The following is a 71,499-nucleotide window of genomic DNA, read 5'->3' on the forward strand; positions in this document are numbered from 1 at the left end:
TTAAATGAATAAACACATATGATTAATCTTAAAGTTTCTATAAATACAACATATTTGGAAAGATGTTTCCAATGTTTTCGAGCCTTAGATGTATCAGCATAAAGGTAGTTTTGACAATGAGGGCTGAAGAGAAGAAAATTAGGGAGGAATCTTGGGGTCTAGGTAAAGGGAGACAGAAAAGAGTAAGCAAATTCCATCCCTCATGAAAAATGCATTATTATAAAACACATGCCGTTGTTAATTAGATCAAGTAATGGAAGTGACTCAAGCAAGAATTCCAGCCTGACGTCTGTCCCAACAGGATCAATTTAAAATAAACATCAAGAGGAACAAAATAAATACGTCTGCCTCCTCTTGCTTCCTTACCGTGGAGGAATGGGTCCTGGAAAGGGTTCCCCCCCCCGCCCCCATCTATAAGTAATGTCACATTCTTTCCAGATTTTAGAAGAAAACAAATTAGGAATCGGACCCAGGCATTGCAGTTCTCACACAAGATGATTCTGGACTGCAGTTCTGACCCTTTAACAAAGAAATCCTCTCCCTCCCGGGTTTGTTAGGTGATTACTCCCATACCTTCCCAGCGGCAACCGTCCCCCCAGGGACTGTGCCCGGCGGGGACGCCTCACACAGCACAGCCGGGGCAGAGCTGGCTCCCAGTGCCGCGGCCCCGTATTGCCCCACCAGTTCCCTGGGATGCAGTAATCCTCGACACCACCTTTGCTAGGACCTCAAGGTAGCAGAAAAGTGGTTTATTCTCCAGGCAGGTCCACAATCATCCCCCTTAGATCGCAGTTGCTAATGAAACCCCGTGCAAAGAAGGCAATTTAAATTACAAGTAAACTTTCTCAAATATCAGGGGGGGAAAAAAAAAAAAAAATCAAGATTGGGCGCAAGCAGTCTCTTGTTGCTGGATGAAGTCCCTAGAAGCGGGGTGGGGGTGCAGGCAAGCCCTGCTGCTCTCCTGCATCCCGGTTTCCATCCCAGTTTCCAGACCCACAGACGTCTGCGGGGTTGCTGTCACTGCGTTCCCGAGACGGGGAGATCCCTTTGGGAAATCGATTCCCACGGGGGTGTCCCAGCTTTCATCTCGCAGGCAGGCGAGAACAAAACCCAACGCTGCTCGTTTGCGTGCATGAAAACAACTAATACAGTAAAATAAATGGCACTAATATGCCATATAATTCCCTTTTTATAGACTGTAATTATACGATGTGGTATGAATTCAACCCTACTTATTCACTGCACTTCGGCTGCGATACGGAAGGGGGCTGTGCGTGGTAACGGAGAAACATCCCCCAGCCTGGGACAGAGGAAAAACATTTAATTGCTAAATCACCCTCGCTCTGAGTAATTTAGAGTCCCCTCCGTGAGAAATTAATACCCGCGGCCCCATTGATAGCAGAGGATGGCTGGTTCCCCTGCCTGGGGGGGTCATATGTGTATGTACGCGGAAAAAGAGGAAAAAAAGGTGTTAAGTAAAGGCAAGGGGACACCTGAAAGCACAAACCGCTGCTCCTCAACGCTCTCGCCGCTGCTCTTGCTGGCCAGCACGAGATCGCAAAGGACACCGCGCTCTGCTTTTTACATCGGGGTTCAAGCACTGCCAAGGAGATGTCCAGTGCTTCTAACAGAGGAGAAACTGTAGCTGGCTTTGTGCGGTTCAATCTCTACACACTAAAAAAGAAATAAAAATCAGTATGTTCAAGGGACAGGGGAAAACCCAGAGACTTTGCTCTTGTGCCCTGAGCCACGGCATTAAGGAGTTGGGAGAATTTACCTTCTGGAGAGGAAGGGAGGAAAGTTTTCTTACCAGCCCTTCCCAGAGCACCCAATGCTTTCGAAACCACAACATTCCCAGTGCGTGAAGTGGTAACGCTCTGGGAAGAGTCACAAACCGCTTCCCAGCGGGAAATCCTGCTGAGTTTCTGTAACCTTCTCGTTTATCAAGTGCTGAACGCTGCCAGGTGCCACCGTCCCCAGATCTGCCGTCCCCATCCCGGCTTTCCTATGGGCTTCTCCATGCAGGTGCCTGCCCTCATCCCGGCAGAGAGCCAGCGCGATCGCCGCATCCCTGCTCAAACAGCAGCATGGGAACTGCTATGAAAAAAAGCTGGATTATTGATGAAATTGTTATATTATGAACCATATTATTTATGGGTGCAGAGAAAACTCAGCGCAACGAAGAAAACTCCTTCTAACAAACTGGCCGGTGTTTAACAGATGCTTGCACAGGGGCCAATTTCTTGTCGGCTTTGCTCTGCCAGCTTGCTCTGAAGGCCACGCCGAAAAGCGCAGCCTCACCTGCGCTGGGGTTTGCGACACGCGTCTCTGACATCCAAAAGGCCGAATTAATTTTCTACGAGAGTCGGCCGGGACCCAGATAACAGCCATTTCACCCCGGCGTTCCTGCCTTACTTATTAAGTGCCATATGCACATGCTTCCCCTGTTGGGTAAACAGAAATCAACAAAGAGCATGAAAAAAATCCCTCGCCGCTTAGCGCTCGGAAGGCTTTTTGATGGGAGCGTGCTGCGTCCTCAGCGCTATGCCAGAAACCAGGCAGCTGCGGGAGATGCCGGCGGCCCTTTGCCGGGGGATGCAGTCGCCCGGGGATTTGCAGAGACCCCGGGGGAAGGCACGGCCTGGGACGGGGGCCGTCCCCGCCGCCGCGTGCAAAGCCATCATCTCTTGCTTTCTTGCTTCGTCGTGAACCTCCTCCGAAATCTTGCACAAGTAACAGAGGGCGAAGTTTGCAGGGACGTAGGCACCAGCTGCCGCTGAAACCGGGTGCTCCCAACCCTGTTTTGCCGAGCTTTTGCTCGATATCCTTTCAAAAAAAACCTCTCCATTAGAACGGTTTGTTTGTCTGTTTTCTAATACACATATTCCAGTGCTCCTGCTGCTATGGAGAATGGAAAAAATATTCATCGAGATGCAGGCTTTTTTTTTTTCCAGCATTGTCAAATTGATGTGCTTTTAAGAATTATTGGGTGGTCGAACCCGCTCCGACTCCAGCTTGTTTTTGCAGAACACTCTGGAGAGGTTTAGGGAGATATTAAAATTAAATACGAAGCCACAGAATAAATGGTGCTTCCATTCAGCATATCTTGTAAAGCCAGTTTAAATTGTTTCCTTTATTAATATCCTTTCCTCTTAAAAATGGATTAACTGCTCTCACTGGAGGCTCTGACGGAAAAGCCATCTCATCTCTATAGCAACCAGTCACACAAACGCACCCCTCGCTTCCACACCCGTTACTCGCCTCCGTAGGAGCCCATACATCGTCCCGTTTCGAATATCACCATTACAGCATTTCCCGTCACTAATGACCTCCCCGAGGCCAGCCCCGAGCACAGCACCGTGACTTCACATCACACCGGCGGCTCCTTTGCAAACGCTTGCGGGTCCCGTCCCATATGGAACGTATGGATAGTGGATGTACGCGTTTCCCCGGCGGGGCAGGCAATGCTAGCCTTATTTCTCCTCCGTTCTCCTGATTTTTGGGGCTTGTTGCTTTCCTTTTGCCCCGACAACCGTCCTCAATTTTTTCACGCTGCCCAGCAGCCGCTCGCGTTGGCAAGCGATGCGGCGGCCCTCGAACTCGCCGTTGCTGGTGGCCGTCCCCAAAGCTTGGCACAGGGGGGCAGGTTAAAAGCAAGGGGCCCTGCAGAGCTCTCGACCCACGTTTCAGGCTGGCGTACGTACCTTCAGCCCCGCGGTTCAACCCCCTCGTGGCATCACAGGGAGAATTCACGTAGAAAGGGCTGATTTAGCTGAATTTCTGGGGTTTGCAGGAGCCTGGAGCGGCACAGTCCCAGCCAGTCCCCACCACGCGGCTCCCAGCACAGCTCCCTTCCCCGGGGCCGGATAGGAATTACCTTTCTGCTGATGGCTTTTATCACAGGGGACAGCCTTCGAGAACATGCATCTTGATGTTTCTGGAAAAAGGGTGCTGCGCAGGGTGCCCTGCGGCTTTCTGCTGCTCCCAGACCCCGAGGCCGCAGCAAGGAAACGTTTCAGCCTCCGGTCCCAGCAGCGCAGGCATGGGGATGCAGCAACCGGCAGAAGCAGCAGCTAGGGATGAACATTAAAAGCTTAACCTCATTTTTATTCAGCTTCAAATGAAACAGCCAGTCCGGGAGCAATACAAAAAGTAGCTTTGAGAGGCTGCGGATGCTTTCCCATCAGACGGAGCCTGCGCCGAGCGGAGCTGGTGTCTCGCTTTTGCTGCTGGTACACAGCTGAAGTATTCAGAGCAGCACTTACCTCCCGGTGGCAGAGCCAACATCAGCACGTAGGGATTAGAGCGCGTTTGCTCCGTTATCTTCCCCTGAAACCCCCAACTCGGTGGGGCAAGCCTTTTTCCTGTATTGAGGGGGTGAGAAGGGCACAGTAAAAAATGGGGACTCGCCCACGCTTCAGGTCCCTGGGGACACTGGGTTAACGTGGGGATGTGCATCCCTTCTCCCCGGGTGGCACCAACTCTGCCGGGGGCTGATCTGCCCCCCCGTGATGCAACAAACCTCACGCAGACACGCGCGCTGCTGCTCCGGCACGGCTCATTTATCAGCAGCCGCTTTAGAGGGATCAAGCTGGGAGAGTGACTGAGTGCTCCGTTACGTTAATATGACGGTCCAAATTGCTCCCGTCTCTTGGCTGGGATGAATTTTGGCACAATTACAGTCAATTATAATTAGGGGCATTAAAGCAGCAGTTAAATGTAACCAGGAGCTCGTGGCTTTTGCTCCGGGTGGGAAAACGCTTCGGCAACCGGAGCAAGTCCCGAACGCCGCGTTGGGTTTGCTTGGCTGGGAGATGTGGGGAGCGAGGCGCGTGGTGGTGAAGCCCCCCGGAAAGCCCCCGCAGCAGCGCGTGCCAGGAGCCCAGCTGGCATCTTCCCTGGCAAAAGGAGCTATTCCAAAACGAAGCGCCAAGCCACGGAGCCAAGAGCTGCACCAGCATCCCCAAGGCTGCAAGGAAACCGCAGCAATAACGCGGACAATCCATCCTGCACTTCTCAAAGCACTGACTTCCCAAAGCTCAGGATGCGCTTTTGAATGTCTCCCACCCATCCAGCGTGCTTGTCCCAGTGCCCAAACCGTATCCGAAGCCTCTGCAGGTGCCTGCAGCCCCGACTGCTCCTTCCCAGCACCCCAAGTGCCACCTTCCCCCCGCAATTCCCGCAATGCTCCGTCACCTCTGGACGTTGCACGTGGAAACAAGGGGAGATGCGACGCAGCAGGCTGGCTCTACCAGTTACCTTAATCACCGCTGGGTCATCAAAACCAGACGCGGAGCCACCACGAGATCCTCAGCTGGCCAAAGCAGCGCGGGATTCCGGTGGCAATACACCTCTCTGCTTTACAGCTGGGCGAGCCCACCTCTGCCGACGCACGGCGTCACCTCCAAGGACGAGCCTGTGGCCAGCGGGACTGCACCAAGGCGGCGGCAGAAAGTCCCCGGCAGCATCGGGCATGGTACAAGAGCCGGAGTTTGTTGAACGTCAGGTACAGGAGAGCTGGATACAACTCGGCGCAGCTCCCTCGGGTAGCAGATTTCAACAGGAAATCCAATTTTGTTTGACATTAATCCCAACTTCTCAGTCCGCCACAGATTATCCTTTTGACGACGGCTCGCCATGCGGGAAGAGCTGGGACAGAAAAGCGTTTTCTCGGTTTTCTTTTTAATTGACCCCTACGAGAGACTGTCCCTGCCCGGCAAAGCGCCGGAGCTGGCCAGAGGCGTGGGGCAGGTGCAGGGCGCAGGCTTCCGCACCACTTCTGGCACCCACACTGCTGATGCCTCTGGGCAGCCGACTCGCGTTAAATACAACTGGAAAATTTCAAATCGGTTCTTCAGCAAAAATCCAAGGCCGCGGGATCAGGAGTATCGTGCCCGCTGACCCCACACTGGCTTGCAAATTTAAATGTCACAGGACGAGCTCCTTACTCTCTTTGGGAAGATAATTCACAGCTTAATACACTTCATTATCAAGACTGTTTCCTTTTTCAGCCTGAATTCTGTCATTTTTATCTGCTTCTCCCCGTTTGTGCCTCACCTGCCCGCAGCTCCCTGCGAGGAGCTGTGCTGTAGCAAGGCTCCTCATTAAATGTGATGGGCACATCACAAGCAAAAGGCAGCGATCCTCTGCAAAAACCCTAACCCCATGAAGCAGTCCAGCTGGGAACTTAATAAAACCAGGGTACGATGCTGGCAGGGCTGTAAGGGGACAGTGACTGAAGCAGCTTGGGAGCGGCGGTCCCAGCTCCCTGCACCCGTGCCCTGCTCCCCTGACGGGACAATCTCAAAATCTCTTGTTCAAGGCGACCTGGGAACGCAAGATGCTGCAAAACCCGGTTCTGCTGCTGCATCGCTCCCCGGGTGCACGAGACGGCAGCCTGGGACCCGAGGCGTGTGTTACAGATGCAGTGACCGTGCCCAGCCCATCTGCATTCATCCCGCAAGCCACGCTTGCCACTCGCTCCTCTCTCTATAATTAGGAGCTAATTCAGCGTCGGTAACAGACATTACTTTTTCTTCCTGCTGATTTTGTTCCCAGAACTCATTCTCTCCCTCCCCAGGCGTGCAAGGGGCCAGCTCTAATTAATACACGGCATTATTTATAGAAATAGCCAATTCCAAGGGCCAGCCGCGAACTGAATCACGTCTCCTCCCCACCCCTCGGCGCCCACCCACGTGCGGTTGCTCAGCACAGCCTCGTCATAGGAAGGGCACCGAGCCCTTACCGAGGTCACCGCGGTTTCGGGGTGAATTCCCCGATGCCCCAGCAGAGCAGCCTGCAACAGGACCCTTCCCTGCCCATCCCGAGCATCCCCAGCACGAGCACAGGCAACAGCAGAAGAGGGGCCACAGCCCCAGGAAGCAGCAAACGCCATCTCAGCAGGGAGCGAAAATCATGAAAGCCTAAGAGGAGCCTTTCCTGGAAACTGGGACACAGCTAGAAATTGTTAAGCATTCAGTTAGTGCTGCAGAAAACAGGTAAGGTGGTCAAAACACAGAGTTAACTACAGCCAAGGGAGCAAGGCAGGACCAGACGGTTCCCAGACACGCAGGGAACTTTACAGAAGTTCTTTTATTGTTAAGAGAAGGAGCGATTCCCTTGCAGGTGGGGAACTCCCCACATTCACTCAGTGCCACGAAGGAAACCTTGAAAAAGCCTTTCTGCTCATCGAGCAGTAGCGCAGAGCCGGCGAGACCGCTCCGGAGGAGCGACTGCCAGGGACCGCGTGGGAAACAGCTGTGCCACCATCCAGGGACCACGTAAGCTGTTCTCACCAAGGACGAGAGCACGCGTAGTCCTTTTGCACATCTCTTGCGCGTGCCACCGCCTTTGGCCTTGCACCCCCAGACCTGCCGCTCGCTGTAAGCGCCCCGAGCTCAGCACCTGCAGGCAGCTCTCACCTCTGTTGAAATGCAGACCCTTCCATCGGGCAACCCAGATCCCATTCCTCGCAGAGGTGCTGACCCCACTGCTGCACAATTTCAAGCAGGTTATTTTTATTCCTCTCCGCTCTCGCTCCCACTTGGGCTCCTCCTTGCCTTTTGGGGACGTGTGTGTAGACTGCACGGCTATCGGACCCGTCCTCGGCACGCGTGTAGCACTTGGTGCCATGGGGCCAGGACGCTCCGATGGCAGAAGCTGATGGTGATGCCACCAAGCGAGCTGTCAGCCGGCTTCCAGAGACAGCGTTCCAAGCCAGATGCTTTTCCAAAAGCAACATTTCAAAATCCTTCCTTCCAGGGCTCCTAAAGCAGGGGCTGATACACCAAGCCTTGCAGAGAAAAAGCTTTGCCACCAACACCTTCCCTGCCTGAAAGGCAGAGACTTAAACATTCCTGGGACAGCAGCTGTCAAGAGCAGATTGAAAAACAAAAAATAAGTCAACCCCCCAGCCGATCCTCCTCCCGCTTGCTCCATTTTCACTGGAAAACCCAACAGTAGCTCATCGCTGGGCTGCGTCCGGATCACTCACCCCAAGACCCTGAGCACCCACGTCTGCTCCCGCGCTGGCAACTTCCAAGCACTTCTAACTCCTCCACCCCAACGGGTCCGAGTGGAAAGTTCAGGCAAGGAAGAGAAGAACAGCGCAGCACTGGTTTGTTTTCTAAATCAATACGATTTTTCAAATTTATTTTTTAAGAATTACTTCTAATATATCTTTCTCACAGAAGGAGGGTATAGGGAATGTTCTCATTCCATCTGTAAACACTGAAATACAGATCTGGGAAACCAGGGAAGAGACACAAAAAAGTGCATTTTACAAAATTATCAACTAAAATATATTTTACATGTATTACGTTTCAATTTAAATTCTACTGACTGCATTTTCAGTTTCAAAAAATATTTCCATATCTAATAGATTAAAAAAGCATGAAATATTTTCATTATGGATAAGACATTTCAATTCATTTACATGCTGTTTGCACAACAGCATAAGCAACCACGTGAATCTCAAACAATGTTCTTGGCCTGAAGCAGATTCTAACATGAGCAGAGTCAGGATTTGTCCTCTCCAGACACAGGCCAAAGCCCGTTCCAGACCCAGGGCAAGTACAATTTCTCCTCTACCTGGAGAGGAGCCAGGACAAAGGTGGGAGCGGGGGGCAGAGGGGGTCAGGAGTTTCAGCGAGTTACTGTGGTTTCCAAGGCTGGGTTTCAAACCCTTCCCTGACTGTGCAGCGATGCTCGGGGTTTGTCTGGCAGGTGGGTCTTGAAGCATCCTGCATCCGATGGCACTTTTGCTAGAGGAAGGCGGCCGCAGGCAGCTTGCCTGCTGCAGGCTGTGTGCCACAGGAGTCCCTACGGAGTCAATCCTGTGCACTGAGGGCTTCCCGACACCTTCCATGGGCCCAGGGCGTAGCTGCTCCGTTCCCCTCCCGCGCTGGGCAGCCACGATCCCCTCTCTCGCGATGGGCAGGAGCAGCTCCGCTTCTCCAGCATCCTCCCTCCCTGCTAAGGAGGGGAGCCACTTAGCATCCCCTCCCAGGAGCATCAGAGACCACTTTCTCCAACACCTCCTTGCACCCCCCGTGGCACTTTCATCCGAGAGCCCCAGAAGCGCTCCCGACTCCCATCCCGATACAGCACCACCGTATCGGCAGCCCAACCGCATCATTCCAAGAGACCACCAGTGCCCAAGTTAACTGTTAAGGAGAAATCTGAGCAATTACTTTGACACTAACAGTATCTTGAGGTATAAATGAGATAAGATGCTTCACCCACAAATTCTTGCTTGCACACCTAGGATCAAACCTCCTGGAGCTGGGTATTTTCCCCTGGGCTACGCAGGCAAGAATAAATAGGGCTTTGCCAGCACCCTCTGCAACACTGAGCAGGAATCGTCCACCGACAGCAGGGAGACGTGTGCCCTGCTCGCCCACGGTGGCGAGTTCTCATCTCCTCTCAAGTCATCGTCTTCTAGACACGTTCCCCTCTTTGGTATGTAGAGCAAATCTCTGGAGAACTCCTGCGTTAAACTGTTTCCACGTAACGGATTTGATGCTGTGGGGTTTTCTCTCCAGGCCAGGCAGGCGTGCAGGCGTCGCAGCAAGCCCACAAGCCCTCCGTTCCCACCATGCCGGTGTCCGCGGGGAGTACAGGTAGTGCTACTTCCACTGACAGGACAACATTAAAGCAGTATGAACACTTCCACCATTTAACACGAGTTCAAAAGCCCCAAAAGACCGGAAAAATGCAGATCCCTAGTTTCAATGAGTGACTCCAGGCCAGCAGGAACGTGGGCCGAGACGGTGTTGATTCTCCTTCTTTATGTTAGTGCAATCTAGAAACGGACTCCCAGCTTGGTGTGAGTGACTCAAGGGACTGTTACGCTGTCCTTTGGTTTGCTTTAGAATTAACTCGAACAGTTTGCGTTAAGATAAACTAATGTCTATCTAGGATCTATACACGTAAGGCAAGAGGCAATATCTGTGGGGCTCGGGTCGCATTTGTCGATGCGAACCTTTCCCAATGCTCAGTTCCTTTCAGGAGCCACAAAGCCACTTTGGTGAGCTCGCTCGGATGCCGGGATGCGTTTGGAGGGGGGGAGGCTGCACGGCAGCGCTGAGACAGCACTGCTGATGGCTTCAACAGTACGCCCAGCGTCAGGACAGTCACACAAGGGGAGGGGGGGTAAACTTTAAAAAAGCCCAACACACTCAAGGAAAGGGTTTGCCATTTCACTCTCCAGCCTCTAGCTTCTTCACGCTGAAGATGTATGGGGTTAAACAGGGACTGTAAACGACGTTACAGGAAAACAAACAGGGAAGAAAGAGTAAACCCACTCCTATCGCTACGGCCCCGTAAGCCATCAGAGGAAGAGCAATCCTCAGAAGAAAAGAGCAAACACGGTTCTTGCTAGCGGAGCCCACTTTGTGAGCTCCCAGCTTCAGAGCGACGCACGCCTGCTGGCACTGTGCTTCATGGGGCACAGGATCCTTTGGGGCAGGGTCAGGACATCTGCGACAGAGGCATAAGCTCTCCGTAACACTGCACTGGGATGTAAAGCCTACGATCCTGCCAGCTCCCTCTCTGCCCTGCGACGGAGCAGATTTCCAAGCCTGGCTGCCAAGCCTCAGTCCAGGCGGTGAATCACAGAACAGCGAGGTGAGGAGAAGAGAAAGATGAGGGGAAAATAGGAGTCACCTCTTCCCCTCACAGAGCAAAACCTATTCAAGCATGACACAAGGCCACTCTGCATCCAGGCAGCTTCCAAAGCAACGGCTGTATTTTGAAGCAGCTCTCACCCACCGGGAATCCTCCGTGTCTGTCCTGCGGGACAAAGGAGACTCTCCTGTGCTCTGCCAAGGAACTGGTCTCAGCCCTCGCGCTTCGCATCAGGGCACGAAAACCACAGAACTGTCACAGCTTGACTCACACAATGCACCAAAGCATCCCTCCTGCACCTTTCCACCATTCCCACCAGCGATGGCTCTGGATTCAGTTTACTGGCTTTTATCCCCTGCAAACCCCTCCCAATATATGCATCTCTAGATACATATATAGATATAGATTTACATATGCAAGTACCTATATCTATATACATATATTTATTTTATACGTATATATTTTCATTTATGCTTTTAATGAAGTGCTGTGCTTTCAACTGCTGCCTTCCTCCACAGGGATCTGCTCCTGCGCACGCTTTTCAGTCCGAGGAAAAGAGCGCTGGGCGCTCTCGTCTGCAAGCAGCACAAGGTAAGTCGTCGAGAGTGCACAGATGTCCCAGACGGCCAGCGTGCCGTCGGCTCTCCGGTGCCGCTCATCCTCACCGCGGTCCGACTGAAGAATGGTGCTACTGCGGGTTCTTCAAGATGCGCCCGTGTCTGAAGTCGTAGACGTGACGACAGAGGAAAACCAGCTCGGGGTCAGTGTCCTCGGGCACCTTGCGGTGCAGAGGTGTGGAGTACTCTTCCGAGGGAGGAACCATAATGGTTTTCCTGCCTGGGATCCCTTCGACTCGACGCTTTGCCAAGGCACAAAATCTGCAACGCAATTACGTTACAAGAGTTAGCACAAACTCGGTTCGTCTTCCACCGTGTCAGTCTGTCTCGCTGGAAGCCACAACCGTGGCTGCCCAAGGAGAAGGGGAGGAGTGCGGAGGAGAATTAAGCTTTGCTCAAGAAGAGGATGTGGAGTAGCTATTGCTTTTGATCCCACCCTGAACTGTAGGAAGCAGCGCAATGGTTTGTATTTCTATACTGGTGGATGCCGCACAGTACGGAAGATGACTGCAATTAATCCACCTTGCTTTTACTACTTTGGCCTCATTTTTGTTAATTAGCCCCAGAAAAGGCTTATGCATCAGGGCTGTTGTTTAGGCAAACAAAGAATTCAGAATGCCTTCAGGGAACATCTCTCAAAGGTGACCTTACCCACAACAGCAAAAAAAAATTCCTGCCAATAGCTATTCCAGAGGACTGGGCTGTTAAGAAGGGAAATGAGCTGTTTGGATCCAAAGCTTAGGGTTGTTTTTTTGGTTGGTTGGTTTTGGTTTTTTGGGGTTTTGTTTGTTTGGGGTTTCTTGTTGTTTTTGTTGGTTTTTTTTAGAGTTTTCAAAAGAAAGAGCAAAATTCAGCTTACAAAGAGTCTGTAAAACAGTTTGGTTTTAGAAATTCAAACAGCAGAGCCCTAGGCTAGGAGCAGGAGGACTAAGAAGAGTGCATTAGGGCTTAAACATCCCCTCCGTGGTAAGACTGCACAGTCAACAAGATGCACCCAGCAAAACTGAAGAGATTTAAAGCACTATTTTGCATTATGGATTTGCGTGTCCATTCAACCCCTATTTTCATTCTGCCCTGCGCATCCATCCATCAAAGGATGGCAGTCTTGAATATGGATGCTCGGAAGTTCTTACTGACAAAGTTTCAATTCAATCAGCAAGAGCTTAACAGTAAAAGCCTTAGTCACTACTCTGAGCGATGCTGCTGCCAAAACACCCAGATCTGCGAGCGCATACACTAGTGTCTCGTAGCAACACTGACAAAAGCGTATCAGCAGGCTTTTTGGCTAGCTATGGCCCCTGTGTACCATAGGGGATAGATATATAGGATGATTTCCCGCCTTGCTTAGTTTTTAGCTCCAAGTTACGGGTTTTCCTGCACTGTCCTCCACTGATGTCCACATGCTGTGGTACCAAGGTCATACAAGTACAAACATTTGTGAGCCCCTTAAAGCATATCTACTACACAAGACAGCCACGTAATGAATCTAGAGTGGAAGCAGCACTCAGACTGCAGTACCGTACATAGCATGAGTGTAATTCATCCAGCTCCAGCTAGACCAAAGTCTGTAGGGCTGGGACAGTTCTGCTGGGCGATGGTTGGAAATGGAAAGAGTGCCAAGAGCTGGAGAGAGATGAAGGTCTCAGGAACAGCAGCAAGTTAAGAGCACCACCTACCTGCAGTACTCTGCAAAGGTCAGCACATAGCATTTCTCCTCTATGCAGGCAACACTGTTTTCGTCCTGATGCCGGGATGCAAAGATCTCATTCTGCAAGAGAAGGAAAGGAAGAGGTCACTCAGCTGGCCAGGAGCCCCAGGGAGGCAGGGCCAGCTCCACACCTTCACCCACCACCTTAAAGGGGAGTCTATCAAAGCATGCTCGTAGCAGATACTCTTTAGAGCCCGTATTTCACATAATCCAGACACCTTCCAGGTGTTTTGGGACCTATTTATAGTGTGCACCAGAATTCTATCCAGCAACACGTGAGCAAAGCATTAGAAGTTCTCCCATCATTTAACACTGCCCAGCACACTTTGTGAGGCCAAGTGTCCAAATCCCACACGTACTGCCAACGTTACAAAAGCACTTCAGCAGCAAGGCCACTACCAGCTAACACCACCCAGCCTCCTCTTTCCTCCTGGCGATGACAGACAGCTTGTGGCCACCGCTGAGAAGTGTCCCAGGAGATGAGCTTTTGCAATGCTGCACTGCAAAAAATAAAAGCAGCGTTTTGAAAGCGCTATTGCGATGCCTGGGAATGACGATGAGACAGGTAAGAGGGAGGAAGGCTGAGTCCATCAGGGGAGGTACTGCAGAGGCTCAGAAAGAGAAAAACCCCTGCAAGAGGTGCCTTTGCTCCAGCTTATCCAAAATCTGACTTTGCGCACAGACTCCATGTGGAAGGAGCCTTCAGACCACATCCAGAAATCCCAGTGAGCAATGCTCCTGCAGGCAGGAGGTCGGAGCACTCCCCACCCACACATTCCTCCGGTCTCCTAGGGATGTTCTTCATTCATTTTCCCTTTCCTGTGCTGGAAACCCTTCCAATTCATTTCTACAGCTAAGAATTGAAATGGAGGTTGAATAGCACTTTGCTGTCTTTACTACTACCCTGTGACACACAACCAGTCTTTCTAATCCATCTCTGTATCAAAGCTAAAGGAATCCCTTCTTCTCTAACCCTTTCCTCATCCTAATTCAATTAAAAAGGTTGGTTTAGTGAGGGAAGCAGCAATAGCCCTTTTTCCCAGGGTAATTTAGGGAACTTGGCTCTGCAGCAGGCAGGATTGGTTAGATATGGGGCAATCCAGATGGAGCCATTTGAAAGAATTTCAGGTGTGGTTAGATCAGCAAAGATGATCTCTGGGAACAAGGATGCTCTGCACAAGTCTGGAAGCATTACCTGCAGGCTTTGTTTCTGCTCACAGGCCCGAGGAAAGAGGCTGGAAGGAAAGACTCACAAAAGGGTCACACCGTTTGGGGACATGCTTAATCAGAGAAACTAAAAATGCCACACCTTCCTTCTGCACGTTGAGGTTTTGGTCTACTCCTTAAATCAAAACTATCTGAGTCATCTTTGGCAAGCCCATCCCAGCTACTCAGCCCAAATGGCACACTCTTATTTGAAGTCTTGTGTAATTAAGCAGGTGTGCAAAAACCAGGCTTAATTCCTCCTGGCCAGACTACTGGCATGCTCTCTACACTAAAATGCAACTGGATACAGTCACGCTTCATTTCTGGACCAGAAAAACTATAAGGTACCACATTTTGGTTTAGAAACTCATCTGTGCCCTGCAAGTCAGGCAGGTACAATTCCCTGGCTGTTCCCCAGTCCTGCTCTCACCCCCTCTCCCCTTTTATTTATAAAAAAAGGAAAAAAGGCACCAAGTATTTTGGTGGGTTGAAAACAGCAATAAATTCTCCATTCCCAGTTTAAAAACAGCTTGTACTGTCACCCAACACAAGCCCATGCAAAGCAGAGCAAGGCGTGAAGTCATAATGATTCACATGTTTTTCCTTTTAAAAAGCAAACTCTATTATACTGGCACAACATCCTCGAGTCAGTCTTTAATTCTCATCATAAATCTATACAGGGGAAGGATGATGCATCCACATTTCTGCACAAAAACAAACAAGTTTCTGGAGTTTAAGAAGCAGATTAAGGGATTTATGATAAAAAGGCAGCACATGATATAGGTACTCCGATGTCCTGCAGAATTGCAGCAGGAGCTTTTGCATTGAGCTCTGCATTTCTGGGTGAATTAGAATACCCTTTTTGGAAAGGCATCTGATCTTGATTCAGTACAACTCACTCTTCCTTACTCCTAAGGTAGCAGTCAAAACAACTTTTCACTTAATGCGCAGGATTTTCTCAGATTGAAGGGAGGAACATTAAAACTTACGAGTCAGCCATATAAAGAATGCAGCAGCTTCTGTTACAGCCCAGAGTTTCTACACATGACAATAAACTGGGGAAAAGCCCATCTATAGGACACCACCACTCAACACATCTGGCAACAGCTGCATCACAGCCAGGAGACAGCTCCATTTTACTCAAAACAGAAGCTCAGACCCCCGAGTTCGAGGCCACCCAAGAACGCAGGGAGATATGCAGGCTAATCCCCTCCTCCTGCAGAAAACCAGACGTACCAGGATACCCTCGCCCCGAGTTCCGCAGTCGGATGGCTCACCTGGTGCATACTGGGATTGCGGCCTCCCTGAGTGTGCTCGGGTCTGTAATACCACAGGAGGCTCATCATCAGCTCCCCTGCAAGAGGATTTATTAAAATATGTCAAGCCTCAGTTTTCTCCTAGTGTTTTCCCACTAATACCCAGCCTCCTCCTCCTGCTTCATCCCTTTCATTCCCATAGCGCTCACGTAGAGGCAGCTGTGCCATGATAAATATTTCATGCTGAACTAGGTGTCCTTTTGTTACAGCAAGAAGCTGTACGAAGTCGGTCACATTGCTGTTCCAGTACGCCTTCACCTCCTTCTACTTGTGTTATTGTCACACAGAGGTCAGTTAGGCACAACAACAACAACAAAAAGAGATGCAAAAATCAAACGTTTCCATCTGAAAACCGTACCCATTCAGACTGCAAGCTGGACAAGATGCTCATCCAAAGCTCAGTACTTGCAGCATTAACTCCCAGGTTAATGCCAGCATTGCTGTCACAGGATGACATGACCAAGATGGGCCTCACCACACGCTGATCGCTTCTCTTACACGTAACTTTTTTTTTTATTTTAAGCAAGACCTGTACTTTACAACATTTGGCACAGCTTCCTTGGCTCAGGTATTGCTAGTCAGACACGGGACCTTAACATCAAAACCACACTACTCCAATCACCACCTCTGCTTGGGTCCCATCAAGAGCTTCTGCAGATAAGCCCGTGCTCCACACCAACTCCCAGCCCAGATGCTGGATAGAGCATTTGAGTAAACAGCAGCTCCTGAGATGTCTGCTGCAATGAAATAATAAAGGAGATCGTTGCCAAGACGGGCACTTGGCAGATATTATGTGCTTTCACAACCAGGAAGATTTTGATTACCAGTCCCAGGCTAGTGATTAAAGAGCATTTCAGTTCCTGGAACAATCTGGACAACAACGATGGAGCTAATCTCTTCCCCTTCATCACTGGGTCTGGCAGCAGTGGAGTACCTTAACAAGCTTGCAGCTCTCCCGAGATCCATCACTTCCCCAGTTCCAGCTCACCCTCATCTGTCAAGCACAGAGGCAATACATACTCTTTTGGCACAGTACCTGTTTTGGGGTCTTCCCACAGTGCCGATATCTTCGCAACGTATGGCATAGATTTCTTCCGGGGTCCTGATTTCAAGAGGACAGTATCTCGTACCCGGATAATCTCCCCATCTCTCTCCACAGCCTGATAGCTCTTGCGAACAGCCGGCTCTGGTTCATTCTATACCATTAGAACACACACAGAAAATAAAGCAACCTGAGCATATAGGCAAAGAGTGAGTTTATTGTTTGCTACCCCAACCCAAGACTCTTTTGGTCCTGCTGTGAACTAAAAACTTGCCTAAGCCTACTCGGAGCTAAGTGCTTCCATTTAAAGAGATCGCCGAGAGAAGTCATACAGCATAAGACAACTCATGGCATCTCTATTCCCACCAGGTTGTTTTATAACAACCAAGATCAGGTCAAACAAATGACTTTTTCTATGGGTAGGGCATTCATAGGTAAAGAAAGTTCACTGAGGAATAGTATCCAAGTGCTTGCAGGTCATACGTGGCCATCGTTTTCAAATAAAGCAAAACACAACTATTTCTCCTACGTAGTGCTGGCACTAAGGAGCAGCTCACCAGCAGGACAGCAAGTCTCACAAAAGAATGTATTTCTGAAATTAATACCCTTATTTCAAATTAAAACCCAATTGCTCCTTCAATTCTGCATGCAAAAAAACAACCTTCAGAAAAATCACCATTTTATCGCCTGCCTGTAGGTGTGCATTTCCTTCATATTCAAAGGCACAGAAAGCTAGGCATATTTTGAATGCTGCGCATTTCTCAGATACAAACATTGTAAGAAAACAAATAAAACATGAAATATTTCACATGAACAGGGCAGGGAGTGGCAGGGAGGCCGTGGCATAAAGCTTTCCTTAACGAGATTGCTAACATTTCCTTTGTACCCTCTAACATTACCAAATGATCACTTTTTGGACTATGAACTGGGGGGTTTTATTTTATTTTTGCTCTGAAAACTCATTTCAGAATGCCTGAGCGGGATGGGGTTTAACCTCCTGCCAGATCGCCCAGGCAAAGTCGGAAGCATTACGCACCAGGACTTGAGAAGATTAACGGTGCGCTGCTCCCTTCAAAGTGTCAAAGCCTGAGTGACGGATGCAAGAGGCCCGTCTCTGGCTTTCACGGGCTTCATCCTTGCACAGCCCTTGGTACCTGTACACAGCCCTAAGAGCTGAAGCTACAAAACCCTTCCTGGATGATGCTCTCAGCAGCTCGAGGTTACACCATCGCACCAGGCGGCAGCACAGACGGGTCCGCTTGGACCACAGCTCTACTCGCTGCTGACGTTTACCGCACCCAGTTCAACGCCTTGCCCCACCTTCCCAGACAGCATGTGGGTCCAGATTTCAAGTCCACAGCTCTTACGTTTTAATAACAGGAAGGATATTGCCTTCTGTCTCAACTGAAGTGGACTTTACTGTAGTTAATTAAATTTTCTGGCAGGAAATCTCCCATCTTGCAGGAGCCAGTCTCTGCCCCTGAACACAACAAATGGGAAAGTACAGACAAGAAATCCTTGAAGGAGTGACTGGCCATGCTACCAGGTAAGTTACAAGAAGGGGGATACTGGGTGCTAGAAAAATTCCATCTGGGAGCCAGGATATGTCTCAGTCCTCTGTGCTCTCTGGGAGATCCCTGCTGGGCTACAGACACCTCCAGTGAGAACAACCACCTTACGAGAGCTACCTTTAGACAACCGCTCCTTATAACAAGGCTAAAACCTCCCTCATTTTCTCAAACAGGTTTCCCTAACCCAGGAGGAAGGAGCTGGAGGACAATCTCTCCATAGGATGGACTCACAGGTGTAACAGGTGCCACCCTTGCAAACACCAAAGCCAGAAGTATTCATCATCACGGCATTTCAGCTGATGCTAGCACAGGAGTAGCAGGTTTTCCTTCCTTTCCAAACCTCCTGTCATGCTGTGCAAGGTCATACCAGGGCGCATGAGAAAAAACAAAGCCAACAGCAGCTTGGCCTCAAAGCCTGGGCAAAAGGCACTATTTGCTTGTCCAAGAGGTTCTAGATGGCATCTAGTGACGACTTCTGCCTTGAAGCAAGACCCAAAACGCTCTCAAGCCTTCATGATCTTACTCCCCTGAAGACACACAAATGGGTATAGCCATACACACGCAAAAACCAGCGCTCCACAGACACCTACCACAACGTAGACAGCCTTCTCACAGGCTGTGCCGACAGGTATCCAGCCGTTGGTAGCTCTCCGTCTGCTAATGCGTTGCTGCTTTGGATGGGAATGACCTCCCGCCGCTTTGCTGTCAGAGGCATGGAGACAGCCCGTAGTATTTCGGAGACCAGATTTGGAGCCGCTGGGAGGCTTTGAGCTCTGTGGACATTCTCGGGCCATGGTCTGAGGATCAGAGTTGGGGGTTTGCAGATGAGGAACGGGTTCTGCAGCCGGTGGCACGCTGGGTACAGGACATCCTGAGAGCGGGTGGGCAGGTGACGCAGGGTGCCCTGCCACAGGGATTGTGAGGTTCAGCTGGTCCAGAGACTTGCAGCCTTCTAACAGAAGGGAAGAAGAGACATGTATCTCATTTGAAATATAAGACAACTACACAATCAAGACTGTCCAACTACCACTGCTTTCCCCTGAAATTCCCTTCATTGTGTTATAGCAGTAAAGATTCTTCACGTTGTAATTTCATTTTGCACTGTCACTGGATTCTAAAAGCAAAGATATTTCTAAGCCTGCGATGCTCCGATATGTTGCTGCCGATGACACTGCACTACAACAAACCCATCTGAAATTCCCCGAAGTAATGCCAGCCAGTAATACACATAAGGTTGGCCAGTGTCCAAATCAGTTCCAGCCTGTCAATATGTATAAAAGAAATAAAAGGCTTATCAAAACGATGGGAAGGATTAAACCACACTAGCAGAAGCAGCCAGCTTCTTTCAAACAGCCAAATTCTACTAATCAGGGAAAATTGAGAAGATTCTCTGAATTAACTCCCGAAATATGAAGCAACGTGGAACAAAACTATGTAAGACGATGCACACTGCTGCCTTCAGCAAAACCGTGTCCCTAAAGCAGACACATTAACCACAACAGGTTAGTAAGTCGGCTGACGCTGCCTCTCAAAAGCATCCCAGAACACCTCACACTGCTCCAGGAGTCACAAAACAAGCCCTCAATCCAGGCCAACGTGTCCGACAGAAGAGCAAGTCGGATTTGAATTACCTACCGTCAGCAGGGAGAAAGCTCCCAGACCAATATACAACTCACCCCTGTTCCCTAAATCAGAAAGCGTGCTTTTTGGGGTGACAAAAAGGGCAGCTTCAGGCAATCTCCAGGAGATGCCTCCAGACTGGAGCACGTCCTAGCAGATCTGTGGGATTGCACCGCCGCAGAGCTGCGAAAAAAATCTAAAAGTGAAAAAGTCATCTGAAGTCACCAAGCTCCAGCTGAATAATTGCTGAGATCCCCTCGCAATAAAAGGAAATTATTGCCTCCTGTCTCCCACTTGACCCTAAGAGGGCTGCAACAAAGCCACCACTGAACTGCAAGTGTGAGGGCTGCTACAGACCATCACTAGACTTTGCTGACCCTGAGCAGCAAACGCCGCAGCAACTCCCCCAGCGAGCCAAGACGTCAGGATGCCAGTTCAGGTATCCTGCCTGGCCTTGGCAGGCACAGGACCCACAGAGCAGTGAATCACCTCTTGAGTATTTTGCTTACAAAAGCAGTTTTCAAGCTTGAACTAAAGCAGGATGAAGCTTCACAAAAGTATCTACTAAGCTTCAGGGAAGTAGTGCAGACCTGGCCTTGCTGGCACCCCCGGGACTCCTTCCTTGGCTGCACACGCTTCCAGCCCCTCCACCGGCACTGGGGCTAAAGCATCTCTCGCAGCCTGTCCAATCTCATCCCCACCACCCTGCTTTCAAACTGCATGCTGCAAACCATCCGCGGGATGCGGAAAGCAATGCCTCTCTCCTGCATATGGCAGACCATGACTGCGCAAGATTACAGCCTGATCCCTCGATCTGTACCAGACAGACACTGGTATTTCCATACAAACATCTCAAATACACCAAATAAGACAAGATACAACACAAGGCATGCAACACATCAAGCTGGATCCCCTCGTACCAGCACTCTCAGATGGGAGCCTGTTGCTTGCAGCCAAAGTACTCCTTTAATGCACTAAAATAACCCACTCTAGGGAAGGATGAGTTCAGAGGTGCACACATATATAAAAATCAACCCCTAAGCGTAAGTCCCCATTAATATTCTAGGAGACCTCCTCATACGCTTCAATCCACAAAAAGTCTAAATTATTCTGATGGTGTAGGCTTTTAAATCAAAGTTGCTAACAGGAAGGAAACCACACCAAGGAAGATCTTAGTAGTGGGGTGACACACCGCTAGTAAATACATACCCCTGGAACCACTACTGCCCCTGCCAGCACCATGAGAAATTACCGAGTTCGCAGGGAGGGGTGAACTCCAAAAAAATACTCTGTTTGTACCGCCTGCATCCTTCTAGTTGCATGAAGTCAGAGGCACCAGCATGCAAAATTTCAGGAACAAAGCAGACTGACATGACCTCAGGGCACTACACAGAAAACTGTCAGACAAGAACACTTTGCTGAGCTAGTTGTCTTGCAAGCATTCAACTTCAAAGAGCACTGAAGCCACTAGCGAACACTGTCTAGCTGCTACCGTAGGAAGCGGCACCATGACAGCGGGGATATTTAGGGAAAACGGAAATTATACTTCAACCAAACGCTCCTGAGTTTCAGCACCTTCCTACAACAGAAGATGACAAAGCCTCGCTCAAACCGAGCGCTGAACCAATACTTCATCCACCTACCTGAAAAACTGTTTTAAGTGGATAAGTCATGCCTCCTTTTGACTCGAACACGTGGTTAACTGAAAGACCGATGTTTACACTCCCAACAGCTGAAGCAGCAGCCTTGTCTCTAGACCGTACTGTTTGCAGACAGCAGCACTGTCTAGCTTGATGGCTTTTATACAAAGTACTGGTGTCTGATAACCCCCCCACAACAATCCAGTTTTAAATATTTCAAAAGATATTTTTCAATAGCAAAGGCAAAGCTCCAAGATAAAGCACATTGGAGGACAAAGTCCGAAAAACAGACGGGGACAGAAGAGAGCCAGGCAAATAACTACATCACCTCTTACACCGTCACTTCTTCTCATTTTCAGACATTGTTTAAGAGCAAAGATGGGACCACTACTCAAACTAACAGTGTACCCAGCACTTGTATCACCACAGTGAAATTCAAGCATCTGTCCAAACAGTAGACTTAAACTGAATCATTACACAGCCCTGCCGCATCCGATCTGTAAAATCTTAAAAGACTGCATCCCCCATACAGCTTGCACCATTAAGAGCCTAAAGACCGAGGCAATGCCTGCTTCTTCACACCGCTCTGCTCTGCAAGGATGCTTCAGTCCCGAGAGCGAGCTTTTGGGAAAGGAGTGACTGAGCCCAATGTGCTTTAGACCCTCCGCTCAGAGCGGCACAGCAGGATGGCGAGAAGCCTTGCAGAGCATGTAGGAACTAAAAACCACTCATTTTACACAGATCAAAGCTAAGCGGTTAGCTCCAGCATGACAAGTCATGAGTCACCTTCTCACTGCCCAAATCCTTTCACCGATTCTATGCTTTCCACACCAATAAGACCTTTCAGTGGGAAAAACCCTCAGGGCTAAAAGTGGGGGAAGGGGAGGCGAAACACGGATTCTTTCCGAGCCACAGTTTGGCTGCCAAGCTGAGACGCACCACGCGCAGAGGGAGCTTGCCTCCTGGCAACAAGATACCTTCGTTAGCCACCGCACCGAACCAGCCCTCTTCTCCTAGGAACGTCGAACAAGATTTGCTCGCGCTTCGCACCTTACCTGCTGCAAAAGGCATTTTGTAGGGGTAGCTGTTCCGTCCTGTGTGCACGCTGCTAATCCTGCCCTCTGGCACGTGCACGACTCCACAGACGCTGTAACTGTTAATCGCCGTTCCTTCTCCACAACAGTACGGAGAGTTACACCAGTGGAGTGGCTGGAAATGAGCACCTGATGGCAAGGAACCAGGCGATATCAAGAGCCCCTCGCAGGTAGCAGATTGCGAAAGCTCGTCCTTGGGGTAAACAGAGCAGTGAGAGTAGCCACTGTATCCACTTTGGCCATAATAAACGTAAAACCCGTTCAATGGAGTCAGATCCGAGGATTCATAGAGACATCCACAATCCGTGTGATTTCCGGGCACAGGCAAGGGAGGGAACTGCTGCACGGGAAAGGAAGGCTGATGAAATTCCTGTTTGGGGGTCGGGGATTTCTCTCCGGGTCTTCCATACTCCGGCTTCATGGAAGCTTGTCCACCCATAAGCAAAGGCAGTCTGTGGTAGAAACCCTCTGTGCTAGCATAGGAGCTAGACAGCGACTCGTAAGGGACAGGTTCTGTCGTGCCGTAGAGCCTAGAGGAGTCCCGCTGCTCGCCCTTCCCAAAAGCGCCTAGAGTAAGTCCTCGCCAGCCATGCTGACCTTCCATTTTTACGCCAGCCATTTCCTTCTTGGATTTGACACAATTCTTCCTACCGGCTTTGGCCCATTTGAGCGTAGATTTTGAACAGTGGTTCTCGGACTTGCCCTCTCCGTCCGATTTATTCCTCTGCTTCAGGGGTTGGTCTTTCTCATGGGTCAGCTTCAGAAAGGCCACAGCATTCAGGCTGGCCAGTCTCTTTGGGGTGGGATGATAGGAGATGGCACCGTCCTCCCTCTTTGTCCCATCATCAAAGACCTCATCCAGTGAATGGTCACAGCTATTGCATTTCTGACTGGGCTCATGTCGGTTTTTTCCTTTACCTGTTTTCACAGCTGTTTTTTCCAGCGCAGGCCAGTTGTCACCAGCTTTGCAATGCAAGCTCTTAACGGTACAGTCTCCACCGGCTTTAACGGAGTCCCTCCGAAAACGCCTGCCGGATAATAAGCCATCGTCCCGTTCAAAAAGCAGATTGTTCACTGCCTCTGCGTTCAGCGAGGCCAGCCTGCGTTTCCTGGGCTCTGAAGGAGCAGTATCAAGGTCTTGCTCTGTCCCTGGATAAGTTATTGTGCACTTTTCCCCAGATGAATCACTCTTCCCTGCTCCCACAGGCTGAACTTGTTCAGAGAACAAAGCAGGTCCCAAACCCTCCATCCAACTGGGAAGGTCCTTTTTTTTACAGCTCTGGGTCTGTTTCGACAGGGATCCAGCCACATCCTCCAGCCTGGTGAGGAGCACTTTGCAGGTCTTTTTGTTCACCGAGGGGAGCAGACGTCTCCGCAGTGGGTACGTCTTTCGCACTTCATGCAAATTCTTGCTTTTGTTCGTCCCCACAAACCCACTCGGACAGTTCGGAGCCTCGGTGGCATCTCCGTCTCTCTGCTCGCCACACTCTGCGTCGGTCCTGTCCATCCTCCTGCTGCCTGTTGGTGATGAAGCTTGGCCAGCAGAACCAGCTGGATGTTTCAGAAGGAAAAGTTGTTTCTTCCGGGCATGCGTCATAGGATCAATGTCCAATCCTGAGAACGAACAGAAGAAAACATCTATTAATATCGCTGAGAGGGACCCATCTCCTCACAAAGCACCAACTGCCAATTAGGAAATATTTGGGGAAGCTTGTTTCTATACACAGTAGAGTCTTTTTGGGTGATGGCCAGTTAAGCCAATTAAGAGACAGGATGCAATTAGATGTGGTTTAATATTAAGCCATAGAACACGATAGTAATTAAAAGCAAGGCGGTGACGGCAAATGCCACAGCAGCTGGGAAAACCAGGGTACAGCCAGAAAGCTGTTTTACCCAGCTCCCAGTCCAAGTACATTCCCTGTTACACCGATGCTGTTTCTAACATGTTACAAATTCTCATCAAATCTACTAAAGCTGATCCGAATGCTGGTCCAGGGCATACAGCAGAAATAAATCCCAGGTATTTGACTGCTTGCATGTTGATACAGGCAGGCTGTTTCATTGCTGTTTTCTGAAACAATTAGACAAAAGAAAAACAGAAAGTCCACCTACTCATATGAAAAGTAAACTTGGACTATTAAGCAGAGATCTGCCAACATTAATAAATTAAATACATGCAAATCCCTATGCAGGTTAGAACCTGGCTACCCGCTGCTCTTGTCGTTCCCTACAGTTGCATTTTATAAAAGCTGTGGACATTAAACAACCAAATCATCATGTTCGGCAGAGAGGCCCTAAAAATACATTGATGGGAGGAAAAAGAATTACTCAGCTGTATGTCATTCCTGACTTTTCATCTAGATGCTATGTCAAGTCACCGTTCAAAACCAACACAAATTACTAAAATATAAAAAGAAAGAGATAAGGATCTGCACCCTGAACAGGAACCACCTCGCTGAAGGCACGGCTGAGCAAACCAACACCCAGCACCCTAAGGAAGCTGCTGGCAGACCAGACAGCTTCAGCACATCTGGACTTTCCCAGCCAGGTAAAACATTATAGGAGCAGCCTGGCTCTGATTTACTGTAAGAGAGAACTTTCCCTGCAAACACACAAGGCATGCCAGCCTCAGGAGGAGGATGGCTCCCTCCAAGCAATACATCGCAAGAGGTCTCCGTGGAAAGGCGGAGAGGAAGCATCAAACCCAGAAGAAGTGGAGACAACTGCTGACTGCCTTCACCCAAAGCATCAGTAGCAGAGGTTGTGTGCACACCTAGTCATACAACAAGTACATTCCAGGCTTTCTGACCACACCACGAGTAGAAGCTTACTACTAAATGGCCTCTAAGCATTTAGTAAGCAAGCGATACAAAAAACCAGCACCATGCGGAGAGCCCCTTCAGCCATGTGTTGGCTTCCTAAGTTATCCAGCAAACTAAACCCAATTTTTAGTTTTCCTGTTCCATTTTTAGCAGAAGGGTTACCATGCCTTTGCACTCCGGCATTTTAACTTCAGCAAGTGACCTGCAGCAGGTTTGTGTCAGGTATTTGAGGAATTAAGCAATTTTGCAATCTGAAGGAGCACACATTCACATAAGAAGCTGTAGGTCTAACACTAAGAAAGGATACGGGTAGGTGATACTAACCTATAAATATTTTAAAAAGTCAGCCTAATTGAGTGATATTACCATTGAATGGTTTGGATTGGAAGGGACCTTAAAGATCATTTACTTCCAACTCCCCTGCCATGGGCAGGGACACCTTCCGCTAGACCAGGTTGCTCAGAGCCCCATCCAGCCTGGCCTTCAACACTTACAGGGATGGGGCATCCACAGCCTCTCTGGGCAACCTGTGCCAGTGCCTCGCCACCCTCACAATGAAGAACTTCTTCCTTACATCTAATCTACATCTACCCTCTTGCAGTTTAAAGCCATTACCCCTCATCCTGTCACTACGCTCCCTGATAAAGAGTCCCTCCCCAGCTTTCCTGTAGGCCCCTTTAGGTACTGGAAGGCTGCCATAAGGTCTCCCCGGAGCCTTCTCTTCTCCGGGCAGAACAACCCCAACTCTCTCAGCCTGTCTTCATAGGAGCGGTGCTCCAGCCCTCGGATCATCTTCACAGCCTCCTCTGTACTTGCTCCAACAGGTCCATGGCCTTCTTATGTTGGGGGCCCCAGAGCTGAACGCAGTACTGCAGGTGGGGTCTCACAAGAGCGGAGCAGAGGGGGAGAATCCCCTCCCTCAACCTGCTGGCCACGCTTCTTTTGATGCAGCCCAGGATGCAACTGGCTTTCTGGGCTGCGAGCACACATTGCTGGCTCATATTCAGTTTTTCATCCACTAATACCCCCAAGTTCTTCTCCGCAGGGCTGCTCTCAATCCACTCATCGCCCAGCCTGTATCTGTGCTTGGGATTGCCCCAACCCACATGCAGGACCTTGCACTTGGCCTTGCTGAACTTCATGAGGTTCGCATGGGCCCACCTCTCAAGCCTGTCCAGGTCCCTCTGGATGGCATCCCTTCCCTCCAACATGTCGACCACACCACACAGCTTGGTGTCATCAGCAAACCTGCTGAGGGTGCACTCAATCCCACTGTCCATGTCGCTGACAAAGATGTCAAGCAGTGCCAGTCCCAGTACCGACCCCTGAGGAACGCCGCTTGTCACTGCTCTCCACTTGGACATCAAGCCGTTGACCACAACTCTTTGAGTGCGAATAGATTTAATTAAGTCTGTATCTGAGCATCAGAAACAGCAGAAAAGGACAATTGCTTGCATTTAATGGTATTTATGAAATAGTCAGATTCCCTTTATTGGCACCAAAGAGAGTCTTCATATTAGCATCAACCTAGGAGCAGTCTGATCTTCCCTGCAACCAGGTATTTGGCTGGAACACCCCTCAATTGACACAATCGACACTGGTCTGCCACTTTCGAGGTTTTTAATTAAAGCTACTACTGCTTTTGCAGTGATTAGAACAAAGCTACTGAATTACAAGAACTGTTCGTTTGATATGGTTTAATCAAGCTGATAATTAGATTATCTATTTGAAATAAGCCCAATGTGTTTTAATTGACTTACTTATATATGCATTAACTAAAAGAAACTTAGGAATTGAAAGCCACTGTGGTTTGCACATTGCTTTTCTAGATGTCACACTCTTCCCAACATGTTTTGGGGTAACTGACCCCTTACACCCTGTTACGCACAGCGTATCTCCCATGGCTAGTGCCCAAACGGGAGTGCTCTGTGGGGAGCATTATGTATATTCATGTTTTTCTGATAAGAAAAACAGGTTCTGGAAATTAGGAGGATGCTTATCAAGTCAGAGAGACAACTTCCTCCAGAATTGGAATTCTTCTTGCACAAGAGGCCAGATTGACCACACACAACCTCTGGAGTTTACAAGAGGACTATAATTTAAAAATCAAATCAGGCAGAGCAGGGTTTGGCAGTGGTAGACCAGGCATCCTATATAACCGTGCCCTGGGGAGGATAACTTTTCCCAGGCTATATGGACCAACAGTTTCCTTGCAACTCATCCTATTTTCTGTTGTCCCTACTGAGGGACTGAGCACCTCTGCCAGAGGTGCTCAGCAGAGAGGTGAAAAACCCAAAATAGACAGCCGTGGCTTGCCTTAAAAACCAGCATCAGCCACCTCTTTCTCCTCAAGCTTTCGCAAGCAGCAGTCTGACCTTCTGGCCACTCACCACACCGTTCACTCGCTGGGGCTTTGTAGCCCATTAGTATTTGAATGAGTTAGAGTTCTATCAAAAACTGAGTACTATAGACATGACTTTGTTCATACCACATCTGCTCTAAAGTTAGAAAAAGTCTGGTAGTGATTGAAGGAAGGGGATTTTTCCAACAGCGAAGTAGAGTCATTAACAGCACAGTGACCGTCTTCCCTGTTTGACCCCATAAGGAATGCCAAGACAAATAATAGCTTAAATAAAATATCTTTTCTGGAACCTTAGCATAGGAATGCTTTAAGTAGTAATACCTGAAATGAAAACCAATTCTGTTTTTTTCCCCCTCCTTTTTCCTACATAAGTTTCCTAGAACTGCGAGAAATCCACCTCCCTCTCCAAAGCCCAGACGCAAGACCCGTCTTCCAGTGCAGAAGAGGCAGCAATGTCTTGCCATGTTGTAACACATTTACAGCTAATACTCTAACCCAGCTTTCATCACTGACAGGCTGCAACCAGGAATGTCAAGAGAAACACTCGAGTTGAACATGCAAAGATGACAACAGAGATATCGAGTCAAAAACGCATTAAAGCGGGAAGAGCACCAAGATTCAATGCAATCCGTTTTAAGAGTCTCAGTCACGTAAGTCCTTTGATACGACAAGTTCTTAGGCACAACAGTAATCAAACACAGGCAGCTGGTTTTTTTTTTATTTATTGTTTTTTAATAAAAGGAGGTTATGCCTGCATAGATCTCCTTCTTGGCATCTGGTCTCTAAGTTCTCTCTCCCATACTCAGAGGTCAGCTGCTCTAATACTACGAAGCACTCATCTACAGATGAAGAACGAAGTATCTGGAAATTTGCAGAAAGACAAAATAAGGCAACCCCACACATTTTGGCGTTATAGCCAAGTAAATCCTCTAAGTGCCAGCAAGGAAAACCAGTACCATCCAGCAACACTTCCACATGATCGTAAACCCCCTGAAATCCAGCTTTACAGCAGAAACACAGGACAACATGCAGAACTACAATCAGAGTAACTTAAGCAAATGCAGAAGTCTGCATTACTCTCAAAAATTTCCACAATGGATTCCTTGGCTAAACAAAAAACCCACCAAACAAAAACCAAACAAACAAAAAATCAGCAGTTTCTCCCCAACCTACTCAGTTTGGAGACCGAGAGAAGGTTGTTCTTCCAGATCACACCCCACTAAAAACCTAAAGTCCAAAGTCATGTGAATTCTGTATGTCTTCAAATGCATGACTGAATCCCATTTGCTCTGCACTGGCTCAATATTATCAGTACATTATTGGTAGATATAAACCAATTTTGAGTGGATCAGTTACAAAGCGTGGTTAAACAGGTTCCGTTTCTACACAGGGAACTTCCCCATGATATCACCACGATAAAACAACCGCCATGACCTGCAGAGTAGTTTGTAGAAGCTGGAGCATTGTTTATTCTCCCAAGTCCTTTTTCTGACATAATACTCTAATGGAGGTGAGAACAACCAGGTTCAGCACCCATAATTGTGGTGGGGTGACCCTGGCTGGACGTCCGGTGCCCACCAAAGCTGCTCTGTCACTCCCCTTCTCAGCTGGACAAGGGAGAGAAAATATAACGAAAGGCTCACGGGTCGAGATAAGGACAGGGAGATCACTCAGCGATTACCATCACAGGCAAAACAGACTCGACTTGGGGAAAAAATTAATTTAATTTATTACTAGTCAAATCAGAGTAGGATAGTGAGAAATAAACCCAAATCTTAAAAACACCTTCCCACACCCCTCCCTTCTTCCTGGGCTTAACTTTACCCCTGATTTTCTCTACCTCCTCCCCTCCAGTGGCGCAGGGGGACAGGGAATGAGGGTTGCAGTCAGTTCATCACACATTGTCTCTGCCGCTCCTTCCTCCTCAGGGGGAGGACTCCTCACCCTCTTCCCCTGCTCCAGCGTGGGGTCCCTCCCACGGGAGACAGTCCTCCACAAACTTCTCCAACGGGAGTCCTTCCCAGGGGCTGCAGTTCTTCACAAACTGCTCCAGCGTGGGTCCCTTCCACGGGGTGCAGTCCTTCAGGAACAGACTGCTCCAGCGTGGGTCCCCCGCGGGGTCACAAGCCCTGCCAGCAAACCTGCTCCAGCGCAGGCTTCCCACGGGGTCACAGCCTCCTTCGGGCATCCCCCTGCTCCGGTGTGGGGTCCTCCAGGGGCTGCAGGTGGAGATCTGCTCCCCCGTGGACCTCCATGGGCTGCCGGGGGACAGCCTGCCTCACCATGGTCTTCCCCACGGGCTGCAGGGGAATCTCTGCTCCGGCGCCTGGAGCACCTCCTCCCCTCCTTCTTCACTGACCTTGGTGTCTGCAGAGCTGTTCCCCTCACATCTTCTCACTCCTCTCTCCGGCTGCAATTGCTACTGCCCCGTAACTCTTTTTTTCCCCTTCGTTAAACACGTTATCACAGAGGCACTACCACTGTCACTGATGGGCTCGGCCTTGGCCAGCGGCACGTCCGACTTGGAGCCACCTGGCATTGACTTTATCAGACATAGGGGAAGCTTCTAGCAGCTTCTCACAGAAGCAACCCCTGTAGCCCCCCCGCTACCAAAACCTTGCCACGCAAACCCAATACAATAATGAATCTTGTTACTCCAGAGCTATACGCAATGTGAATTTATTACAAACCATCGTGACCAGCTGCGGGGGGGTGGGGGTGTGGAGTCTGTAAGGAAGATACCAACAGTTGGTTCCATATCCCACAGAAGCCAAGTGCAACGTTTTAGATCTGTTCCTCGACATCTCTTTTGGAGAAACTCTCTCACCTCTCCACAGAAGTCACACTCAGCCTGGAGAATTTTGTGCATTTTTCTGTTCTCCACGATTTGTCATACACAGGTGCAGAAAGAGCCACCTCGAGCCTTGCGCTAAACAGCACTTGCTACAAGACTGCTATAGTGATGCCACTGCCAGTTTTGGAGAGGTATTGTGATAGGCATGAAGAAAAAACCCTACTAAACCAACAATTCATCCACATGGCAAGCACGCATCCAGCTACAGGCACCAAATAGTCTTACGAGATCGCTCTATTGAACAAAAGTAATCTTTAGCCCGCCGGACTACCAAGAAGTCTTTCCATGCCTACAAAGTCTCCCGTACTACATGGACTGCTTTGCTAGGGGGATGCTCCTGCTCATTCCCTTCTTGGCAAAAAGCACAGAGCAGCTAAGACTACTGGCTTACCTGTGATCTAGCAATCCCTTTTCTTCCCCCCAGCGTAACACAGAAGCAGAGCTTTTGAACGCTGCTCAAGACTAAACCATCTGACAGTCAAGTGTATCATGCCTCAAAATCAGAGTCATGCCAAGTTTACTTACAACAGGTATTGTACTCCTGTCAGCTGGGAAGGGAAGTGTCAGGGCTCTTCATCCTCTTTCCACCTTTGTATTCCTTCACAAAGCGAAGAAGAAAAACCAACTGTGCCCAGAAGTCTCCAAGAAATCACAAGATAATCTGAAGAACTGAAAGTGAAGATGCTTAAGCCAGAACTACCCATTTACTGCTTGCAGCTGAGGAACTGGATTAACGGTGTGAAGACATTTAGGTATAACTGTCAGAAACGAAACAAGTTCAACATAGCAGCTTAGTCTAACCAGCTGCATCCAGAGCCCACCAAGCATTTTAAAGCTACTTGGAATCACTGCCTCCTTCCTCAAACTGGACTAGTTCTGAAAAATTGTCTTGACAGCTGTTGAACCCAAACCAGATCAGAATAAAGAAAAATTAAAAAAACCCCAACACTGGTCCAATTTTCTGCTAGAATAAAACCACTACCCAAACAGCAAAATCAGGAGAGAGTTGATGCCTCATTAGTAGGAAAATAAGCAAGCACGTTAACAGCTGCATTTTCTGTAATCACACAGCTGCAGCATCTGTCTCTCCCTCTCGATCACTTGATTGTGAGTGAAATTAGAAGAAACTAGTCTGGGACTACCCGTTCAAGCACCATTTCCTTTCCAAAGCTTCACTACGGAGATGCACTCGTTCCAAGGAGACGATGCCAAAAGCACAGAAATTTAAAGCTTTTAAAGCTCCTAATCCATTTGGCACTTCAGTAATATACAGAGAGTTACGACAACAGGAATCTTCCTCTCCGTGCACAGCATTGTTTTGTCGACTTTCAGCCCCTGTCTACTTGAAGAAGTTATATCCATTTAAATTGGCGCAGCTTATGCTATGACAACAGCCCTATAACTGTAAGTATCTGGAGGATTGGCTCCTTTCTCCCTGCTGCTTTTACAGTCAAATAATTCTCGGTGCTATAAGGAATGTGTTGCATGAAGGAAGCCTCCCAGGAGCTCTCGGAAATCCGGATAAATCACAGAAGCATCAGGTATCCCAGGCTGAATTACCCAAATGCTGCACGAGTCCCACAGGTGGAAGCATCGTTTCAGTCTCAAACATTTAGAAAAACTGTAATTGTTGCAGGCTGCAATTTGTCTTCCCAGGGTCCAGCCCCGATTTTTCTCCGGAGGCCCATCAAAAGCTCCATCATCCACATGCTCCAGAGGAAACTGTTTACACAGAGCTCGCTAGGCTGCAGAAAAGGCTTATTTCTTATCAACACAGCCCTAACCGTTTGCCAGCACCTCCTGAAAACCATGTGAATACTGTACCGGAGAACACAGCCCATGCCTCCGTAGCTTCAAAAAGGCATCTGGGGCAACCCTCGGGCAGTCAAGAGAGGATCTCTGGAAGCTGCATGGGACTACGCTCTGCTCCACTCCCTGGTCCAACACCAGTAATTATGACTTCGTTGCGAAAGCCTGTGCTCCAGCCACATAGCTGGGAGTGTTGCAGAACATGTGTGGCCGTGATAAATTACAGTGCTCAAACAACTGCAATTATAACCCGATGCTTTAAAAACAGAAGTGCTATACCTGTCTGAAAGCAGTGGCAAGCTGAGAACGAAACATGCTGGGGTGCAGTCCCTGCTTGCATGGCTGACCACTTGCATAAACATGAGCTAGACCTGTTAACACCCTGGCAGAGAAGTTCCCCAGCTGATTTCTTGGGAGGGCCTGTCCTAGCCTTGATTATCTGGTTTCAGATCTTGCCTAGTGGCAGTGCTCTGAAGTGCTTCACAGGGAAGCCAAAATTAAATTTCTCTGGCTGTTCTCACACTCTCTGCAGCCCCAGCAAGCAGTGTTCACAAGGAATTAAAAAAAAAGGGGGGGGGGGGCAAAAAGAAATCCCTGCTGCACCACTGAAGCCCGACCTCAACGCACAAGAGCCCAACAAACAGGAGCCTTCTCAGCACCCGGATCAGGCGCAGAGCCCTGGGCAGAAGGCGCTCCCTGAATCCCAGGCTCTCACCTCCTTCTCTCCAGGCAGCATTTATGACCAGCACCGCCATACAGTTTGCCAGCCGCAGGGAAAGTGGCCCTTTTAAAGCCTCAAATGCAGAAAGTGGAATTCAAAATTCCCTGGCCAAAGCAAACTGGAAAGCCCGAAGAGGCGCACTGCACGGGCAGGGAAGGCATTGCACATCTGCTGCATCTCCCCTGCCATTGCTAATGCTACAGCACAGCTACCAGCCAGCAGCAACACGCAAGCTCCCACTGCGATAGCTGCATCGCACTGCGCAGCTATGCCCACAGCGACAGGCAGGTTTAGGTTCAGACTTTTAAATCATTCGGCAAAGGCAGGCACACACTTTCGGAGAAGAGGTTGTATCAAGAACTGTTCCAACTAACTTCACTTGCTGAGTAAGTTTTTTCACTTAGGAGTAAACTGCTTAATTCAACTCACATCTAGCTGAGAAAAGCCAGCTCTTTCAATACCAGTGGAAAAGAATGATTTACAAGTTTGGGGGAGTTGGAAGATGTTTCCTCAAAATCAATGACAAGGTGCATTGTTTGGGGGACTAATGCAACACCTGGAAGAAGCACATTCCTTTTTGGAAAGGCACCAGCTTTCCTTTCCCCATTACTGATGCTAAGAAGCCATATTACTGTTACGTTTTCAGTGAAAGGCTGCCACTTAGGTTGAATATTCAGTAAAAGCTACAGTAAAAAAAAATGTGGGAAGTAATATGTGACCTCAGCAAATCAAACATCAGTCACCAAAACCAGATCAAGCTTTGTAGCCACTGTCTGTTTACATATTTGCATTAAAGTAAAACCAAAGTTTCTGAATGCAAAGCCTTCACTGAACATCTATTTGTACAGCCATAACCAACACTTGAAAAAACCACTTCCTATGGCCTGTAAGAACTAAAGATTTCCACCCCCAATAGCTGCCACAAGCCTTCTGCTTGTGACCCAAACATAAAGCAGTGTTCTGCGTGTCTGCGGAAAGTTCTGATGCTTTTGCTGTTGTTTACAGCCTTGCCAAACAGCACCGTGAAATCGGTTCAGGAGAGTTTAGAGCTCAAGAGGCAACGGCACAGCCACGGTTTCATACTCACTCTCTGGAGAAGAGATGCAAAAGCCGTGCTTATCCACAAGCAAAACCACCCTCACCTCCCCGAAACTCCAAACTCACTACAAAACCAGGAAAAGTTGGAAGGAATCGGAAAGGAGGATTTTGTTCTGCCCCCTTAGTTTGCTCAGAGAGGAACAAAACTACTATCTTCCCTCACTCAGAGGGGAGATGTTTCTTTTGCCTTTCAACAGGTTAAAGGGGGATGCACCAGGATGAGAACGAAACATGGAGCTAATAGATGTCTTAAGGGTAATAGAGCGTATGGCAATTCCTGAACAGCATTTTAATCCTGCATTCATCACCCGTTCTTCCTCCAAGAGAGCCTCTCAGGTGCAGCAGCAGGAACCCATGGTCACGCCAAAATTTGGGGCCAGTAGCCACCAGCTTTGGATGTTATTCTCTAAACTTTATCTGTTTGCACACTGAGCAGTTCAGGGGCTCTGGGGAAAAATAATACGCAACCATGTCATTAAAGACGCAAGCAAACAAGCATACACACAGAAAGCCAACCCCCTCCCCGAACAGAAACCAATTCTTTGCCAGTGCAAACACTGCAGTTATTCCCGCAGTGCAAAGCCCACCATCAGCTTCTCACCTCTCAAAACCAACGTGAAAAAAAACCAGAAAAGAGAACTGTGGATAACCAGACCCAACCATGCTGCTGCAATGAAAGCCCAGGTAAGGCAAAGGAAATCCCCGGCATTTGCAAGCGCAGGAGGTGAGTACGTGGAGGCGGGGGCGAAAAATCAAGCTTAACGTGTCTCAAGGCTGACAACTTTGAACGAAAGCACTCATACTTAAGAGACGCTTTGACACTTGGCCTTTGCTATATCACTCCCCAGTGAATCAGTCATTAAGGTTTCCTTTTAACGAAGACAGGCAGAGTACAGAGATTAGGCAAGACGAGCACTGGAAAGGATGGGAGGTGCACAGACTGGATCACCTGAGAAACAGCAAGGCTAAAGTTTACACGGATTTTGCAATTCTTCTGAAATATCCCAGAGGACATCAGCAGCAACTACTACTACACATAAAATATTAGATATATTGAATATAACACTTTTACAAAGAATTGCCTATTAGAACTTCACATAAGTTCCACATAAAGCTGCCTACGTGACAGCTACGCTAACAACGCCCTGTAAGATGCCTATAAGTAGTCTGAAAAACCAAGTCAAAAATATTTCAGGACAGCTTTGACAGTCTTGTTTTTAGAAGGAGCACAAGCTTTGCCAATCAAGTTAATCAAGGTTTAAAAAAAACAACCAAGCCCTGCTCATCTGATTTTCCATATATGCAAAATGCAAACTAAATTCCTTCACGGCAGAAGGCTGAGTCTGGTAAAATATCAATCATATGTCACTTTGCTCAGATAGCTCTGGCACCATTCCTGGTTATACGGACAAAATGGAATAACAAATTATTTCCAAGACTATTTTGAAGACCTAGGTGCAAGATTTTTCTATAGTAAATATTAAAGCTCTTCTATATATTACAATCACACTCTTCCACAACCGCTTTAGGAACTTCCTCCAAGCTGCTTAGCTTAAATCATTCAAGATGCACCATGATTTCATGTATTACACGTGTATCTGCAAAACTGTGCTGCCTTTGGGAATTTCAAGGGCAAGTGCATCCCTGCCAGCTCCTCTCAATTTCACAAAGCGGTCGCTGCCACCCTATCTCTGGATCTGGACTGCCCTTCTCCTCTCTCCAGTATGTCTCCCTCCATAACAGTCTCCATTCACTCTCAACTCTTCCGACTAGAAACTGTCAGCACAACACCCTTGAGATCCAAAGACAACATGTTACTACTCAACAAGCTCAAAAGTTGCTTTAGGGGAGAAAAAAAACAACGCAGGAAATTCAGGGAAGGGCAAGGCATGCCTTCAATATAACATTTATTAATCATCCTAAAATCTGACCCAAAATGCCACTTCAAGAACATCTTTTTTTTCCTTTACATAATCTTCACCTTATTCTTCTCACCTCAGAGCATCCCTCAAAACTGTCTGACAACACAGTGCCCCACCTCAGCATCTGAATCCTTGGTGCTGCGGCTCCAGGTACTGACTCTATCAGTTATCATCTCCGAGAGGAGTGCAGAAGAGAGACTGGATTTTAAAATTTAACAGACACGCATGCTTATAACCTCGACTTAAATTTACAGAAGCCTTAAACCTAGGCAGGCAAAAAAAGGCTAAGTAACAAGTTCATGTAATATTTTCAAGGATTCCTGTGTTCTGACTCATCCCCAGCTGAAATACATTGACCAGAACTACCTCTTCAGACTAATACTGTAATTTGAATGTATTTTCAGTTGTAGAATAAGTATTTAAGACAGTATCGTCTCTCATTTGGAAATACCTATTGTTTCTATGCAGTTTTAAAAATAGTATCACATTACTTCAACCTCAGCTGGGTCTATACAAAGCAAGCTGTCCATAAAGCAGAACACTGTTCCGGGATTTCAGATTTCCTCCATCATAGGTTTTGATTCCTCTTTATATTCAAAGCGTGACAGACATTTCAAAAGCAAATAGACTTTCTATTTCTTTACTCTCACTTTGCTACCATCACTTGAAATACCAGCATCCTCCACACACTTCCCCAGCTGAGGACACGGGTGACAGAAGACTGCTTATGCTAAGCAGTTTTCCATTTGAGAGCTTCAATCCCAATCCAGAATTCAAGCCAAAGAAAGACTTTACAAAACTCTTGCATTCCCACTAGAACCCCTGTAACCAAACACCCTCCTTCCCTGTATGTCTTACAAACCACAGCACCACACGGAACGCTAAGCGGAGCCTAAATCTGAAGCTGACTTTGCCGCATTTGAACTTACAGAATAAAGAAGTTCACATGTGGCTAAAGCTTAAGATATTCTCATCAAATTGGGCAGAACTTCCGCAAATCCAGAAACCTGGAGTGCCAAGCAGGGAAGAGTAAAGTTATAGGACACCCATTACCATTCCAGTACCTAAAAATTATCAGGTGTCCACAGATTTCCTCAAGAAGCTAGCCCACCTGAGAACATCTCTACAAAATATTTTAAAATACACATACAATTATTTTTTTTTCCTTCACAAAATACAGTATCAGTCAACACCACACATATGGGTGTATATTCATGCATCTTCTAGCAGCACAGTTATGACCAAGGTAAAACTGCCAAGCCTAACTAAATCTACTGTGAAACCTTTCCTCCCTCTTCTTAACGCAAGAGCACGGTATTTAGAGATGAGTACAAGGTAAGTGAAAAAGTTCCTCTTAAAATTTCACAACTCAACTGGTTTAATATATTAGGTCAGTCAAAAAAAGAAAATCAGCACAACTGAATGGTGCTGCAACACCTCCTGATGTCTCAAAGGAGAACAAGTTTCTTAATTCCTAAGGTGGTGTTAACACACTCACCTGTGTGGCTGAATTCAGACAAGGGGTGTTCTTGTTCTGTTTTTTAAAGAGCAGTTATTAATTGATTCTCCATTAAGGGAATTAGCACACAGGAATACATGCTCTGGTAAAGCAGCAGGTAGAGAGGTGGAAGACAGTTACAGACTCGGGGAGTCAGCGTGGAGCGTGCGGGAAGTCCCAAGGCACAGGCACACTCGTACAGGAAACGGAGGAGATTTTAGTCTGGAACCTCAAGTTATTAATGTCTTCCTCAGCCCAGCCTGAACCTCCACCAGCCACTAAGTGCTTAAAGTTAATTTCTTGGCGATTACACTTTTCATTACTAAGCAATTAGCACTTCAAGGTTTTAAGTGCCCAGCACTGGCTCTTTCCAGAATTATTAGGGGTCCGGGTTGGGCTGGGGAAACCCAAGCATCGTGCATGGACCGTTCACCACGTCAAACACCATGGCTGCCACGCCACTTCTGGCCGCGGCAGAGGAATCACTGTCCCCTGCACAAACTTCATTTTGATAATTTAAGCCCAGGAAAGCAGAGGGACTCGACGCCCACGTTGCCAAAGGTCCCAAGCAGAGCTAGAAGAGCATTTCTAGTGACCAGAGCACTTCTAGCGACCAGCAGCTGGCATGATGTTGTCATCAGAACACCGACCAGAGAAAACTCTCAAGCAAGACAGTTGGACGTTGTTACACATCTCCATACAAGACCTGTTACATGATATTAAAATAACAGAAACCACAAGCCAAACGTAGGCAATTCAGCCACTTTCGACAACTACAAGCCCAATCACTGGAACACCGCTTCCACAAGAGCCCATTTAACTCCCATTAGAAGTTGGCCCAGCTCTTTCATCCTTTACCCATGTCATTAGAGGTATATTTAAATACACACATTTGCTTGCGCCCCAGGTTTGATCAGTCATGGCAACAAATATCACCTTTAAATAGACTGGACAGCATTTGCAGACCTACGCTGGGAGTGACTGCTTTATATCCACTCATTAACTTGCATTTATCTACCTACACATGCATGACACTATTTGGCCATTCAGAAAGTGAGTGATTAAACACACTTAGCTTTCAAAGCAATGGGTATGATAATATGTTTTCAATAAGGTGAGCCACTTAAACTGCATCACACCAAAGTACTACTTAGATTTTGTTGCATCTTGCACAGCTGGAAGGAAAAACATACTTAAAAGAAATCAGGAACAATTAAGAACAATGAATAAGTTACACACTCCATCCCAAGAGCTCTGGATTGAATTATGCGGGGTTTTGGTTGAAGAAGGTGCCCCATGTCCCATGGGGGCCCTATGAGGTTATGCTCCCTCGGCTGCAGCAATGACACCCGCCTCTGCTACACGACCTTAGGCAGAAAGCACGCCCCAAGAGTGACACGTGAGCAGACCCTGCTAATGGCAGTTGTCTACAAGGAGAAACATTTGGGAATCATCTATTGAACTTGCCTGGTTACTGCCACTTAATGTGTCCAGTGCTCTGCTGTAGGAGCAAAGCACTGGGTTTTGCTCCTCCATTATTCTCGGGCTGCTCCCCAGGACATCCCCAGGAGCCAGCGAGGGATATACGGCCTGAAGAAAACCACCATGAGGTAGACTCAAATATGGCCTTTCCCCAAACCAAACGATTCACTGACAAAACACAACAACAGACATAGCAGGTTCCCCGGGGGCAGGCCTGAGACTATTCAATATTTTATTAGCAAGTCATATAGTATTTTATTAGTAAGTCAGACTTACCTGCAGGTAATACTTGGAGAGACAGCAAGAAAATCAGAAGACAAGCTATGGGTTCACATATGATCTTGATGGACCAGAGAAGCATAAAAAAAACCATTTAAAGAGCCCAACAACAGGGACAAATACACAACTCATACACCCAAGAGGCAGGAATCCTCAGTCGCACAAACGCAGAATGGGCAGCAGCCAGCAAGGTGGCACTCCGCAGAAAGCAGCTGAGCACAAGCTGGATGACTCAACAACAACCCACTGTCGTGAAAAAAAATAAAACATCACACTGGGGTAGATGCCCAGGAGTGCTGCATGTCAGACACGCCATGCGCAGCATGGAAGGAGTCCAGATGGGAGCAGGCTCCAGCTGGCCCACGTCTTTCCCCGCTGTGCGTAATACTGGACGAGGAAGGGAGCAGCGAGGGCGAAGGACTTGGAGGTGACCAGCAAGGAGAGGGCGTAGGGGCTTATGTCATGCGATTAAAAAAAAGGGCGGAGTAAAAAAGTTCATAACACGTAAGAAGATGGTGATATGGCATTCTCTAGGGAATGAGAGGAGAAGGAAAGGACTTAAACTACACTTAGGGAGATTTAGAAGTCTTTTCCTACATCTCTCCTTCCTGCTGGGCTAGAAAAAGCATGAAATTCCCTAAAGAAGTTGAGGTTAAAAAAAACGGTTAGAGGAACATCTGTCAGCAACACTTTGGTACAATTCATCCCCTGCCCCACAGCAGGGCTGACTACGACCGTTCCAAGTTCCTTCTCTATACCCGCTACTGCCACGGGTACACAGAAACAGGGGCCATACAGCCAGCAAAGGCGCTTTAAAGCTTGATTGCGACTTTCACCATTTATTTAAGAGCACACATGTTCAGTATTGCATCTCTCCCCAACTTCCACATCCATCTAGCACTGCAATTTCAGGCTAAGAGCACTTCTCATAAGACTGCACTAAAAAAAGATGCTAGTTAACCCAAACAAGTGCTGCGGTAACTCTGTACCACACTGCCATACTACACGCCACATGTTACAAGAGAACCACCAGAAGCGGTTCAGCTCACATAGAGCACAGGCATTTTCAGGTGCAGGTAAACTCCTGAGCACCAAGAGCTACAATTTGCTTTGAGACTAAAACAGTTTAATTATACGACTTCCAGCTTCAATGCAAATCTCACCTACAGTTACTCTGACTTCATTCATACCTGGACATTTCACATGCAAACTTGTGGCTACAAGAGGGGCCCATTTAGACATTTGCTCCCTAAGCAGAGGCACTGTCTCATCTCAAGGGGAACCCAGCAACAACAAGTCTTTGAAGACTTCCATTTTCACACCAGTGCAGGTCACCGTGAAGCCAGTGTGAACTCCAGAGGAGAAACCATCAGATCTCTGGCAAAGGAGCATAATGACAACTGCCTCTTGGGAACCACAAAGCTTTTAAACAGTTCAGCCTACTTTTATGGAAATGTCATGGGTGCCTCCAACTGGATTTTCAGGAAGGTCCCTTGAAGTCAGGCTGTGGCTTCAAAACATCTAAGCGCGTAGAGTACTGGGGACAAGGGTCCTACAAGCGCTATGCAAGCTGTTCTTCACAAACAAGTGTTCTGATACTTCGAAGACACCTCCCGTGCTTCCTCCAACTCTGGCTTCAAGGAGAATATATTCGTAACAGGGAAGAAAAAAGCAAAACTTTTGAGGAACTCCTAGCACCGACAAGCGGAGAAACAAAAAAATAACCAGTGTTACCCCTTGACTGTCAGCTACAGGATTTGAGAACACTGAGATGCTCAACACATGGGGCAGACGGATGGGGAAGAGAAAAATGCCCTCATACATCCAAGTCACTGGCACAAGAGCACTAGGGTAAAAGATGCAAACAGTTTAGAGCTACAGACTCCAGCGGGCTGGGGTACAAGTAGACAAAATCTGAAGCTACACCATCGTAAATCTGACCGGAGAGGCGATCAGAGAGGGATGCCTGCAGCTGCAAGAGCTGCCAGCTGAAGCAGAGCCAAAGTGGCAGCAGGAGACGCTCGCAGCTACCGGTCGAACAGCAGAAGAACTGGTAGAAAGTTTCCAGGAGCTGCTGGAAGACACAAGAAAGCTGCAGCAAGCTCTGCCCAGACATGGAAGGGTAAACAGCTGATAAGGAGGTATGCGCTGCAAAGCCCCCCCTCCGCCAGCCAGAAGAACCCTGCTACCACGTAGTCTCGGCCCCAAGGACGACTCCCAGCACCCGTGCTCAGATGCCCACCTCCCCGGAGCCAGTTTTGCCGCTGGCAGTCCAAATCTCTGGAGATTTGATCCAAAGAGGATCTGATGCTGGACAACAGCTGCAAAGAGCTTCGAGCTGAGGAGTTTCTGCCTCATATTGCAGTTACAATGCACAAGGATACAATATACCCACGCAGGATATCCCCAGATACCAGAATTTCAGCTCCTGCTTCAGCTATTTGTCACAGTAAAACATTTTAAGCCCAAGCGTGCTAGCAGCATTCTTTAAACTAAAATGACAGATAATATCCCGTTTTAGAGCTCCAAAGTGAGATCCTCGCTACTCATTTCAATAACCAAGATAAACATTTTATTTAATGGCTGTATTAACAGGCAGAAATACACTTCTCTTCAGAAAGCAAGGCAGACTTACAATTCTGGCTTCTGCAGAATTTAAACTCTCAATTAAAGATTAATTCCTCTAAACGGGAGAAAAAAAACCCTCATTTCTTCTAAACAGAAACCAAGCGCAAATTCTGCCTCTGAGTCTCCAGACTGCTCTGCTGCTTCCCACCCTGCTTACAACTTTGCGACGCAGCGTGGGAGCACTAGCAGAGCTGAGCGATGCTACTCAGAGCCCTGCGGACACAGAGCATGCCATGAGTCCTGTCGGTTCTCTGCTGTGGTCGGCACGGCCCGCTGGCAGGATCTGCAAAAGGTAACGAACACCAACAAACCTACGCGGCCTTATGCTCAGTCTAACCTTACGGGTTTCCTTCCGTATCTCTGAAAGGCCAAGCGTGCTTGAGCTGGTAAGTGTCTGGAAACTCTCACACCTTAGGTAAAAGATGAGGGCACCGCAGCACCTTCAGTTGGTCTGAGTGGATCAGAAGCAAATATCCAAATATTCATCCACTTTCCTGCTCCTCGGGCAATGCATATCACTACTACTGCCCTCCAAAACAGCGCAGAAATACACTAGTGTACAGCACTAAGATGCTTCGTTGCTCTTTTAACATGACCAGGACACTGATCTTTAATTTACCTAAACACTGTCAATTTACATTGTCGGGTTGGGGGTCTAAATATACATATAAAGACTCCCTTGGGCAGAACAAGGAGAAAGGATTTACAGCTTGCTTTGTTCAGGTGAGGGGCTGGACAGGTTTTTATACAGCTGCATGAGTTTTCCAGCCTGCTAGAAAGGAAAGAAAATTAGGACCGCACTATACAAAACCATAATCTATATGGGAAAGTGTAAAGCTCTGAGAGCTGCAATGAGACCTCAGGGGCAGCACCTGAAGCCACTTCCCCCCTTTTTTTTATTTTTAAATTGACTGTTTCATTTACACACAACACAGACTCCTCCAAGAGGAACTATCTGACCTTCAAGTACTCTAAACACTGCTTTACACAGGGTTATTACAGCTAACTAGGTTTTAATCATGTTTAAGTACTGAAAAGTAAAAATGCTGCTGTTGCGCTTGCTTCCCTGCCCCTCCATGGTCCATTTCTCACCATTGCCTCTGATGGTTTCCTTGGAAACATATGCAAGCTTAAATTGGATTGACATTCACTTAGTGGACAGATGGAGTTTGGAACAGCCCAGTGCCTGAAATTCAAGGCCGAGCCTCAGGATACGTCACGTTATCAGCACAAAAAACACCCCCCCAAGCTCCCCAAACCCCCAAACTTTGCGGAAAGGTTAAGGATCACCTAATTATTCAGTAATGAGCTTCGAGGTGGCATCTCAGGCAAGGTCAGCGATTACCCATTGTACTTGCATGAAAGCATCGGGCTAAGCACGCGACATTTTTGTTTGGAGGGAAGGATTTAATTTTTGTTAAGCACCAAGAAAACAGAAGAGTTCTTAAGCTCATTAGTGGTTTCAGGCAGGACAACTGATGCAAGTTACACGTATGCTGAGCGCAGACAAGAGCCTTTTGCAGGTAGCGATGCGCTATCCGCACTGTAGTTATGCTACTTGCATCAAAAACTTCGGTGCTAGGCTGAAGTTATTGCTAATGACTGATGCTGACCTGCAGCCCTCTTCTTCCCCAGCACCAAGAGGGGCAGGTTTTTTATCACACCTTCATAGCCCCAGAGGTGTCAGGACTGCAATTTCAGCAAAGCTGGTAATCTATTCTGAAGTGGGAATTATTCCCTGGCTCTTCTTCCACTATATGGGAAGAAATGGAAATGGCAAGAAATGAAAATGGCTTTTTTTTTTTGAAGGCTGGCTAAACAGTGCTTTCCCAATCACGCTGTCTGTCCTCTCTAACAGGATTTGAAAGGATTCACCTTTGCAACCAGAACACAAGGACAGTAGAAATCCCAAATAACTACATTCCTAGAGATCTCTCATGAAATCCAGCATCTAAGAAAGGGAGAGACAAGATGACAGGGCTCTCGTGAGGGAAAAGGGGGGCAGACAGCAGTCATTACATATTCTGCCTGCCAGGCGCTCTACCCAGCACATGCTTGGTTATTGTATGTACCACCTCTAGGTAATTAGGGATGTGCGAGAGAGCTGGGGTTACTAGGTGATTGTTTAGGGCACAAATCCCCAAAACGCCTGGTTCACTTCCATTGCTCACACAATTTGCTGAAATCTGAGGAATTCCCAGTTTGGGATTTACCTGTCCAAGTTGTCAGGACTTTCATACCTGTCCTGTCACCTGGTGTTTAGCCAGGATTTTAAGAAAATCTGTTCTTCTCTGTCTACACATGATTATAGCTGCCAAACCCTTTTCCTTTGCTATCTTGCTCACCTTGGAGAGATCTGCTGTGCCTCCTTACTCTGAACCACCTCCAACCTTGCTTTCTTGAACTGATTTTGACTGAGCTAGACAAACAAAGAAACAAAACCAAACACGCCTCTTGCATCTGTTTTTTGTTGGGTTTTTTTCTAAATTTAAAAAAAACTCCTGCTGCCCGCTAGTTTCCTTCACAAGCCTGCGCTTTCCTCCTCCTTCCAGATCTTCCATGTTTATCAATACGTGATTATTGCTGCTTATTCCTCACTGCCTGCATTCCCCCGGTGCCTCTCCATCCTCCCTCCGCAGAGGGAGATGCCTCAATGCCCAATCCCCTCTCCCCCCCCCCCCCAATCCTTTTCCTTTTTACGGTATTCCCAAACCTAAATCAGCAAGAATGCGCTCCATCTGCCAACTGCCCTAATACTTACAGCAAACGATCATATAACACCGTCGCTTTCGCAAAGCGTCAAGCCCCCTCCATTTTAGGGTCTAGTTAAAAACGCTCTTTAGTTTAAAGAACTTCCCCGGGCGAGGATTCGGCGTGAGAGGGTGCTTCCCGGCTCGGGCAGCATCCGCCTCCTCTGCGAGCAACGTGCTGCTGCAGCTGCTCGGCCGCGCTCCCCGCAGCAGCGCCTTCTCCCTTCCAGCCTGCAAAAGTCAACTCAACCATCTTTTCCTCGCATGCCTCTAACTCCCAATTTCTTTTCTTCGCTGCCAATTTAAGCCTATTCCAGGTATTCTGCAGGCACTCGAAGACACAATGAAGACAAGCGGCAGAGGATAATGCTGTACTGCGTGAAGGCAGGCTAAAGCTTGCTATTTTCAGTGCTTTACACAGGCCACAGCCAGGAACAATAGAAGGCCATGCGTGGTGTACGTATGAAGCAGCACAGTTCAGCTATGCCCATGGATCTCGATGCTTCTCTAGCACTGCTATTTTATTTAAAGGATGATAATTCAGACACCGAAAAATAAGCCGCCAGCAAAGCGGTTTTTTCAAATCAATGCTAGGAAAATGCCTCCTTTTTATTTCTAAGAGCATCGTAAATAATTTGAAATATTGATACACATACAGTCACTAAAAGCCACGATCTTTTATTAAAAAAAAAAATAATCAAGCCTGCTGAGCTGGGCAAGCTGCACAGTTTCAAAGCCGAGCATGAGAAAGCCCTTCAAAAAACTGCTTGAAGAACAATGGGTGCCAGCAAGCACTCCTGTGATGTGGCTTACAAAGGGGGGAAAAAAATATCTAAAAATCATAATTTTCTTGTTTAGTCACACCTTTGTTCAAGGGAACTGGGACACGAGGAATACAGCAACTAGCAGCTCTGAACCAAAACATCGTCTTATTCCTGGACACGATGCATTTAACATAAATCCCACGCTCTTCAATGCCGAAACCACTCCAGTTCAGCCACGCAGGAGCCCACCTGCTTCGCGTGCCATTTCCAGAAGCGCTTACATCCACGACACCCAGGACAGCACCCAGATCAGCAGCATATTACAGCACAGAAAAAAAAAAAGCCCACCTGGGCTGCATTACACTCCTTTCAGCAGGGGAAGGAGACTGCCACAACACGCACGCATCCCAAAGCCTCCCTGCACTCTGAGCCGCTCTCTAGCACCGGCACGCCGGCCGTGCCGCCCCAACGCGGCACCCAACGTGCCGATGAGACGAGCTGACACCCTGCCGATGCCACGAGAGTCTTTTTCGTCACGGTGCTTGGCCGCACGTGTTACAGTAAACACCTCACGAAAGCCCGTGCTGCAAGTCTCTCAACGCGCTGGGAAATTTAAACGGCAAAGGAAGAAGAATTACAAAATGAGTGATTGAAAGCAGCTCTCAGCAAGAATTCAACCGAGCATCTTCAACGAAGATGCACCTATAATCTAAGTCAGAATTTAAAAAAAAAAAAAAGGTGATAAAAGCAGCATTCCCGGCTGTGCCACGTGTGAAAAGCGTAAGACGTAAGGCCCTGAACAGACTGTGCTCTCGGTGAGCTCGCGTGAGCTGACACACATTCCTTCCCCATCTTAATAGGTGTTTATTTGCTATACTCCACTGCTAATGGCACAGCTCAGACACCAAGCGTGATTGTTCAGTGCCACCGGACTTACAGCGTGTTCTGCTGCGTATTCCCACATTTTTTAGCTGGCCGAGGAAGGACACATTCGGTTCCCCATTGCCGAGAGGCTGTTTAACGCCTGCCTAAGCAGCCAGCAGGCTCGCACCTAACAGAACCCAGGCAAAAATCAGAAGCACCCCGGTCTTATTTTTGACTCGCATGCCGTTAATAACCACACATCCTCTACGAAAGATTTCATGAAATTCAACGTATGCCAGTGATCAGCTGAATATGGGAAAAATAACTGCTTCTCCAGACAAGTTATCCTCATTTTCAGCTACATTTCGCCAGAACTAGAGAGCAGCACTGCCGTCCCTAGCTGAGGGGCTTCCACTACAATTTAACTTGAAATATTCTTTGGGAATTATATTACTGTAATATTGATAGTTCAGAGATTTTAAAAAGAGGTTCAGGTTGCTTACTTCACTCAGCTGACTGTGCTTTTTATATCTCGCCCGCTCTCCATACTCTCTCCTATTTTGTATGGGTTTTCACTCACATTGCAAGAGAAGTAGTAACATGTAACAGATAAATTAAATTCCAATGGCACAAATATTGACAAGGGACAGAGAACAGGTGCAAAATGAATTAATTTTAAATCAGATTTATATTTATTCTTCTTAATGACATCCTTTGGTTTAACTTTATGATAACATCAGTCCCTCATTTCGCTTTACAGCAAGATAAAGATTTCCATGGTCCTGTTCTAATGGAAGATTTTTTTTTTTACTCTCATGTGAAATATCACTGCAACTCTACTTTATTCTGCTTTTTTTTATAGTAAAGTTTCATGCTAGAATATCAAGTCTGGACAGTAACTGGATAAAGGCCTATTGTACTGTCCCATACAATCGTATTTCTTTCCATCTTAAGAAATAAAACCAGTAGCATTACATTTAAGTGCACTTTCCCCATTTAAAGAATATCGGTTGCCAGTACGGGGGTTGCAAGTGCGAAAGCTTAGAGGGTTAAATCATAATGGTCTTGTTACAGCTAACTCATTCAATCTGAGTAGCAATCTGGCCATGAATTTTAATATTTTTTTGTCATTAAAAAACATGCCTTTGGTCCAAATGAAAAAGGAGATTGCTGCGCTGGACAGCTATGAGCGTTTCTGAAGAAGCCCCCTCTGCCCCAAAGCCTTACAGCCTTCATGCTGAAGCAAGGGGCACAATTCCTCCTGAGCATCGCCTACAAAGCATCCCCCTTTTTTTCCCCCCCTTAAATGCAGTTTGCATCCAGAAGCCACGAACGCTCCCCAGCCTTCACACCGAAGAGGAAATATCTGCAGACACAAATCTGCAGCGGCAAATATAACCAGTTTACTTGCAGCTCACCTACAACCTGCCTGTACGCAAATACATTGTGAGGCGAAGCAGAAGACCAAAACAGACGGTCAGAAAGCCCTCCGGATTCGGAGGAAAGCCCCTGGGACTATCGAACTTCCCTAGCCGTCACATACACGGCTACCCTGGCCCGTGACAGCCTATGGCACAAAGCGCACAGCTTGTGTTTGAAGCTATTTTTAGTTTTACAACTTCTTTGGGGTGTTTATTTTTCAGTTTTTGTATTTCCCAGTTATCTGAACTGCTGTTTCATGTATTATTAACAATACGATAGTTGTGACTTAATTAGCTCGGCTGGTTGGGCATGAAGCGGGGGTTGTTCTCGTCGTTACTTCCATGGGGTGTATCGCCATGGTTAACTGAGTATTAGACGGGGCAAAAAAAGCCCTGCACAGCTCCTTCTGGATGCAGTATTTGCACATCTGAGCATACCTTCCTATTTTTGCGGCACCAGATATAATCACTCATTTTCTCGCGATCTGAACTTAATGCCAAACAGCGAGCACGTCTTTGCCTACGATTTCTAATTATTTTCTAATTGTTTACTTTGGATAGATTTGCTGCTAAGGGCTTATTTTCAGTGCTGCAGCAGTATTAGAAAAGCATTTGCTGAAGGGTGTATTTCCCCAAAATAATCGCCAAGCGCTATCTAAATCAGATATCCACAGACTGTACCAGCACACATGTCCCACGGTCCGTACAGCCCCCAAATCACACAGTAGCAATTAACACCATCACAGCAAACAAAATTAGCTTACATATTCTGCCCAGAGAGGTTAAAAAACCAAATAAACAACAAGGCTGTCAGACTGGAGACAGAAAGGTGATACAGATGACTGGCAAGGACAGAGCACCAACATTAGACTAATTGATGTAGTTGGATGAGAAAACCTCAGCGGCTTCTGAAATAACAACATTTCTGCTACAGGACCAAGGTTGTGACTGGTCTATGCTACATTTAAGTGGCATTATATTGTTCTGTGCAACTGTCACCGTCAACACACAGCAAACAGAGCAGCCAGAAAGGATCCACTCTCACAAAGTGGAAGGAATTATTTTCACCCGCAGGTTTGGCGTTTTCCAACTGATTTTACACCTAGAAGCGATGCTACACTTCACCGTGGTAGCAATTCTGTTCCGCTCGAGAACAGCAGTTGGAAAGCCTATGCTGCTGCTGTTCCATTTAAAATGCTGCACTGAATTCATTAGGAAAACAAACAGAAATCAATGTTTAAATCCAAAATGTCCTGTTAAATCAGACTAACACATAGTTTCCTATCGCAAGCAAATATTTAGACAGTTCGAGCTGAAGCTCGAGAACGATTCAGGTAGCCAGGACATGACAAACGTGAAGGATGGTTCGGGATGAATATGTTAGCAGGATATTTCTGTTAAAGCGATCAGCAGCGTGCTGGTATTTAAATCACATTAAGATTTCAAAAGCATCAGTCTATCATACAGTTCGTGTCACCCTCTCACAATCATAAGGACTGGAAACCTTAAAATAAAAACCCGAGACCCCAGAACACAGTCCTGCAACCGCAGCACCAAAGATCACACAGAGCCCGCCAGTCTGGAGCGAGCGCTTTCTAATTGTGGCAAACTGATGGACAGATCAATTAACCAGGCTAGCAAAAGCCCAGAAAAGCCTTTCGCTTTGAGGTTCGCCTGCTCCTGACACAATGATGACTTCAGATGGAGAGCGAGCACGAGGGGCAGCTGTATTCTTTAAAACAAAACAAAACCAGAACCTCTTTCAGATAAGCACTCGTGGCAAGGGCGGGGGGGAGGAAGAAGGCAAACAGACTAGGTCCCAAATGCTCGTATTTTTCAAGTTTTTGTGGCTGCCCTTTTGAAAGGGAGGGGGTCCCCACGACTCCCCGCGCCGGGGCGGGGAGAGAGACGGCGGGGCGCGGGCATCCCCGTGTCGGCGGCTGTCTGTCGAGCAGTAGCCCAGAGAGCACTTGCTAGTCTGCCGAGATCTGCCCAGTCACATGTGCTGGCTCCTGCGCCTTGTAGAAGCAGCTGGAAAAGAGGGAGCCAGCGGAGCTGCCTCCATTAGGAGCTACCGCTACACAAAAGGAGAAGAGGAAACAAGCTCTCAGCCACCGGAGCTACCGACAGGAAAAGAGAGATGTCCAGGGCACGGGAAACGCGCGGCAAGTGCAGCCGAGAGGAGGCCGGGGGTGGGGGGGTGTGTTAAAACACGATGAAAATTAAAACTCCTCCGCCGTCCCCCCAAAGAGGCTCGATGCCACCTGCGCTCACGTAGCTACGCCGCTCGCAACCTGCGCGGCATCGCCCACACCTTACAGCAAACGATGAGAAAGTCGACGAACTTGCCCGGTCAATTAACGGCCGTCCAGGCGAGGGGTTTATTTCCACGCTCAGGCGTGGGGGTCCGTCGTGTCGTGTGTGTCCCCCCCGCCCCGGTCCCCCCCCCCCCCCCCAAACCACCAACCCACCGCCACGTCCGCCCTGCGCAAACTTCTCGATGGGCAGAGCTGGTTTTGCTCTCGGCTGCCGCCCCGAAACATCCTCCCCTGCCCCAGGAGGGGCCGGCACGGAGGGAACCGGAGGAGAGCGGCTCCGCCACCCCACGCTCTCGACGGTTTTCCCCGGGAATCGCCTTCCAAACCGGCGATGTCGAGACGAACCCTCACCTTCCCGCTGTGCAACCCCCCCCCCCCCGGGGGGGGCAATAAGCTCCCACCGAACCCGCACCGGTTCCGGTCCCACAACTTCCCCGGCCCGGAGGCCTGGCCACCCCCGCCCCGCCTGTCAGACGGCCGCCGGCCCCACCGCCTTTGTCCTGCCGAGCCGCCGGGGCCGGACGGGCTCGCCCCGAGGGAGGACCCGCCGGGCCGGGCCGGGCCGGGCCGGGGCTGGGGGGGGGTTAGGCTCGGCCTCGCACCGCCGGGACTTCGCAAGTTAACGGCCGCCGCCCGCGCCCAACCGCCGCCGCACCTGAGGGCAGTCCGGCCCGCCCCGGCCCGGCCCACCTGCCGCCGAGGCCGCTTCCCCGCGGGGCGCCGAGCCGCGGCCGCCCGCGATGCCCTCCCAGGGCTCCCGCCGCCGGCGCCGGAGCCGCCCACCCCCGTCGGCGAGGAAAGTTCCCGGTGGCCCCGCGCCACCCGCCTCCCCCCGGCCCCGGGGCGGCGGCGGCACCTGCTCCCGGCCCGCCGGAGTTACCGGGGGCGGAGGGGACGAGGCGGCGCCGCGGGCTCCTCCGGGGCGGTCGGCACGGCCGCGTGGGGACTCACCGGGGCGCGCTCCCGCGCCGCGGGGCTACCGCAGGCCCCGGTTGGGGAGAGATCCAGCGACGGGAGCCCTCCCGGGGCGCCCGAGTCCCGGGCTCCACGCTGCTGCGTCAGCGCCGCCTCCTCCTCCTCCTCCTCCTCCTCCGCCGCCGCCGCCTCTTCGGCAGCCGCCCGGCTGCGGGATGGGGATGAGGCGCCCCCGCTGCCGCCGCCCGCCCTCGCCGCAGGGCGTCACGATCCGGCGCGGCCCGGGCGGGCGGGCGGCGCAGCAGAGGCCGGGAGCGGGCGGGCGGGGGCGGGTGCCGGGGCCGCGGGGAGGAGGAGGAGGAGGCGCCGCCGCCACCGCCGCTCGCCGCCGCGAACTCCCCGCAAGCCGCGAGCCCCGCCGTCCTCCTTCCTGCTTCCTCGTCCCCAGCCAATCGCCGACCGCCGCTCCGCCGCTCGCTCCGCCGCGCCGGCCAATCGCGCGCGTTCCTGCCCGCCGCCACCGGCCAATCGACGCGCCCGCCCCCGCCCCTCGGCCCCCCCCCCCCCGCCCACCGCCCCGCTCCCCCCCCCCCGCCCCGGTCCCGGCCCCCCCCGGGAGCCCCTCACAGCCCCGGCCGCGCCCGGGACCCCGGGTCCCCGCCGCGGCCCGGAGGCACCGGGATAAGCACCGCGGTGCCGGGGGTGCCCCCCCCGCCCCAGCCGAGCTGTGGGCGCCAAGGAAGCCCCCGACCCCGACGGTTTCCTCACAGGACCGGGAGCGTGAGGCGCGGCCCCGCGCTCTCCTGTCAGCTCCGCGCCGCCCCGGCTACGGGGAGCGGCGGCCACCGGCGGTTTCCTCAGCGGAGCCTGCGCTCCCCGAGACGCCTTCACACCCCGCAGCCGTTACCAGAGCCTCCCCGCCCGGCCACCGGCGGCCTGCGCGGCCCGGCGGGTGACCGCAGCCGGGCCCCACAGCCCCGTCCCCGCGGGGGTTCCCACCGGGCTCACCCTTGGTCGTCGTCGTCGTCGTCGTCGTCCCTCGTAAACCGAGTCTTTGCATCCAAGTTCTGGAAAAGTTTGAAGGCACGGGTGGGTTTTGGCAGACAGTGCGTGAGTGGGGGGAGCACGGGCGGCGAAGCTGCCACGAAGGAGGGGAGCGAGGCAGGGCGAAGGCACGGGGCTTTGGGTCCCCGTCCTTCCCACCCGCCTCGGCCCAGGAGAGCTGAGGACGGGCACCGGCGTACGTGAAAGGTCAAGGACCCTCCTCGACTGGTTGGTTTCTCTCCGAGCAGCCCTGTAACCCGGCATCGGTGAAATGCCCTGCTCCTTTGAAGGGGGGAAAAAGGCCAATGGGGAATTACCAGGTGCCCCAGAGGTTCCCCACGTAGCCTGTCCCCACCGGGACACATTGTGTCCTCACCGGTATGTGGTCTACATGGACTCCACCAACAGGCCTGAGACACAGCAGCGATTTCTTCTTCTTCCCAACCAGGAGAGCGTCGGTAACTCTCCATGTTCTCCTGAAAAATGGGTTTAAAAACCTAAAGGGGATACAACAAGCCTTGGCAGTTCTTTAATCAGTGATGTGGTGGTATCTTTGGCAGGACCACAGTCTCCTACCACTGAAGTCTCTCCATCAATTGCAGAATGGGTTTTTTTGTTTGTCCTATTTCTTTTAAACCTGGGAAATTTCTGAGAAGCAAGCAACTAGCACGTGGGACAAGCAACCCAGAGCGCACCAGGAGAGAAAAATACGCAATGAGTTAAACCCCCCCAAGCCCCAAGGCTCTGCTTGAAATGCAACAAAGCTGCAGGAAACCCGGGAGGCTAAAATGCTTTCTCTGCCTTGTTCCTGTGGTCTTTGGTCCAGAAGGACCTCGCAAGCAAGAGCAAGATCAGCCACTGGTATGATCTTTGCAGGACCTAGATGCGACGCAGGAGAAGATCGAGGGAAAATTCAGCTATTTGGAGGCACTGACTCCAAAAATGCCTGGTGTCCTTTATATCTGAAGTTTGAAGCTGAAGTTTCTCTTTCTTCCTTGTGTACAAGATGAGCGATAAATCCAACCATTCTCCGCAATCAGGAGTTGTGAGCTCCGAGCAGCAGCGGCTCCCACACGGTGACCAGGTAACACTGTGGACAACACAGGCTCGGCGGCACCGACTTCAAGCAGGGTAGCACACGTAGCAAAAGGGATCAGCACTTTTTTCTTGCCCAGTCGAACCATACCTGATGGTATATCAGTGAATGTGAGCCGGGCGGATAAATTGTGCTCACCATCGTGTTTCTGGAGTGCCCTAGGCGCAGAGGAGGCCCATCTAGAGGGACAGAGCTCGGCACGGGAGTCCCCAGCAGCAAGCACTGCATCCGAGCGTGACATACAAATAAACCAGAAGCCTGCCTGAAACAAATACCAATCATTGGTGACACAGCAGAAAAGAACAGAGCTAAAATAAATAACCTCAACGGCTACAACCCTGGAAGCCCGCAAGGGCAACGTGCAGTAGCATCTGCACCTTCCCATCGTAGCAGATCCCCTGTTTTGGCATACTTGGAATATAATCCGCGCGCTCATATAGGACTGAACAATAAGCTTTCCCGGCTGTTTAGGCAGCATTCAAATGGGAAACCACTCGTGCAGGGAAGTGTTTATGAGACCACCACCAGATCATTATCAAACGAGGAGTTAGCAAACACGTTACGTACCCAGCAGAACGTAAGAGGTGGAAAAATAGGGATGCCTCCCAGATTTCACTAAAGAGACTGTCCCGGGGGGCTGTGACCGTGTTTTACAATGCAGTCACACCCTCCGTTCAGTCACTCACTGAAGCCTGCACTTAGTGAGGTAAAAGATGCAGCCCCATGCAGGACTATACTTTTTTTTTTTTTTAAATAAGTGGGTTTGTGGGAAAAAGCACATGACAGCCTGCTTGCTGCTGCACACTCACTCGCTCTCCATCACTTCCCTTAGGGGTTAGCAATTTTCCTTAAAAACACTCTTATATTACCCCATTTCACTGCTTCCCTTAGGGGCTGCAATGTAGAAATGCCCCCTTTGGATGAGACTTTCGCAGGCTCCATTTAACACAGCCGAGCATCACCGAGAGCCGCTCCAGAAGTGCAAAGGGTTGCCTCCCTCCTCAGACCAGAGCTGCACTGCACTGCTCCTCACCTGAAAAGCAAAGGCAGCTCATATTGCTGCCAAAGGGCCCCCTAAAAATGACATTTTTAGTGGAGTCCTCCCCTCTGCTGTGAGCCCCAGCCAACAGGAGGGTACCTAAAGCACTGCTGAGCACCAGAGCGAGTTAAATCTTCGTGTAATACAGAGCGCACGCACGCCAGTCGTTAGATATGTTTGAGTGACTTCAGAAATCTGCCGCCTCAGACTCACTTAGCTAAACAGGACCGATACTTGGAGCAGCAAAATGAAGAGACTGGAAATTACAAAGTTTCAGGAACTGTATGTTGCCGCTGTGATGTTCACTGTGTACATACAATAATTTTGCAGGGATGCTCAGGGCTGGTTTTGTACAGAAAGAGGACCAGAGCCCCTCAGAGCACGGCTACAAACAGACTGCTGAAAACCTTCTCCTGCATGGAGCTACCCACGATGAGGCTGCAAGAAAAAAAGTAAGTGCGATTGAAACGGGCTGTTTGGAGAGAAAGCATTCACCTGAGGGTTCAGGCAACACCCCCCCCCCCCCCCAAAAAAAAAGGCCTGCCCGTACCAGGGATCAAATGGCTGCAGCAGGGAAGAGGTTTTCTCTCCCCAAAAGAGGAGAAGCTGCCCAGAAGGTTGAGTTAGGGGCATGGAGAGCTTGATCCTGGCCAACAGCTTGCTGGCGGCTGAAGCGGTTTCTAAAATCCTCCCTGCTCAGCAGTTCGTTCTGTGGGATAACAGTATAGGGGTAAAATACCTCCCTGGCACACACATTGGACTCTTGCAGTTCATGAAGAAACGGGGCACGTGAATGAACCCCACGTTTTAATTACTGGTTCTTTAATAGCCCCCAGCCCATTCCTACTGCCATGCCTGGTCCACGTTCGACTTGGCTGAAGCCATACTGCAACTCCAGCAAACCAGCGATAACCCTACAGCTTCACAGCATTCAGGAGGCAAATACTTGCACAAAATTAATGCTGAAGTTTAACGATAAATATCAGACATTTAGCAGCTGCTTTTTGGTGAAGGTGGAGGCAAGGCCACCTCCCCTCTTCCGGGTGTCCGGAATAGGAGAACATCTGGAGCACGGACAGGTTGAGGATGGAGGACTGTGCACTCTAGAGCTGGAGCTGGAGTGGAAAGCGCAACAAAGCCATCTGCAGAGCTCCCTCCCTTTTGAGAAACTAATTTATTCTGAAGTGAGGCCTTTCCTTGTCCCTTCCTCAAAGGGATGAGGGGGAAAAAAAAAATAAAGCTAATTGCTGATTACAGAACAATATAGCTGGGCGTCTGCTGTTCTTCAGCCTGTCAGCATAGAGGCACAGATGAGACATGGGGTTTGGGTTTTTTCTTCCCTCATTAACTAGGGAGAACAAACCACCAAAGCCCCAACATGAGATCTTCCTACCCTGACTTCTGGCCTGTGTTTTAGGAAAGGGACAACAGCCAGGGCTGTTCTGCTACCTACTGCCTGAATAGCAGCGCAACAGGGATCTGCTGTTGCCACGCTCCCCGTCTCATTATTTGGGCCACGGCAGCAGCTTGCTGAGGTTGTCCCGGTTGGCAAAAGAAGTTGTAGAGCCCTGCAGCTGTAGGAGGAGCTGGGGCAGCTCCCGCACGGCCCAGGCGGCAGCAGAGATTAAGGGACAGATTTTCTCTCATTGCACCCCTCATCTCAGCAGGTATTGGGGCGGGAGAGACGCACGCAACGGAACCAGTGCTGAAAGGTAAAGGAAGGGAAAAGAGGACTTCACCGCTAAAGGCGGGGGTACCGGGGGAGAAGGATCTTTGCATTTCTTGGCTCTTCGTTTCAGGAGTAAAAGCTTGATTTGTCCCACAGGAGCGTAACAGCGGAGAGACTGGGGAAGAGCCCCAGCATCACCCTGCTCACTGCGGATCAGCAACCCAGGCTGGGAGAAGGGGTGTTTGCGCTGCGCACCCCCAGAGCAACACACAGAGCTCTTTCGACCTTCAGGAACAACTGTGGCAAGTTTTAAAAAGTCACTAAAAAAATCTAAGAGGAGGAAAAAAATCCCCCAGCAATGCTGCAAGGGCAGAGAAAGGAAGCCTCGAGCTCCCGAGTCCGTGCTCGCAGGGGGCTGTTCGCACCCCTTTCTAGCACAAGTGGGGAGGCAGCGCACCCCTGGAAATGCAACAGAGAGCTTCATGCACACCCACAGCACCTGCAAACTGCCCCGCCGCTGATGGAAAGCTCCCATTCCACAGGCAGCTTGCAAACAGGCACGGAAGCTTAAGCAACAGGCTTAAACCGAGTAAGCTCACACACTAAAAGCAACAACTTGCAGCAGTCTGGAGGATCCTGCACCGACTGGTTCCTCGGTCAGGCCTCAGGGAAGGACTTGGCTGCGGGGAAGAGCACGGCGCATCTGCGAGGGGGAGGATCGCCAGCTCCCACCTTTCCAGGCAGCCTCCGTGGCCACAGACGAGGCTTAAACCCATCCCGTCTGCTCAGGATCCCTGCGGTTGCATTTTTACGTGGCTCCTATCTGATTGCAGTGACAGGGCCGGGTTAAAAAGTCTTCTTTACTTCAGCACGTCTCAGCTGCATTCCCTGTGGTTCCCTTCTTTTCCAGGCGTCTCCTCAAACGGGCCGGCACCAAGAAAGCATCCCCAAATCCAAATCAGCTGAGTTATCCCATCCCGCCTGATGCCCCAACATAAAAAGTGCTTGTGCTGTACTGGCTCCTGTGGCAAAAGAGATGGTTTTTAGCGGTCCCCCTCCTTTTCTTCCCCCCTCCGGGGCTAACCCAGTACATACAAAAGGCCAAATTAATTCCTGGTGGAGCTCTGTTGACTGACTTGGAATTATATTACACCAAAAAAGCAAATTGGCTGTCAGTATTTAGGTACGCAGCATACCAGCTGTGGTTACATAGGCAGCTTCCTTTGAGATTCCTGTTTAAACATCAGCTTTTGCTCGTTCATAGTTGGGTGAAATATTTCCCCTTTTCCACTGAAAGAAGTCAGGAGGGATTCGGGCTGATGAGAGGGGTCTGCCAGCACAGGGGTCTCATACATGATCTCATTGCCTACCTGGAAAAATGGCGAATAAGGAGTACTGTATTTGTGTCTCAGGGAATCATCTGCAGGTTTTTAGCTTTTTTACCGCTATGACGGTTTAATTTATATTTTATTTTGGTTTTAGAAGAGTTGATGCTGCTTGTATCAGATGCTATTGTCTACCAAGCAACAGTGCTGGGGAAGTACAGCCCACGTGCACTGCAAAAGAAAGGGGATTGCTATGTTGTATTTCTTATTTCACCTCTCATCTTAAGACTTTAAAGTGCATTAGTGAGGAATATATAAGCACCATCAGCCAAATATTATTGATGGAGAGAAAAAACAGAGGGACAATGAATTCTGCTTGAGATGAGCTTGGGGGGAACCAGCACAGCCAGGAAATAAGAGCTGGATTAAATTAAAGCAGAAAATCACAGGAGTAAGAGTTAAAAACATACCCAAGTGTTATCATGGACAGAGGTGAATGTAGGTGTGTGCTTAAGTATATTGCAAAATGAGGATTAAAACCGAGGACTCTGCTTTATGAGCTGGATCGTGGCAGTGCTAGTGAAAAATTCATATGCACGGGAAGAATAAAATGTTATGCCTTACGTTCCCTAGGTAGCCATTATTTTATGAAGTGTGATTCACAAAAACAGGGAGGCTGGAGAAATCCGAACGCAAAACACATGTCCCAAAAAGACATGATGGGAAAGCAAACAGTAATTATATGACCATCTGCGAACGGCGATGCTAAAGGATGGGGTTTTAGTGGGCTGCGAGCGCTAGCGCAGCTGCCTGCGACGGCTGCGCTCGGCGGGGCTGCAGCGACCAGAGCCGTTCCCTCGCCCCACGCCTGGTTGCTGGGCTCGGGGCAGCGCGTTAGATACGGTCAGCTTGGAGAAGTCAGTGGGAACAAAACCATCGCTATGTTTACAACTCAAAATGTTGACTTTTTTCCTTGCACAGAACTAATACAGGAAACCTAATAAGAAATCCCGAAGGCACCAGCTCGGCCCATCTGTATTTCCATAGGAAACAGCTGCATCACCAGTAAAAACTTCAGCCTCCTTCTCTTTGCGTCCCTCAGGTGGACGGGAGCTCGTGCCAGCACACGGACGTGACAGGGACATTCCTCGGCGACGCTGCCCGCGGCAGAGGGGACGTGTGTCTGCTCCTCCGCGCTCCCGGGCGGCTGCATTAAGCCGACCTGTTTTGCTGGCTGGGCCGCCGGGGAGGCGATGTCTCCGGCGGGGGGAAAAGCGAGGAGGATAAGGGGTGGCAGCTTTTTAAACCGCTGCAGCTGGCTCCTCGGCACCCTGGCTGCCGCAGCTCTGGCTCCCCGGGTTTAAAACAGAGAAGATCACATTGTTCTGCTTACTCGAGGTGTTGCACAAGCGGCTAAATACCCGCGTACTGTGCTAATGCCGCTGCCTTGGCCAGGCACGACCTCAGAGTAGGTGAGAGAGCCTCGGGGCAAACGAAGAGCAGGACAGAGGCTGAACTGGGAACGAAACCCCTGCCACTCCTCCGTACCAGCCCCGGCACCGACATCCCCAGCGCTCTGGTGTCCCAGGCAAAGGCGGAATCGTGGGTTCAGGAGTCAAACAGCGTGATTGCGTGGTCCTTAGGAGCATCCCTGCTTTCCCCACGGACACTTCTGCACGAGCACCGGAGCACCGAGGAGCGCTTTGCCTTCAGCCCTCGGCCAGGATACTTGATGTAGTAACCGAGTGGTTCGAGCTGCTAAGGCAAATCATCCCTCCTCGGTCTTTCTGCTCTGCCTTGCACCAGTATCAATCCAGGCTACGTTCTCCAGCCTGACACGAGTGTCATCACCATCAAGGCTCATACCCACAAAAGCCATCTCAAATATTACGAGCTGGCTGGGAATTTTGTGACCACCGCAGAAAAAGCCCTTCTGCTATCCTAATTTTCAGGTTCATTGGAAGATGCTGTTGTGCAGAACCTCATTAGTTTGCGGTGAATCCAGCTGCAAACGACTGGAGTTGTGAATTAGCGCCTACGCAAAGAAAACACGGGCAAAAAGGAAGATAATGTTTCTCAAAATGGACTTTGCTCATTTATTTTATCATTTGTAGCTTTGTTTGAATTATTTATGATAATAGTTCATAGTGGCGTCCGTAGTGTATGTTGTGAAAATAATGAAATCCAATTCACATGAGACTTTACTCTATTAAATCTCTGCAGAAAGGTGAGGAGAGCCTGCCAGGTTTTGCACACTTTAAGTGCAGTAGGGAGGGGAGTTAGGAGGTTCCCTGGTAGTTAGAAGCGGTTTCTAGTTGTCAGTCCACTCCGCGTCCATTTGCATTCGTTACTCGATGGCCATCTGAAACAAAAACTCTCTGGAATGGGATATTCCTCGGCCGGCGTCTGCACAAAAGCTGATTTTCCCCCGAAGTCCAAGCTGATGCAGTACAGCTCCTTTAGAGTCCACTCACATAATAAAAAAAGCAGCTACGTTAAACCCCTGAAACTGGGGGTGTTTATTCAAGCTCAAAGAAAACCCATTCTGGGGTTTTGCACGTTGTGACCTTAGAAATACTGGTGCGTTGATTGAAACTGGGGACGATATTTCCCCAGCTTCCTTATTCTGCCGAGTTTTAGACCGCTGAGCATGCAGGGAATGCATTTATCTCTAGATTGCTTTTACTCATGGATTAATTCTTCAGGCTTTCCGACTAAAGGTGGCTCAGCCTTTAAGAAGCAATTCAGCCCCAAAAGTGTTTCCTAGTGAACCCAGGGCTTTCTTACTCGACAGATTCTCCTCTGCCGCTCTTCGCTCCGCACCAAGCTTTAGACACATGCAAAGAAGATTTAAAATGCAGCTAACCCAGGTCTTCGCTCACATTGATGCGCTGGGTTGATTTGAGCCGGTGTACCGCAGTTTGGTTGTAAACGGAGCGAATTTGGCCTGTGGTCACGGAGACCTCGTTAACACAGGGCTCCACGATATCAGGCTTTTCGGAGCACGACCCCCCGCGCATCCACCCCGGAGCTGCCTTAAGCACTTTATCGCTAATGATGCTCTTGAGGTACCTCAGCGCTGAAGCTTTAGAGTGAAAGGCACGTTGAAAAGCACCTGGGGGTACATTGGCATGAGAAAAAGAAACCCCCCCATCACTTCCAGCGACCCTCGGAGGTCCCACGTGATGCAGGGCGCGAGGACCTTTGTGCAGAAGTGGTGCCACTAGCGCTAAATAACACGATGGAACAAAATCAGCGACAGCAAACACCATTTTAGGGGTCCAGAGTTGGCGTCAGAGCTTGGAGGTTCCTGCCATGAGTATCTGAACCCCAAATACCCGCAAAAGGCCAGGCTCCCGTTACTTGGCCAACCTTTTCCCTGACTCTCTGGTACCAGGTCGTGCCCTGCGAGGTGTCGGGGCAGGCTAAGGGAGCGGTGTGCGCTGGAGAGGCCCCGCAGAGCCCGTTCCCTCTGGACCTTGGTCCGTACCACTCCCACGCCAGGATCCCGGGGCAAAAGATGACAGCAGCTCTTTGCTCAGCAATAAAATCGGGTGTGAAAGGGCAGCCCTTCGGCAGCCTCTGAAGCAACAGCGGGTGCTGCCGCGAGCGAGACTTTACGTCTGAAGTACTGAAAGGAGCTGAAACTGTGTTGTCACCGCTGGAAAACCGTCACCCCAAGCCAGGTTCTGTTTTACTGTGGTTTTTTGTTGTCTTCGGGGCTGCGTGCACGAGCAAAGCATCAGCTTCTGCCTACGGGGGCGAGGGCAGGGGCAAACCCCGTGATCTGGGTGAGTGGTGCTACACAGCGGGATGGGAAACCTCTCGCAGGAATGGACACCGCAGGGCGCCAGAAGATGGCATCGATATTGGCTTTTTTTCCTAGTTGGAAAACCGTGCCGACTCCCAAGGTATGGCATCTCTTGCTGGTCAGGCTTGTGAAGCTGTTCCTAGAGAATTTGTCCCGGTTTCCCGCGAGCGAGGTACCCAGCTCCCTGCTTTTTGGTGGGAGAAATCCCGGAGCACACACACCGGCATCTCAGCGTGCCTGAGTAGATCTAGCCCATTTCTGGGCACATTTCTGCTTTCTTGAGGAACTTCTGCTGGGAATTTTCCTAGGCCCTGCTTACCTGCTTTCATGCTACGGAGGAAGGGGATACGCAATAGCAAATATATAACGTGCTACTGACAAAGGCCAGGATTGGGCAAATCTAGCTGTGCCCAGGCACATCCTGGGGTGAGCACTCAGGTTCTTGGGGCTCTGCCTGCCACTCCCTGGTCTATAAAGAATATCAGCCTGTAGTCTAGCAGAAATTTTATTTTTGTTTTAATTTGAACAGGGGTTTGCCAGATGTTTGTATGTCCGTAAGAAACTACACCTTCCTTTGCACACACTGTAACTCACCAGAACAGGAAGCGCGAGTGATTTCTGTACTCATTTGTTTCCAAACTCTTTCAGGTGTTTAAATTAACGTACGTATAACCTCCTTCCTCACGCAGTTCTGCAAAAAGGCGTCTTTCTTGCGGATCATCTAGGAGGAATATACTCACAAGATGTGCTTAGGAAGGGCCAGGGTGAGCTAGGAAACTTGCTTTCCTCCCTTTTCTTTTAAACAGAGAGAAAACATGAAACAATGAGGTTAGAGCACTTCTGAAACGTTTTTATATGAAACAAATGAGGAAAATGCTAAACAGAGCTTTTGCAGGCCACCTCTAAAGCTTCTTAAGAAAAAAAACACACTATAAAATGAAAATAAAATGTGAATGAAGTATGTGCAGTTTAACTATGGAGTGATACGCAACTCTGAAGTGATACTTGCCTTTGAAAATGTCGTCGATCTGTTCACTATACGTATTCAGAGTCGTGGGTACTGTTTCCCTGATAAACTATATTACTGCCTATCTTTGCCCCTACACATAAGCTGCTCACCACGAAGCTGACACAGCTCCAGCACAGCACTGGATCCAGCTTCATCCGCTGAGTTACTCGAGTGAAATCTTCAATGCAGAAGATTTGTCAGTGTAGATGGATGGGTCCAGCTTCACGTTGGGTCTCTGAGCTGGGCTGGCAAGTGTGGCATGCAAAACGTGTGGGTTTATGTGTGTATATATATATATATATATATATATACACATTTCAGTAATATCATATATACATAATTTCAGTTGTGTGTATATATAAGCGTTGTAAATAAAACAAATTCTGATCTAGGAGTTGAAATAAATTTGCTCAGCAAAGGCTCACTGCTCCCCTCGGCTCTCTCCTGCTCCCCTCGGCTCTCTCCTGCTCCCCTCCACCCGAAGGGGCTCACCCCCTTTTTTGCCCCCCTCCCCGCTGCAACGGGGGCACTGCAGCGGCACCGGGCAGGGTTGTGCCTCTCCCGTGGGTGTGGAGAGGTCCCGGGGGGGACGGGGGCAAGGGTGCTCGGGGGACGGGGTGAGGGTGCTTGGGGGGGACGGGGTGAGGATGCTCGGGGGGACGGGGCGAGGATGCTCGGGGGAGCAGGGGGCGAGGGTGCTCGGGGGGACGAGGCGAGGATGCTCGGGGGGCCGGGGTGAGGATGCTCGGGGGAGCAGGGGGCGAGGGTGCTCGGGGGGACGGGGCGAGGGTGCTCGGGGGCAGGGGGCGGCGGGTCCCGCGGTGCCGGTGCAGCCGCCGGGGAGGTCCCGGGGCCCGGGGCGGGGAGAGCGGGGACAAAGAGGGGAAGGGGCGGAACCGGATCCGGCGGGGACGACCCGCGGCCCGGGAGCGGGGCCGGGAGCGGGGCCCGGCGGGAGCGGAGCGGAGCGGGGCCGGGAGCGGCTGCGGGGCAGCGGCGGCTGCGCTCCCTCCCGAGGAAGGGGGTTCGAGGGGCGGCTGCTGTTACCCCAACAGATCGGACAAAAAATAGTTTCTTTTCTAAAAATCTTCCGCCTTTTTTTTTTGGGGGGGGGGGGAGATCTCCCGGGTGCATCTTTGGGCCGGGCTTACGGAAAATGAGCCGAGACTTAAAAGCAGACGCCTCCAGTAGACGACCACAGGCTTGGCTTTGAGGCGGGACAGCCACAGCGTTAGGGCTGTCCGTCTCTGTGCCAGCCAGCACCCAGCAGCTCCATGTGCTCATCTCCAGCAGGGTGCTGGGGTGGGTTTTCCTGGCTGTCGTCACCCGTTCCCGCCGGTTTTCCTGACGCTCGTCAGGACAATGCCGGATCGTAGCACCCGAAACCGTCCAGCCCATCTGCTCGGGTGGACACCCACTGCAGGCTTGTCGAAAACCCCGCAGCACCCATCGAGTCTCCAAATCGGAAAGGTTTGGTTGAGTTGTGACCATTTGTTCATTTATTTATTTTTCTTCAATGTGAAAAAAATGTCATTGCTGGATGCTTTATTCTCATCTTGTCCCCAAGCTCCCAAAGATGCCCAGCGCTGTGAGGACCACCCGGCATCCCACTCGGAGATGTTTTCAGCCCTGAGGGTTGTTTCTTACTCCTTACTTTCAGTAGCTTGAGGTCAGAGCTGCAGAAGGAAGGAGCAACACCTCCGTGGGCTTTTGGTGGAGACGTCAGAAAAAGCTCCGAACGCCTCACTAAGACAATAACAAGTTCTCAGTGGCGGGGGGAGAGTACACATACACACATCATCTGTTAACCCCTGGTTAATCCCGTGGGTCGCAGGGATGAATTGGGGTTCAGCACCCACATTTTGAAGCTCATATGGATGCTGGGGAACATCTGCACCTCCATCCTTTGGTGGCTGGAGGTCAGGAACCTGGCAAGCCGCAAGAGAGTTAAGATAACAACGGGGCGGTAAGTTTTACGGGGAGGCTTGGAGTTTAGCTGTACAAATCCTATTAGCATTATCATCGGCTGTATGGCTAAATCCTTGCATTCTGCACAGAAATTGAATCCCTGAGGGGCTGGCTTAAATCAACAAATACTCGGAAAGGGAGAGGCGGGAGCAGAGGAAGGTTTGGCCGGGGACGGTGGCTCCTGCGGGAAGTAAATCGGGCAGCGCTCCGGGATTTGGGGCTGCCGTGGTGCCGCGGAGAGTCGTTTCGGTAGGTGTTGGTGGTGGATCCGGAGGGTGTGCAATTAGCTGGGGCAAACGATGCGTCCCGGGGTGGGCAGCAGCAGCCGCCCCGTGCCCCAAGGGGACGAAAGAGGGGCAGGCAGGGGATGAGCACGGCCTGAAATAGCAAGAGAAAAGAGAGGGGAAAAGGTAAAAGTGAGGGGAAGGAGCTTTATTTGAGGAGCAGAGGAGAAAAGTGGCAAGAGAGGAGGATTTGAGCAGGGGGAAGGAGCGGGAGAGGGAAAGGGAGTGGGGAGAGGCAAACACAGAAGAGGAGGGGAAAATGGGGAATGTGGAAAGCAGAGGGACTGGGTGGTTTTTTAGGCAGCCTTGGAGATGTCCTGCCCTGTGCTCTTAACGCACAAGACGACCCGATCTTGGCATAGCACTGGGCAAGAATAAAGCTCTCCCGACCCGACCAGAGGGGATGGGCTGCTACACACAAAGCTGGCTGGGACAAACTGCAGGGACAGAGATGGCCGGGAAAGCCCAAACCTCTGGGGGCTTGCAAAGAGAGTATGGTGTCCCGCCGGTCCCGCTCGTGTGCTGTCCTCGAGGGGTGGTCAGAGCAAGCCTGTGTCTGCAGGAAGGGAAAACGGAAACACACATCTCACTAAAGGTCCCAGAAGCGCGGTATTCCAGCGGTTTTTTCGGGTGCGACACGCCGAGCTGGTTACCCCGGGTCGAAGCAGGAGGTAGTGGCACAGCAGAGTGGATTTCCAGTTCAACTCCCATTTCTGTCCTTTCTCTTTGTTTAAACCTGGGGACTGTAATTTTCGGCACGCGGCCGCACATCCCGTGCCGACATATTCCGGCAGGGATGAGCACCCAGCGTTCAGCAGGCGTCCTGTGGAAAGGCACCGGGCTTCTCTTTAATTTCCCTTCCCACATCTTTCTTTATTGTTGTTTTATTACAATGAGAGAGAAAAAGAAAAGAAAAAAAGGAAGGGGCAATCCACCATTTCTTCCCAGGCTTTGAAACACACGCCAGCATCAGGATCGGTTTTGATCCTGTGGGAAAAGAAAAACCATTGCAGCTTTACTGCCTGGGAATGAGGCATCCGTAATGGGAGGCAGGGGCAAGGATTCTCTGCTTAGGAGAGCCCCAAAAGCAGGTCCCGTCTCCCCGCCAGCCCCAGGCTGATGGCCACAAGGAGTTTCACGCCGTGGCTCTGCTCTCTGGTCACTTTTGCCTTTTCTTTGCTTGCTTTCAGCCTGGGTTTGTCCCCCGTGACGGCGCTGAGCAGCGAACGTCGCTAAATAACTTGGCAGGGTCAGCGAGTTGGAAACAGCGGAGACGGGGAGCCTGCTCACTCACCGGCCTCCTTTTCCTTGGGAAATGTGTTAGGCTTTGAAGAAACCACAGGCAGCACTCGGCTCCCTGCAAATAACCCGAGGAAATGCAACAGCGACTGCAGTAAAGGCCGGAGGAGCCGTCGTGAGGGCTGCATGAGATGCCAACGTGGCACAGCTGCACAAAAAGGGCTTTCCTGAGGGGGTAATGGGAAGTGGGGGGGAAATGGGGCTGGTTCGCTCCGCGATTCAGCCAGGGAAGAAGTGAGAGGGAGGAGCTGAGCGGATTTTCTCAGCTCATTACAAGTGCATGACATTCTCCAGGGCAGCATCGGCACCAGTGTCACGGAGGTGTTAGCTGCCGGCAGCGCCAGGGACGACAGGCTGCGCAGGGCTGGCAGCGAAGGGATCGGCGAGCTAGCACTCGTACCGTGGCGCGAGCACAGAGAAATCCCAGCGTGGAGACGCCACGGCAGGGGAGGAAGAGCAGTTTCTCCGCAAGCCGGGAAACCAGCAGAGCCGCTACGGCCATCGATGTTGAGGTCCTTTCCAGATGTCCGACGGCAGCATCTCCCCGCGGGCTGGGGTGTGGGATGATGGGGGTGCAGGATGATGGGGATGCTGCTGCAGAGGAGGACATAGGTCCTGGGCCTGGGCTCGGCAGGAGGCTTAAACCAGCGTCCTGGCTGCTGTAGCCCTTGCAAAAGTAGTTATTAACCCCAACATCCTCATTAGATACTCATGTGAGGACTTGTACTCCACCAGTCAAAAGTTTTCCCATGAAGATTTCTGCTTTTCTGACATCTGAATGCACCCGGAGTAAAGGGAACTTTAATTCATGAAGGCAAATTTTTGTTGAACTCAAGGCTGGCAAGTGGAGCTGAATGTGTCTCAGACAGTGAACCGCAAGCTCTCAGCAGTCAGGGTGATTACTTATCAACAAAATTAATTGAAAGAGGGGGTTCATTCCCCAGGGTGAGAAGCCTTGGTACCAAGATAAGGTGTGAGTTCAGCCATCAGACATGGACTCAGGGCCAGAGTCTGTGGGAAAAAGTCTCTCATCAGGGAGATACCAGATGATAACAATCACTCTTGGCCTCAAATTTAGCGACCTATTCATTCCTCTGAAGTATCTACGACGCGTGCTTGGTGGCATAGCCTTCCTTCTGTCCCAGCCCAGCACTCAAATCAGAGGAATCGGAGGGTCACTTGCGTTTCTCAGTCCTGAGTTGCTTTTTGCCATCTCCTCCATCACGAGTTCCTCGCTGTGGTTTTTGCTGCCTGCTCAGCAGGGACCACGCGGTCACGGCACGGGGACTGGTTGGGTTTGGCCATCAGGAAGGGCTGGCACGGGCAGCGTGGCACGTCGATGGGGTGATTGCGTTGGAGCAGACCCACCTTGCAACCTAATCACGCATCCTCTGTTTTGGGCAAAACGGTCCTTGCATCGGAGTGCTCGTGATGAGCAAAGCGTTTTGGGTTGGATCACGCAGGTTAGTGCAATTGTCTTGACCAGAGCGGTCAGGAATTGCTTTCCGAAAGCTGTGCCAAATGCTGCTTTGGGTGGACACACAGTTTGACAAGCTCAAAAAAACCCGAAGGTTCATACTTAGCATGGAAACCATGTCAGCATCGACCAAGTTTAAACAAGGTGGGTTGTTAGCACTGTTTGGACAGAGCCTTATATCAAAAGCCATTTATTCTGCTATTACTATTCATTATTCCCTCCGGTGTTACCCTGGATGTTTGAGCTGGGATCTGCCTAATCCCGTAAAGCCCGGCTTCTCCTCATGCCAGAACGGGGAACAAAGTCATAATTCTCCTTTTGCAGCCTCCCAGGCTGTTGCTATGGGAATGATGCGGTGTCCCCCGTTCAGCAGCGCCGCTCTCCTGCCAGCGCAGGTAGGAGAAGACGCTTTCCGAAGGGAAGACTGCCCCGGATTGAACGCTGCGCTTTGACAATTAGCCAGGGAAGTTACAAATCACTCAATCAAAGTGACGGCACCAGACTCGCAGGGGACCTCTTTTCTGAATTGTAAATGAGGACCCGAGCGAGCCTGGCTCAGCTGGAGGTATCTGAAGGCGCCGAGATTTGTACGTCGGGGTCCTCAGATACCAACAGTTCTCCTGCCGGATTTGCCCCGTTTGCGGCCTTCCCCACTCCTCCCACTGCAGGTCCCATCCCACGGCCCCCAGCTCCTCAGCCACGGCTGACACCCCAACACAGCCTTCTTGCTCAGGGGCTCAACCCCCGGCTCTCCTTGCAGAGCTGAGCCTGCGCCCGTGCTTAAACAGGACCTAGCGGAGAGTTTTGAAGTGCAAAAATCCCCTTGAACATAACCCCTGGGGACGCTGAGGATGCATTTGGGCGCGAGGGGCTGGTGGGGTAACCTCTCCCCAGGCAGGACACACAAACTCCACCTGAGAGCAGCAACACTGACGAATCCTCCTTCGTTTCATTACTGTGGTCAGCAGTTGCTGCCGGACCTGCCTTATCCCTGAAAACCGGGGGGATTTGGGCACTGACCTGCTCGGGATGCTGGGGCAGGTCTCAGCCAGCCCCCGTCCCATAAAAGCATCTTTCTGAGTTCGTTGGAGGAAAAATTGCTAAAAGGCGTCACTGATGGTGTAAAATTCAGCTTTGCACGGGGGAATTCGGAGCCAGATGAATTTTCAAAGCTAAAATGGGTAACGAAGCTGGTCGTGACGGTGGACTCGTTCAAACCTGGGGGGGGATAAAACCGATTAAAAGTAACGAAGTTACAAGCAAAGAAAATCACTTCCATGTCTGTGCTATAAACTTTATCCTGAGTTTGGAAATACATTATACCCTAGGTTATTTATCTTGGGCCGTCAGAGAATTTAGCCCATCTTTCCAGGTCTGTCTGGTACTGGTAGGCTGTCACGGGGCGATTCGGCGCAGGCTGGAAGGGCTCGCCCTGACCCCGCTGCCTCCTCGCTCCCCCGGATTTGCTGCTGCTCCCGGTGCAGGTGAATGAAACTTTTCAAACCAGGAGAATAACGCCGGCTGAATGATACACGGTGGCAGATCCTTAAAGAAATGCTCATTTTTGCTGAACGGTTGGTGCTCGCAGGGTTTCTGCGGGGCACAGCCGGTGTAGCAGCCCATCAGGGCGTCGCAAGCCGTCCCTGTAAATCTCTGGGTTTCTGTTTTGCTGCAGAGCTCTGGGGCTCTGTGGGAGCACCCTGAAATACAGCCGAGATCAGCTCCTTTCCCTTTCCCCTCTCCTGTTTGCCTTCTAGAAAACCCCAATAAAACCGAGGCCCTAGACCCTTGGAAATGTCAGGACTCGGGCGCAGGGATGCTCTCGGCCCCAGCCAGCCCACTGCTGCAAGCAGGCGGGGGCAGAAATACAGGATGGCAACTTTTCAATGAGCACCAGAAAGAAAAAAGACAAAAAGCCTTTAAAAAACCCCTGTCCAGCCTGCCTGCTGCAAGGTTAGCCTGCCTAGCCGGCACGTTTTGCTAATGATGGCGTTGAATATTAGTCAAGTGCGTGAATGCACAGAGAGAGCTGGGGGGGCAGGGAAGGCGGCTCCTTCCTCCCGCCTCTCCCTGGTGCTTCACACCATGACCTGAACATCACGTTGGTGCGTGTTTAGTCCTATCCCTCGCCCTAAACGTGGGTCTGAACATGCAGATCACCTCTGTACCGAACCTCATCGTGCCGTTCTTCAGAGGTGAGGATGTAAAGATCCCCCCAACCTGTCATTCAGAAATGGGAAAGTGGGGAAAAAAAAAAATGTGATCTGCACACCCGACGGGCATTAAATCCCCAGGAGCTTTCCTCCCGTCTCTCCTCCCGAGCTGAAGGGAGCCCCGGAGGAGCGTGGCCGAGTCCTGCTCACCAGCCCGTCTTTGCCGTGATTATAATCCTTAATTTCTGATTTTGCCACCCGCACGATGTTTCATAAAATTTTAAAGCTAATGCTCTGCCAAACTCAAATGGCACCGGAGCAGATGTTTAAGTGCAGCCTAGGATGAATAAATTATGGGGCTCGTGGATGTACAGCGAAGGAAGGAGAGGCTGGATGGCTCTGAATGGAGAGATAATTGATTTAAATGACATTGTCCATTGTAATCACCTGGGATTAGCTCTTTGGGCACAGGCAGAATAAGAGATGCAGCAATTAAAGATACTGGTCTAATGACAGCGACGGCTTGCCTGCATGCAATCCCTGCTCAGCCTTTTTTTTGGCAGCTCTGCGGGTTTTCTGCCTCTCTATCCCACCGCGATCATCAGGCAGGGAGAAGAAAACGAGGCCGATTTTGGTCTCGGTCCACCCGTAGCGGTGCAGGACTGACCTTGCAGCGTGTGCTTTGGGAGCCTGAGGCTTGGAAGGGATAGCGGGGAAGGGGGGAGCTGCAGCGAGAAAGCACGGAAATGATTTGATGCTGGAGAAAAAGCTCCGTCGTGAGATGCTTCCGGAGATCAACCTGTTTGGGTTATCCACTGGAGCGCCGGGAGGGGATTTGATTGCAGCATGTAAGTACCTGCAGAGGAGAATACATTAAGCATTAAAGAGTGTTTTAATTTCACAGGGAAAGGCATAAGAAGAATCGATGGCTGGACACCAAATCCAGACCCAGCAGCACCAAGCTGCGTTTTTTAACCGTGAGGACGGGTTAAAAAAAAATGGCTGTGACTCAGAAGCCCACGGGTTTTTTTGCTCTGCTCTGCTACAGACAGCCGTGACGACCCTGGGCAAGTTACTTAACCTCTTAGCGCGGCTCAGTCCCCTCCGATGGGTCAGGCGTTTACCTGGCAGGGTTAAATAGATTAGCTTGGCAAACCCACGGCTGCCACGGAGTTAATTTTTCCCTCGGATCCCAAGAGTTTGCCGGTCCCCGAGTCCTCTCTCCCCAACGGATGCTGCAGTCCCGGGTGCCAGGGCTTGTCCTGCCCCGTGCCCCTCCAAGCAACCTGCGTTTTGGGGGCTCGATGCCACCCCTGCCCATAAGAATAATGGCCTGGAGGTAGGATCTGGCTGAACTCGTGGCATTTTTTGCACTTCACAGAAAACAGCTTTTTGTGCAACTCTGAAACAAGCTCTGCTGTTAGTTATCATCTTGTCTCTGCCTCCTTACGGCTTGCTGGCAAGGAGATCTGCAGCGCAGCAAAACCTCCCTCCATTGCACCCCCGTCTCGGGGAGCAAACGCAAATAAAGCAAAGAGCAGGAGGCAAAGGATTCCTACACCTGGGGATCGCTCAAACGCCCGCGCCGGCCTCCGAGGACGTTCACCTCCAGCCTGAACCTGCGGCTGGGACCGGGGACAGAGGAGGAGGGGACCCGATGCGCTGCCGGCAGCGGCTTCGGGACGGTCACGGGTGCTGGGGTTTTGACATGCGTCCAAAGACGCCGGGCAACAAGGGCTTGATCCTGCCTACAGCTCCTGGGCGATGCTGCAATGAAGAAAACAGACATATGGAGAGGAAAGGGGTTTTCTAATAACAAAAGCAGCCGGGTGGAAAGCTGCAGGGAGACGTCTCTGCTGCCGGTGATGGCTGGTTTTCCAAATTGTGCTGAATCAGCACAAAGGAGGGTGGGTTCCTCTGTGCGCTGCGACGGCAGCCGCCTCCTTGGGGGAGAAAACGGTACCGAGTCCCAGGTGGATACCGGTTGCTCCCACGGGCACGGCAATCCCTGCGGAGGGATCAGCATCGCGTCTCAGTGGGGACACGAGAGCTGGGGGCTGCCCCGAGAGCAAGCAAGCCGTGACTGCGCCCGCGCGGGGAGCAGGAGATGGTCCTCGTAAAGATCCAGGAAAGAAAGTGCCCTTAACAGCCTTTTATCTCTAGAAACAGGCTCCAGATTCACGTTCAGGTCAGGGTTTGCCTCTCAAACCTCTCCCCTTATAAAAATTTAAAGACTGACCCCAAACATCCTGATGTGGGGGAGGCTGAGGGAATCGGAGAGGCTGCACAAGGCCAGGGCAAAGGTCCGTCTGTCCTGGCGTCCTGTTCCCAGCAGCGGACGTGTGTGAGGACAGGGATTAGGGACACTTCCTGGGGCG

At 50.1% G+C, this 71,499-nt stretch overlaps 1 protein-coding gene across 1 annotated transcript; it reads right to left on the reverse strand.

Moving 5' to 3' along the window:
- Nucleotides 1-10,140: 10,140 nt before the first annotated feature.
- Nucleotides 10,141-51,019, reverse strand: BAHD1 (bromo adjacent homology domain containing 1). Its single transcript, XM_050896846.1, has 7 exons — nt 50,984-51,019; nt 22,402-24,054; nt 18,677-19,038; nt 16,510-16,669; nt 15,435-15,511; nt 12,920-13,011; nt 10,141-11,504 (listed from the first exon to the last, which is right to left on the reverse strand). Exons 2-7 carry the CDS (start codon nt 24,035-24,037, stop codon nt 11,315-11,317), a joined length of 2,517 nt encoding a protein of 838 aa, XP_050752803.1. The 5' UTR covers nt 24,038-24,054; nt 50,984-51,019; the 3' UTR covers nt 10,141-11,314.
- Nucleotides 51,020-71,499: the final 20,480 nt, after the last annotated feature.

The sequence above is a fragment of the Gymnogyps californianus genome, chromosome 5 (assembly GCF_018139145.2).
Source record: "Gymnogyps californianus isolate 813 chromosome 5, ASM1813914v2, whole genome shotgun sequence".
Classification (NCBI taxonomy): Eukaryota; Metazoa; Chordata; class Aves; order Accipitriformes; family Cathartidae; genus Gymnogyps; species Gymnogyps californianus.

Bases quoted from the DNA above. Each gene is read 5' to 3' on its own strand.
- BAHD1 (XM_050896846.1), bottom strand. From the start codon at position 24,037: ATGACGCATGCCCGGAAGAAACAACTTTTCCTTCTGAAACATCCAGCT. The intron at 15,512-16,509 runs GTACTGTGCCAA...ATCCTCTTGCAG, and splicing joins GTGGGAAGACCCCAAAACAG to GGGAGCTGATGATGAGCCTC. The intron at 13,012-15,434 runs GTGAGCCATCCG...CTTCTCTTGCAG, and splicing joins GCAATCCCAGTATGCACCAG to AATGAGATCTTTGCATCCCG.